This window comes from Salvia splendens, chromosome 5 (assembly GCF_004379255.2).
Source record: "Salvia splendens isolate huo1 chromosome 5, SspV2, whole genome shotgun sequence".
Lineage (NCBI taxonomy): Eukaryota > Viridiplantae > Streptophyta > Magnoliopsida > Lamiales > Lamiaceae > Salvia > Salvia splendens.
The window spans coordinates 37299820-37371908 of NC_056036.1; the positions used below are offsets into that span (position 1 = coordinate 37299820).

At 39.0% G+C, this 72089-nt stretch overlaps 5 protein-coding genes and 1 long non-coding RNA gene across 8 annotated transcripts; 1 reads left to right on the forward strand and 5 right to left on the reverse strand.

Annotated features, from left to right (window-relative positions):
* Positions 1–9729: 9729 nt before the first annotated feature.
* Positions 9730–14100, forward strand: LOC121803245 (inositol-tetrakisphosphate 1-kinase 3-like). Its single transcript, XM_042202929.1, has 10 exons — positions 9730–10113; positions 10611–10692; positions 10800–10832; positions 12234–12354; positions 12492–12584; positions 12711–12818; positions 12928–13104; positions 13289–13344; positions 13422–13506; positions 13621–14100. The coding sequence occupies exons 1-10, from the start codon at positions 9938–9940 to the stop codon at positions 13686–13688; spliced, it is 999 nt and encodes a 332-aa protein (XP_042058863.1). The 5' UTR covers positions 9730–9937; the 3' UTR covers positions 13689–14100.
* A 3577-nt stretch (positions 14101–17677) lies between these two features.
* LOC121803462 lies at positions 17678–18612 on the reverse strand. The gene is made up of 3 exons (XR_006051012.1): positions 18407–18612; positions 18104–18138; positions 17678–18005 (listed from the first exon to the last, which is right to left on the reverse strand). It is a non-coding gene; the product is annotated as an uncharacterized LOC121803462 (long non-coding RNA).
* Positions 18613–22266: 3654 nt separating this feature from the next.
* Positions 22267–25223, reverse strand: LOC121803149 (lipid droplet phospholipase 1-like). Of its 3 annotated transcripts, none has more exons than XM_042202847.1 (8): positions 24850–25223; positions 24254–24321; positions 23831–23901; positions 23493–23741; positions 23245–23317; positions 22854–23085; positions 22689–22791; positions 22267–22472 (listed from the first exon to the last, which is right to left on the reverse strand). In XM_042202847.1, exons 1-6 carry the CDS (start codon positions 25146–25148, stop codon positions 22988–22990), a joined length of 858 nt encoding a protein of 285 aa, XP_042058781.1. In that variant the 5' UTR covers positions 25149–25223; the 3' UTR covers positions 22267–22472; positions 22689–22791; positions 22854–22987. The 3 variants fall into 3 exon arrangements, with proteins under 3 accessions (XP_042058781.1, XP_042058780.1, XP_042058782.1); XM_042202846.1 differs by having other exon boundaries at positions 23157–23317; XM_042202848.1 differs by lacking the exons at positions 22267–22472; positions 22689–22791 and having other exon boundaries at positions 23017–23129.
* Positions 25224–30930: 5707 nt separating this feature from the next.
* On the reverse strand, positions 30931–34703 carry LOC121805746 (probable xyloglucan glycosyltransferase 12). The gene is made up of 5 exons (XM_042205728.1): positions 33591–34703; positions 33014–33322; positions 32598–32888; positions 32393–32506; positions 30931–31936 (listed from the first exon to the last, which is right to left on the reverse strand). Exons 1-5 carry the CDS (start codon positions 34314–34316, stop codon positions 31310–31312), a joined length of 2067 nt encoding a protein of 688 aa, XP_042061662.1. The 5' UTR covers positions 34317–34703; the 3' UTR covers positions 30931–31309.
* A 6492-nt stretch (positions 34704–41195) lies between these two features.
* Positions 41196–43598, reverse strand: LOC121804234. The gene has a single exon (XM_042203751.1). The coding sequence runs from the start codon at positions 43596–43598 to the stop codon at positions 41196–41198; it is 2403 nt and encodes an 800-aa protein (XP_042059685.1).
* A 22156-nt stretch (positions 43599–65754) lies between these two features.
* On the reverse strand, positions 65755–67975 carry LOC121802232. The gene is made up of 3 exons (XM_042201852.1): positions 67467–67975; positions 67183–67269; positions 65755–66122 (listed from the first exon to the last, which is right to left on the reverse strand). Exons 1-3 carry the CDS (start codon positions 67878–67880, stop codon positions 65976–65978), a joined length of 648 nt encoding a protein of 215 aa, XP_042057786.1. The 5' UTR covers positions 67881–67975; the 3' UTR covers positions 65755–65975.
* Between the last annotated feature and the right edge of the window lie 4114 nt (positions 67976–72089).

Here is a 72089-nt window from a genome sequence, read left to right on the forward strand (position 1 = left end):
GATGATCTAAAGGTTCATACTTCTACACATGTACCTATATTCTAACATATAATTTCATTTGGACCATTATATCCGAAATGGAGGATTCATTTTTTTTATCGTGACTTCATATTTTTTTGCACATCATTTGGACCATTATATTTTCTTCATATTATCCGGATGAAGAAAATATAGATTTAAGTATTTTTGTGGAATTTTTTTTTTTTGAAAGCATGTTAATTGAATTCCATTTTAATGAAGAGCTGTAGTTGTCTTCCGACTCAGGGAGTGACGTAGAAAGACGCATAAGAATTATGTGTCGTTATTTAGTGACACATAAGCATTGTGCGTCTTTATTTAGCGACGCATAACGGTTGTGCGTCTTTCGTTAGCGACGCATAATGCTTATGCGTCTTTCATTAGCGACGCATAACGCTTATGCGTCGTCCGTCGGGTTTTAAAACAGGCAGAAACATTCTTAGACGCAAACAGAGAAGAAGCACCGACGCGGAACCAGCGACGAATTACAGCAATTTCCGACGATTCCCAGCAATTTCCGGTGAATTTCCACCATTTTGCAACCATATTCCGGTAATTGTTCTTCAATTTGGCTAAATACATCCTTTATTGCTTAATTTGTGTAGATTATCCGTAATTTAGCCAAATTAGGGTTTATGATGAAATTGACGGATTTTTGATCGATTTTGGTTGTTTTGTTGCCTATAATTAGGGATTATGATGAAATTAGGGATTATGATGAAAATGATGGAATTTTTGGTCGATTTTCCGTAATTTGTGTATTTCATATGCATATAATTTAGCAAAATTAGGGTTTATGATGAAATTGATGGATTTGTTGGTCGATTTTGCGTAATTTGTGTATTTCATATGCATATAATTAAATGAGTAGAAGCAATTGATTAAGTTTTTGTAATTGCGCCCCTTATGTTGCCTAATTTGAATCTTGATGGAGTCTCCAAATTGGAATATAGCTTGTCGTTGTCAATTGAAGTTGCAATTTAGTTAGATTTGAGTGTTTATGAAAAAATTGAATATTGGGTGAATGTTTTGAAGTAGATGGCATCTGCAAGTTCCGAACAACAGTTATGTTATGGACCTGAGGATCCATCATTACTATTTCATCAAAACGACCACATTTCAGCCTCATTGTTGGCGAATGACACAACAAATGTGTTGAGAGTTCGTAGGACGGAGAGTAAGGTTTAGGCATTGCCAATACATGAAAATGTGATGTATTGGCTTGATGTATGGGGGTTCAGAGGCGTGGTTGAATGTGGAAGGCCGATGAGGATGGACAATGAGCTTATAACTGCCTTGATCGAGCCCTGGAGGCCTGAGACACACTGTTTCCACCTTCCAGTTGGTGAAGTTACTGTAACCTTACAGGATGTGCAAAGCCTGTGGGGTTTGAGAGAAGACGGTCGTGTTTTCACTGGCCGTGACTACCCTGTTGGATATGAAGATTGGCCCGGCAAGTGTAGAGATGTGTTGGGATGGATACCTGACGCAAAGACAGAAACGAAACACAGTGGTTTGTTGATGACATCTCTGATCCACCAAGCGGCGATGTCGTTGGGTGATGGGCTGCATGCTTATGCATACATCCAAAGAGCACATATACATGCTCTGATCTTGTTAGGGGGACTTATTTTACCGGACACCACAAGGTGCAAGGTCCCCTTTGTGTGGCTAAATGCCTTTGACGATCCGGAAGAAGTGGCTAATATCATTTGGGGTAGTGCTGCTTTAGCATATCTGTATCATTATTTGTGCGAGACTTCTGTAGGCAGGCAGAGAAGAGATGTGGGTGGACCTATGGTACTCTTGCAGCTGTGGGCGTGGGAAAGAATGCCTACATTGAGGCCAGCCTTCTTGATATCGCCTATGCACACGCCGTATACCCCGTGTGGAGCCAAGTAATATATTTTTTACATTAACTCACTTAATTATGTATTTTTTTGGTAACTTTTGACATTAAAATTATGTGTAGGTGGCACGGAATTACTGAAATTGGAAATGCTCCCCGACATTCAGTAGCTCAATATCGTGATCAATTATCACTGATTCGTCCGGGCCAGGTGAAATTTATTTTTGTTATCTTAGTTAATGAATTTACTATAGTATGAAATTAATTGTGTTTTTCATATTATTTTTTTGTAGTTTCTGTGGACACCTTATGCAGATTGTATCCTGCCCGATTACTGCATTGATGAGACTGAATCCTTCTTGTGCGACACGTATTTGGTCTGCTGGTCATTTGTCGAGGCACACGAGGCTGGACGCGTTTGCCGACAATTTAACCGCTACCAGCGCATTCCTCAGTATTGTGATAGGATGCTACAAAATGCCGGACATCTGTGTTAAAGTCACCGCCATGGGAGGAAGGGCGCCGATTGGGCTAAGGTACATAAATTCTTCATTGATGAATGGGACTTGAGACACGACAGGTTCCAAGCAACTTTTGACCATGCCACGGCGACCATGGATGGTCGCATTAATCCGGGCTATATGGCGTGGTACAATACGATCACAGTGTCGTACCTAGTTCAACCTGCGACACAGTCAACTGTTGGGATGAACGAGTCAGCCTCTTCTATGAAGAAATTGGTATGTTATGTTTTTGTATATAAAATGTATTTAGTTTGAAGTTTGTATAGATTGTCAAGATTTTGTATTTGTGTTATCTAGGTTGAGACCCTTCAGGGGATATGGCATTTGACCTCTGAGCATGACACAGACCCTCGGTTACGGCAGATTCGGGAAATGGCTGCTGAGGCCCTTCGTACGACGGACCATACTGATGTGACGGATTATCCAACTTTGCAACGGCAAAATGTTGTTATGCCGCCACGCCCACCAACTTCTCTTAGTTATGGACTGCCGGGTGTCCGGACGGGTGGGCAAAGGATTACACGACAGCATAGGTTGTCGCATCAGCAGCAGCCGCAACCTGAGTATGCGGTACCAGAGCCCTTGAGTCCGGAGTACGATCCCCCAGGATGGTCTCAGTTGAGTGGTGACAGCCACGAGCACTCCCAATGGGGAGCACGAGCATCATGTGATTCGTTCTTTGGCGGTGGGTCTGATTGGGATGCAGCTCAACCAGGACGTGATCCATACTTTCAGAATTATCAATTTGTGGATCCTGTGGGGGAAGAAGAGGGCCAGGAAGAAGAGGGCGGGGAAGAAGATGACGAAGTAATATTCTGACCACCAACCGAGGGATCCTCACGACCAACTTTGAAGAGTTCATCAAGTACGATTGGGAGGGCTATGCACAATGTATTCAGGGGATTTTCCACAAGGAAGAACAAGGGGAAAGCTCCATCCAAGTTTACGCCTTCATCTAAATAGGTGTTGGTCGTATGTTGATTTTTGAACATTTTTATGGGTTGAAACAGATTGTGGTCATATGTTGGTACTGTCGGGCGTATGTTGTTTATATTTGTTTATCAAAATCATAATAATTGTCATAATAACAATCATAAGAACTGTCATAATAAAAATCATAATAACATATCACAAAGGTTTATACATAAACATAGTAGCTGTCACATATGCCCCAAACACAAATATCAACAACATTCATCCTCGACGCCGTGCCCTCTATTGGTAGCAGTTCATGCAATTCAACAAAAAATGTCAATACAAAACATAACATATCTCCAATACACAAATGCAAAAATATACCACGACTTTACTGAACGGCACCGGCTGAGCAATTTCTGCGGTCATGCCCCTCTATCTCGCAATTTCTGCAACGGCGGGGAGCTCTCGGTTCATCTTCCTCACGGACATCCATTTGATTAAGTATCCTCCTTCTTCTAACTCGGCCACGCATTCTAGGAATCAACTGCTGAGGGGTGATGCACAATTTCCATGAAGGTTCAACCCAATACTCTTCATGTCTTGGTGCATCAAATGAAACTTGACCATAGTACTGTGATCTCCATGTACCTAGGTAGTACTTCTCATCTATGAGGTCAATCATAACACGACCTCTGTCTCTAGCAACCACACAAGCATGCGAACAGGGGATTCTCCACATCTGCCACTTACCACAACTGCAACTCGATTCCAAATACCTGACTATTTGAACATTGTTGCCCTTTGACACTCCTTTTTCTATTCTTCCTCGAGTTCGGACATGGTACTTCCCTGTATCTCGGTCAATGACAGTGATGTAATGTTTTCGCCCCTTTGAGTCATTCTTAGCAAGTCTGTCCCTCCCCCATGGGGTTAATTCACCTTCGGTGTGTTCTATTGTTGTCTTTTTCTCCACCCACCATTTTACCGTCCTCCAAAATGTCAAATCAACCAACGCTCTAATCGGCAACTCTCTCACACCCCTCAAGACGTTATTGTAGCACTCCGACATGTTTGTTGTGGCCACCCCCTACCTAAGTCCACCATCGTAGCACAGTGACCAACATTCTTTTGTAATCCTATTGAGCATTCGAACTGCACCACTGTTTACATCATGTAGTGCTCGACTTCTTCTGGCAAATTTACGTTCCTGAGAACTGACCCCCAACTTCCATATAATGGCCTTCACATTGGGGCCCTTGTGCTTCTTCAACATATCTGCCCTCACATGAAGCAAACAAAATTTGTGGTGTATCTGCGGGGCCCTTGTCATGATTTCAGACTCCATTGCATTCAAGATTTCTTTATGTCTATCTGATATAATGCACATCTCCCTCTCGTATTTCACCACATGAGTTCTGACATGATCCAAAAACCACGACCAACTGTCGTTGGTTTCTTCATCCACCACAGCATATGCAATAGGCAAGCATGTCTTGTTAGCATCAAAACCACAAGCAACAAGCAACTTACCTTTAAATCTTCCTCGGAGGTGAGTCCCGTCCACTGTTAACACCGGTGCGGCCTTCTGGAACGCATGTATTGCAGGCCCAAATGCCCAGAAAACATAGTTGAACACCATTGTACGCCTCTGACTCAACACCTCGTTATGCTTCCACTCAACAATTGTGCCCATATTCTGTGACTGGAGTTCAAACATGTAGCTTGGCAACTGCCTAAATGATTCCTCTCATCCACCGTATACAAACTCTATAGCCTTTCTCTTTGCATACCATGCCTTCTTATAACTGATTAACACACCAAATCTGTCTTGAACATCAGTTTAATTGAGAAGACCTTGAAATCGGCACATTGTCGCACATGATGTCTAATCAACAGAGCTATCATTAGAGATGAAAAGTTAGCATGATCTCTATTAGCACGATGGCCTACACAAGTATGTCGATCCTTCCACTTCCTAATTTCCCACATATCGTCATGCGACCTTTGTGTAACTGAAACTAAGGGTGAGCAAAAAAACCGGAAACCGAATATCCGAACCGAACCAAACCGAAATTTTGAAATTCAGTTCGGTTATTTCGGTTTTTTGGTTCGGTTCGGTTTTGAAAATACAAAAATTTCGGTTTTCCGGTTCGGTTCGGTTCGGGCGAAGAAAAAACCGAAAAACTGAATAACCGAATTATATATATATATATTCTATTAATTTAATATATTATATTATATATAATATATAGTATATTATTTTACTAAATTCTACTATATTATATTTATTATATGTATTATTAATTTTATATTATATATAAATATTCTATTAGTATATATAAAATAAAATAAATTACACACACATATATATATATATTAATATTATATTTATTTTTTCGGGTTTTTCAGGTTTTTCGGTTTTTTCTATTTTTTCGGTTTTGTTCGGGTTTTTCGGTTTTCTGTTTTTCGGTTTCGGTTTTTCAGTTTTTCGGGTTCGGTTCGGTTTGGATTTTGAACTAAATTCGGTTTTTCGGTTTTGGTTCGGTTTTGACAAAAAACCGAACCGAAACCCGAATGCACACCCCTAACTGAAACCTCCCACTTACATTCCCTCGCCTTTTCAGCGTCGGTGGTGCTGATGATGCCTGCCCCTGTTACTGTCGTTCCTGCTGGAAATTTGCATACAGCATGCCACCTTCTTAATTTGCTCTCAACAACCTTAAACTGTTTTTCATTCCACAAACTCCACATAGTTATAGCAGTCTTCACGTGTAGCTTGGAATCAAATTTTGTTCCCAACACAATCCGATACAAAAGGTTGTGTTCATTCTCATTCTAATACAAAAGGCTGTGTTCATTACCACCAACATCATCCGATACTCCAGACGGACGACTTGGTAATTCACGAAAGAATCAAACCCACTAGGATTGTATTCTGGAAGTGGTTGTTCACCTTGCATAACAGGTTTACATGGTACTATCTCATCATCAGAACTACCATCAACATCATCAGCACCATCACCATCACTGAGATCGGGGTCTGGCTCTGTCTCAGATAGTGGCATTGGCTCATCAAGATCATCTGCAACATCTACCTCATCATTCAATTCAACACCAACATCAACAACATCTACAACATCTACAACATCTCTCTGCTCATTCATACTACGATCAAAGCTCATTTGTTCCACCCTCGCAGATGATCCAATACCACAGTCAAAACTCATTTGTTCAAACCTCGCAGATGATCCAATATCGTAATCAACAACTGGTGGGATTTCTGCACTCCTCAGCGGTGAATACTCAACAAATAATTCAATACAACCACTTGAATTTTGAGCATTGTTCAACATAAACATTACACTTTCATCATTGCAAATCACAGAACATGTATAACTCATACCGGAAGCAAAGACTATACATTGTCTCCATAATAATTCCATTGTGTGTTGCTTCATATCTATTCTCATCGCATCACAGATCATTGCTACCAATTCAGAATAGGAAACACAAAAATTTAATATGATGGAGCTCCTCGCATGAGGTGGTTCGTAACCAATACTCATATGTGGTAGTTGAACTACTCTACCACCCCAATACAAACTCACAAATACTTGCATGATTTCTGAATAAAAACATTTAAAACAACGACAATTATGGACATTTTTCCTACAAGCCCTAATTTTATAAATTGGGTAAAACCAACAAATGAAAGCAAAATAAACATGAATAATGATGAATGTAGCTAAATTGATGAACAAATTACCGGATCTTATGGAGTAATCGCTGGAAATCGCCGAGGGAGGAATTGAAAGGGTGTTCTGTGCGCTGCGTCTGGCTTCTGAGGGTTAAAAGCCGACTGAACGACGCTTAAGGGTTATGCGTCATTATGGTACGACGCATAACCATTATGCGTCTTTGAACGACGCATAACCCTTGTGCGTCATTAAAGAAAGACGCATAAGGGTTGTGTGTTTCATTAATAACGACGCACAACCATTATGCGTCACTCCCTCATTTAGAATGATTCTATTCTCCTTCATTAAATTGGAATTCCATTACTCGCCTAGCACAGAAGAAGAGAGATCTCGTATTTTTGTCCAGATGAGAAAATCGTTAGTGGTTAATCATTTTTTTTCATGATAAGCACATGAAAAGGCAAAAGAACTGATATTGAATAACAAAACATTAGTTACAAAGGATTTAAGTATATTTTTATGCAGCAAAAATACATTTCTAACCTTTTAAAATATCATTTCACATTCAAAACAACAACCAAACACATCAGTAACACCATATTATTTTATAAACAAAAATATATCATTTTTATACTAAAAATATCATTTCTAATTCATTAAAATATCATTTTATATTCAAAACCTAAACCAAATAAATCTCGATAAAACGAGCACGATTTGGAAATCAATGCAGCCAATGAAAAATAGAGAACTGCAAATTGGAGAATCAACGCAGATCAATAAATTTGGAGAATCAACGCAGATCAATAAAATTGGAGAAAACAAAAGCGATAATTGGAGAGAATTGGAGGATTGGAGATAACTCAGATCAGTTAATTGATTGAATTGCGAAGAAGATCACAAATCGCAGAGATGATCACAAAAAAATTTGATTACATAGCTCAAGCAAATTATGATGAACGAATGCAATATATCGATAATATATGATGAATAAATACAATCTATGAATTGAGATGGAAAGATTAGATTAGCATGAATTTAAAAATAAGATTGATATGATATGAAGAATACAATAATTTGGGACGGAAAAAAGAGGATTTGCATGATCTTAACTGTTTTCCATAAACAGATAATTTGGGATGGAAAGAAGAGGATTTGCATGATCTTACCTGTTTTCCATAAACAAATAATTTGGGATGGAAAGAAGAGGATTTGCATGATCTTACCTGTTTTCCATAAACATAAAATTGATGTTGGTTTCTGGATTACAAAAGATAAACCGGACTTAATACAACCCAAAAGAAGGGATACAGAAGAATGAACTGAAACGAAATTACAATGAAAAATCGAAACAATAAATCGTAAACAGTAGTAAGCCGAGTCCAGGAGTCTCTTTCCGCAAGATGAGATACGTCCCGATAGTGTTCTTAGATTGGCATGTCGTTGATGAAGCAGTATCGCTATTAGCAGAGCTTCAGCGAACTTGATGGAGGCAAGGGCAGAGATTCGACAGACAATGCTTAGAGACAAAGAAAGAGTATGCCAGTGTAGAGATTTCAAATATATCTTGAAATATCTTGGTGTTGAGAATGCTAGAGTATGCATCACTGTGTATAGCCAATGCGGAGGATAATTTGTAACAGTCGGCGGTTACGAACGTTACAAACATCAATCATGGAGCATGAACCTAGACGGATGTATCTAGACACCTCTCACGTGGTTGTTCATTCTAGAAATGTATATGGACGACCAGATCAATGTGCACATATGGAATTATATGAAGCTTTCTCCGTATGCTCATTTGCCACATTGTTTTGTGCACGTGTCCAAAATGAGACTAATTAATTAATTACATATCTCTATCGTAACATACTTTAATATATTATTTCTCACTCACCGAGAATCGTAGATCGATTATAAATTATTTAATTTTTAAAATTAAATAATCCGTCACTTATACGACCCGGTCTAATTGTTTTGACCGGACTACGATCCCAACAATTGAGTATAACAAAAATATTCTCCGTATAATCTCAATCCACCACGCGTAGGCCTAGCTAGCATTGCATCTTCTCTATGGTAGGGCTGGCAAATCGTGCGGATTGGGTCGTTATCGGGTCAACCTGATAATGATCCAACCCAATAAGGCCTAACCTGAACCCGACCTGTTAAGGAAACTGTAAATCCGAACACGAACCCGACCTGCTACCTTCAAATCCGAACACGACCCGCACCCGACACGAACCCGTTATCGACATGATATAATATGGGTTGACACGACACGATAACAACCCGAACCTGATATTACACGATTAAAACCTAATATTACACGATTAAACCTTAATTTTTAACCTAATTTACACAATTAAAATTCGTTTTATACTATTTAAACCTAATTTATAAGAAATTAAAAATTAAAGTAATATGTATTTTTTTAAATAATAATAAAAATAATAATATTATTTCTTAATGGGTTACCCGTATCCGACCCGCATCCGACCCGAACCCAACCCGAAATTATCGGGTTCTTAATGGGTCAACCCGATAAGGACACGGATCCAATAAAACTTAACCCAACCCAATAATTTCGTGTGGATTCGTGTCAGATTATCGTGTCGTGTCGAAAATTGCCAGCCTTACTCTATGGTAACTAGACTCAAGTCTCTCTCTTATAATTATATATATATATACATGTAAAATAGATAATCGATTCTCTCTTCATTCCTAAATTCTTTTAGCTTCAAAAATCTACTCTGCATTTGGGGGGAGATTCTTCCAAATCCCCTCTTTTCTTAATTTTGAATTTGATACTATATTAAAGGGAACCCAGGGAGGGTAAACTTTTTGCTGGGAATTAATTCCTATTCTCCAGTGCTCGAAGAGGGCGTCGATATACCTATAGATAGTTATTTGAAAATTAGGGTACGGGAATGGGAGGGGAAATAAACTACCTCACTGTGGCGGAAAAGGAAGACGTTGATGAAGGGAAAATTTTGGCGGCGCAGAGGAATCCGTCGCCGCATAAGAAACTAGTGTTGGTGGGATATGCCCTTACATCTAAGAAAGTTAAGAGCTTTTTGCAGCCAAAGTTTGAACGCTTAGCCAGGTACCTAATTTCTTCTCTTTTTCGTGTGATTGATTTTTCTGAGTATGGAGAAGATCAAAATGATTGATTTTTTGGGTTTAACTGTTAATGTAGTTTTGAGTGATTTATGTTTTTTTTGTCTCTTTGAATTGAGTTGAGAGAGTTTGAGTTTATCATCGCCGTTGTGTTTGATTTGACTAATTGATATTTTTAAAGTTGGAATTGTCTGCTGTCATGATCTCCAGTTATTTTATTCACGGTTTCTTGGAATAGGCTTGGACCATATGGTTTCTTTTTAGGCTGGATAAGCTTGCTTTTTGGTCCCTCTCTCTCCCAGTGGTACAGCTGTTGGATGTTCTGTTGTTAAAGGTTTTTGAACTGTCAAAGATCACAATTTGGTAGTATCTTAATTTTTTATACAGTCATGTGGTATTTATCTTGTCAGACAATGGTTAACAATATGATACGGAGAGTATAATTTTTATCCTGACAGTTGTCTATTGCTAAATGCGATTTAGGAACAAGGGAATCCAATTTGTGGCTATTGATCAAAGTAAACCCCTTTCGGATCAAGGTCCTTTTGACATTGTGTTGCATAAGGTGACTTCCTAGTTCTTTCTCCACTTCTTACGAGTCACTTTTATTATATGAAGACATATATGAATATGATTATCTAATGCATTTTAATCTGTAAATATATCTTGCAGTTATCTGGAAAAGAATGGCGGCGAGTACTAGAGGTTGGTTTCATCTTTCAGGGTGAACTCCGATAACAACTGATGAAACTTTTATTATTGATAAGAAAACTTTGATTAATTAGGGATTGAATGATAGTACAACATTGATTGTATGGTGGCGTGTACATCCGTTGCAACTGACTACAGTCATTCTCTTGAAATTATTCCCAGTCTAACATGAGATGTTCTCTTCTCCTCAGAGAATTTTAATACGTATCTAGGTTGAATCCCTGTGATTCGTGAAAATATGGTTTTCTGAATTCTGAAAGAGGGCTATCGTTTCCATATCTTTAATCATGAATATTTGTTTATTGTGTGGTTGTGCCTTTGATTTCATGTACTGGCTTTTGAGAGGTAAAACAGCATTTGTTTTTTCGATATTTATAATTCTTTTATCTCCTTCTTAGACCTGTCATTTGTCATGTGCAGACGTGTTGTATATTGAAACGGCTGTTACCATATAAGAGACTAATATTGATGAATGAAAAGCAAAGCTTACAAACAATGAATATTAAAATCTGAAATTCACGTTCTTCGCGAATCTAGTCCACAAAGTACATCTGTGTATTGTTAGCAATTTCATTCTTCATTATGTTACCTTCTTACGGACCACAGGGAGACATACATTACTAAAGGGTTTCTTAATTTTCTAGATACATCTAGTTGAAAACTGCCTTATTCTTATCTTGCTGGAGGTTGTGGTGTTTGTTCTCACTACTTCAATTCTTCCTTTTCTTTTTTTTAGAATTCTCATTATATTAATTCTGATTTGGTGATCATCTTCTTGGACAATGCATATATGTTAGAAAATTTGATTCTTGATCACACCAGGCGTAATCCTGTGATTGACATAAAAATTGGTTTTTTAGTAGAAAGTTATGTTGTTGGATAACACGCTTCCAAAGCATTTAGGATATTGTGTATCTTAAAACTTCAGAGCTGGCCTGCTAGATGCTTCATGACAATGAGAGAACCCATCTATTGATGTTGCCTATTTGCCTTAGTGAAATAGTCTGTAGTGTGTGCATAGCACATATTCTCGAATTGGGTAATGCTGTTTCTTTTCTCTAGATTGACATAATGGTAAGCATTTCCTGTACACCATCTGCATTCATTCATAACTGCTGATGCTTTATTTTAAGAATCTCATTTGTATTATTGTGTGTGATCTCTTAGTGGGAACAACCAGATTGGGTATTAATACCCAATTTCCCACCCAAAATTTTCCCACATACGACGGAGATGCCAAAGCTCTTTTCTCTCCTCTTTATCTTCTCCTAATAAAGGCTTATATTTGTGAAATGAAATTGAAGTGTGAAATGCTTGCCAATTGTCCTTTGCATGGATATGTATGTTGGATTTTTAAGATTGTTTCTTATCATTGATTGTTTACCACTTCTGCAGGATTATTGGAATGAACATCCCGAGGTCACAATTCTTGACCCTCCTCGAGCCATACAGCAAGTACATAATCGCCAATCCATGCTTCAAGATGTTGCCGACCTAAATCTATCAGATCGTTATGGTAATTTTGATATCCTTGTTAAAAGCCTGCTGCTGCTATTTGTTTTTTGTTGATCATTGGTAGATTGTAATGATGCCATCAAATGTTAATTAAATATTGACTTAGAGTATTGATGATGTCACTTATGTGATGTACAGGAAAAGTCGGTGTTCCTAAACAGTTGGTTATCAAGAAAGATCCATCATCTATTCCTGGTGCAGTGAGCAAGGCTGGCCTGAGGCTACCCATTGGTATGTCTTGCTTTACACTTATTTTATTTTATCACTGTTTCTTTGTTTCTTTCTCTTATTTTCTTTTCTAATTAATGGAACTATCTCCACAATTCACTCCAATAATAAATCTTGTATGCATTTCAGTGGCAAAACCTTTGGTTGCAAAGTCACATGAACTCTCTCTCGCCTATGACGAGTTCTCCCTCCAGAAGTTGGAGCCACCACTTGTTTTACAGGAATTCATTAATCATGGTAAGAAGACATTGATTGTGTTCTTTATGATTTGGCTAGCGGTTTTCCTTAAGAGGGATAAATGATACAGATATTTTAATTAGATCTTATTTCTTTCTTGGTGTTGTAGGGGGTGTACTATTCAAAGTGTACATTGTTGGTGAAGCAATAAAAGTGGTCAGACGATATTCTTTACCCGATGTTAACAAATATGAGCTGTCAAAGAGTGCTGGTGTTTATCACTTTCCAAGAGTTTCTTGTGCTTCCGCATCCGCTGATGAAGCGGACTTGGATCCTCATGTTGCTGGTGAGCTTATTCTGTTTGAGCATATTGACTTTTCTTACATTTTCTTTAGAAGTTGTTCACCTATACAGTATTATTAGTCTCTTGCTGACTTCAAAGAACTACTATCATTTATCTTTTGGCTTTGTCGTGGTCAAGAATATTCTTTTAGGCTCTTGTCTTTATTATGTCCCTATTTTTCCTGTAGAGCTCCCTCCACGGCCATTACTCGAGAGATTGGCTAAAGAACTACGACGACGGCTGGTATGATACACATTTCATGTGCTGTAATTTTGGACCCTCATCATGGATTAACTATTGTTTCAATTCTCTTGCAATAGGATCTTCGGCTATTCAACTTGGATATAATTAGAGAGCATGGAACTCGAGACAACTACTATGTGATAGATATAAACTATTTTCCAGGTATGCAATAGCACATTCATCTACTGGGGATTACGATGTTCATCTTGGATGGTATGACTGTATTTGATGTAAAAGGTAGGCGAGTTGGTCCAACATTCTCGTTCTGATATTCAGGATATGGAAAAATGCCAGAATACGAGCACATATTTACAGATTTCCTTCTGAGCCTAGTCAAAAGCTAGTATCTTTAAAGAGCTATCACCTGCAGCAAGAGCCATATCCGAGCAGTGTGAGCCTCCAGGGCAGTTTATCGACGTGCATCATTATGCTTTGGAGGGCGAGGGAAAGTAAGACATGCTATGGTGATATTTGGCAGTGACTCTGTGCTGTTTTAAAGGCAGTGACTCTGCTCTTTTGAAGGTAATCAAGTGTCTCCGGCCTTTTGTAGTTCGTGTTTCGTTTTGTGGCTCGTGTCGATGATCAAGTGTTGGTATAGAGTATGAAAGGGCTAATTAGTTAGCATTAATTTCTGACCAATCTCTGTTTGGTCTTGTAATTCTTGTTAGTTAGACTCTCTGTTGGTATAATTTCGCTCTGAATTTGTTGCTTAATTCACATTATTTCATTTTTGGGAAGTTGATATGTTTTCTTTTATGATGATAATCTATTTGTTAGGCCTAAAAATAGGTTGCAGGAATGAGATTTAAGTAAAAGTGGTCAAAGTATTATTAGTGAAAAAAGGAATAATTTTTTGTGGATACCTAAATAACGAAAGAGTTTAGGGTTTAGGTACTAGTAGTATCTTCTAACATATTTTTTATTACCAAAAGCATATTTTTAAGAAGATTAATGTGGGTTTTCCTTTACCCTGTGATGATTTAAAATTTTGATTTATTGGATCATTTTTTTATTACCAAAAGCATATTTTTAAGAAGATTAATGTGGGTTTTCCTTTACCCTGTGATGATTCAAAATTTTGATTTATTGGATAAAAGAGAAGTGTCTTATCAATTAAGGAGTATTGTTTTATCATCTTCTTTTGGTTTATCTGTTGACCAATATCAATTTACAGATCTATCTATTTTGGATTGATGCAATTTAAATAATTTTTGTAATAAAATGTTATAATTTTAATATATGTAGTACTCTCTCCGTCTATGAAAATTTGTCACTTATTTTCATTTTCGTCCGTCCCTAAAAATTTGTCATCTTTCACTTTTACCATTTTTGGTAGTGGAACTCACATTCTACTAACTCATTTCTACTCATATTTTATTATAAAACTAATATATAGAAGTAGGACCAAAATTCATCAATTTTTTTAAATCACCTTTTATTATATTTCTTAAAACTCGTGTCGGGTCAAATTGTGACAAATTATAAGGGACGAGGGAGTACTACATTTGTATGCCAACATAGTTATATTATTTCATTTTGTTTTATTCTCTAAAATTAGTCTCTAGTTATGTTAAATTTCTCTCTTTGATGAGTTGAGACTAATTTTTATTAACAATATTTCAACTTTTTTTTATAGTTGAAATTTGAACCGAGATTCAAAATACTCATCAACGTTACTTATTTGAGGAAATTGTGTTTAATATATCGTGCGTTGTTTGATATGATGTGTGCCGCGAGCTCGATACTTTTATTAAAGGAGATAGACGAGTCTACGTTGCTATGTATTTTTATTACTTGTTAGTTAGTTTGTTGGCCTATGTGACCAAATTTTGCACAACCAAAAACTAGTTTATTTGAGAAAAAAAATAGGTTTATTTATGCATTTAATTAAAATATATGGGCGCATATATAGTACTTGGAAAGTGCATAAGGCCATCCACTACGTTGTCTCTATACCGTCCCTTAAACCGTCCCTTAAATACTATTTGACCACTATTTGAGGGCCCCACTGTCCTTTTTTCCTCCATCCCTTAACTAAGGGACGGAACCTGCAACGCTCCGTCCCTTAACCGTCCCTTATTCAATCCCTTAATTACTATTCATTCAATTTCATTTTTTATTTTTTTTCTCAACCCAATCCAATTAAAACAAACACACTTTATTAAAAACACACTTTATTAAAAAACACACAACATAAAAAAACACACAACATAAAAAACACACAACATAATTTAAAATACAAATTTAAAGAAAAATAAAAAAACTACTCCGCCGGCTAATCATCCTCCGGAGGCGGTCGAGGTTGAGGGGGAGTCGGAAGGCCAAGTTGTGCTGCCATATACACAATTCCGTTCCACCAGGCCGTGAATTGGGCGTACGAGAAGCGGGAAGTGTCCGCCATTATGGCGGTCATGTACGCCACCATAAGTGTGTCCGAGCCTCCCCGCGAGCCCGATCCCGAGGCCGGCTGGCTTGATTCGCCTCGGCCCTTCCTTGCTCTAGCCGCTTTCGCTGCCTTCGTCCCTTGCGGCCGACGGCGCCCACTCGCGGATCCTCCAGCATCGCCGACCGTACCCGCAAACTCCTGGGATTCAGCCTCAGGTTGGCTGATGCCCTCAGCGGTGTCACCACTAGACGAGTATTGGTCACTCGCCGTATGCTTCGTGCGCTTCGAGGTTGAGCCCGAGCTGGAGCGAAAACCGCCGGCCCACCGTTCCTCGTCCTTGACGGTCTGCCAAACATCAACAAATCTGAAATTATGACGTTCGTCGTGGTAGTAGGCGCGCAAAGCGGACGTCAAAATGTCGGTTGCCGTTGCGCCGCTTTGGTAGCGCGCCTCTTCGGCCGAGTAGATGCCGCAGAATTTTTTGACCTGTCGGTCGACTCGGTCAAAGTGAGAGCGGAGCATTTTAAATTTGCGCTTGCGGGAGCCTTTCGGCTTTTTCTGGTGGTAGACCTCGCAGACCTTTTCCCAGAAACACTTCCGAGATTGTTGATTCCCGACGATGGGATCGTACAAGACGGTGATCCAGGCTTTGTACACCGCCAGCGTTTCGAGGTTGTTGTACGGATGTCGGCCTAGATCCTCTTCCTCTTCTTCCTCTTCCTCCTCGTCCTCGCCCGCCTGGGGTTGTACACCGCCTCGGCCACCTCCACCGCCTCGGCCACCTCCACTGCCTCGGCCTACTCCCGGCGTGGGATCAACGGGAAAGTCCTCCCGGATCTGGGATAATCCCTGCGAATACCGCAGGGCGGAGGGACGGACATATGCATCAAGGTCAAAATTGGGTGGTTGGTACCCCCCCTGGCGTCGCCGAACCCTGGGTCCCTGGCGTTGACGAACCGGAACCGCCCAATGTGTTGATCATGGTCTCCCAATCGCCGAACGCGTTGAGATCCCACCCGCCGGAGCCGGAACCGTCGTAGTTGCCGTCTCCGTCGCCGGACATCTTGAGTTGTTATATGAAATTTGAGAGAAAATTTGAGAGAAAATTTGAGAGAAAATTTAGATGATAGGAAGAATAGATGTGTAGTTGTGTGTGAAATGAGGATGAGTTTAGGAGTATTTGTAGAGTAAAAAAATTAATTAAAAATAAAAAAATTAAAAAAAAAAACAAAAAAACGGTATTATTACCGTTACAAATTTTTTTTCTTTTATTTTTTCTTTTATTTTTTTTAAAATTCGAATTTAAAAAAAATATTTATTTGCTTTAGCACGTGACGACGCTCACTCGCGGGCCGGAGAGTGGGCGTCACGCACGACGCCGGGTCGCGCCACGTCGCTTAGGCGCGTGGCGAGACAGCCCGTCTCGTGGCTCGACGGGACGCGACGCGGGACGGCGCGGGACGGGATGGCGAGCTGCAACGCGTCGCGCCGGGGTCCCGTCTCTCCGGGACGGGACGCGAGACGCCGGCGAGACGCGTAGTGGATGGTCTAATATTGTGGTCATATATTTATGATTTGTGTATAATTTTTTTACTTTTTTGGAACCATAAATGTAATTAGTGCATACTTTAATTCAAATTTTAAAAATAATAGAAAGAAAATTTCAAATTTATTTTGTTCCTATTTTTATTTTAATTCAAATTTTAATTCAATATTGTAATGGTTGACTGATGTAAAAGGATCATACTTTATCTGCATTTTATTTTGTTCCTATTTTTATTTTCAAATTTCCACCTTTACTGCTCCCATACATCGAGGTAGAACAAGAACAAGAACTAGAAAACGATTAAGTTCCCATTAAAAAAATTGTCTAAAGATAAATCAACACATGCAAAACTTAAACCTATAAAACTAAGCAAAGATGAATCTCTTCATATAACACACACATATTACATATATGATGGTAGATAAATTACAGATATTAAATACTAGTACTATATTGAGATTCTTATACCCCACTTGGGTTGAAATATAAATCTCCACACTTACATTTCCAACACATTGGCTTATAATTTGAAATATAATCTCCCCTCGAATAGGCAATAATATTAATTCCTGGAAAATATAGTTTTTTATGGAAGATGATTTTGTTTGGGGTCACAATTGGAACCTGAACTGCCTCGCAATTTCCACAAGACTTGCATTTTTTATTATCACATCTTGGAGGCTTTGATCCTATCACTCCCATTTTCATCACCTTTTCTTCATTAATTCTCTGCACATACATGAATACATTACAAAAACTAAGTTATATAGTGCTATGTGAAGCATTATTTATGTACTGAATGAGAGTGATATTTCAAGAAACCTTACTATTGCGAAATCAGACTGTTTCGATATTTGTCTTCCTGAAAAAAAAATGAAATAATAAATACATAAAAAAATGTCACATGCTTGTACATATGCACGTTTGAATGTATCACTTTGGTAAAGAATACACACACACTATCTTAGTTTGAGTCTCATAGAGAGTAAACATTTGATCTTTTAAGTGAAGTTTTATTTATTCTTTATGCATTAACTGCATTAAAAAGGAATGAGATATTCGTATCATTAATCCGGATACGAAGAAATTACTGAAAATAGATCTTACTTGCGTTCGAATAATGTACTTACCTCGGGCCATGAAATGGAGTGGATTTAAAGTGAGTAACAGTAAAAATTCCAATGCTAGTAGATATTGAATCATATATTTGAATTTCATGATGCAAGCCAATGAACTTTTTGAGGGGGAGGGGGAAGAGGTTATCAAAGAAATTTAGAGTAGTGAATCAATCAACAAGTGAACTTCTTTTAAAGGGTGGATTTTGGAGAGAAGTATCAACAAGAATATTATGATTAAATTGATATAGTTCAATGATTGAAGTTGGAAGACAAAAAGGGTATTCTGCAAAAGATGGAGAGTGAAAACAACAAGTGAAAAACCCTCAAAGGGGAAACGACCTTTTCATTAATTTTGTCCTAGATTTATGAGCCCTACGTGGATAGAAATAGTTTAAGAAATAGAGCTCCAAGATAAGGGAAATGACAAGAGGAAAAGAATAAAAATTGGTTTTTGATTTTTCAAATTAGCTGGAAGGTAAGATAAAATGGTGACATTTCATGCATTAAGATAGATAGGGATTTGAGCTTATGGGATTTGATTTCAGTTGAGTCCCCACCATATATTTTTGAAAATGGATTTACAATCGTGCAACTGTCTATTCTGTTTTTGTACTACTTCTTTGATTTGTTGCTGGATATAATTTGCTCCTTTATTTTGTTTAATTGGAATAAAAATCTACTTGCTTTAACCAAAATTTGTCATATAGCAATAATGGAATATCCTGGCCATGGACTTGGTCACATCGAATTTTGGATCTCATAAACAACTTAACATTTACCAAATTGGATCGGTGATATGAGCATTTACAAACAAAAAAAATGATAACTTGACAATTTTGTAATATTATAATGCTGAATAATTCTCTACACATGAAATTATCAGAAATTTGACCTGAACCTTAGTTTCCACTTTCCAGTATGCTTGTTGAAGAAAATCATAAGCAGTTTAAATTCTGATCTTTAATGTGAGAATATGAGTTTTCAAATAGAATTGATTCAAGCAATCAAAGTTAAACAATAAAATTGATAAAAAAAACAATAAAAGAGCATTATAGTAACACACTTAAATCTTGGCATTCAGATAAAGTAGCACGGGTTAAAATAAAGAGTGAACTACAAAAATGGTCCATGGACTATAGGTTTATCTCGCCCATAATCCCCGGACTTTAAAAATATCGCCAGACAACCCTGGACTAAGGGTTTATCTCAAATTTGGTCCTTTTGCCATTTTTTGGTACGAAAATACCCTTTTGAGCATTTGGGCAATTTGGTCTTTTTACATTTTTAATATTTTAAATATGATATTATTTCAGTGATGTACTAAATCTGATATTATTTCAAAATTATTATTCTTCTTCCCTTTTGTCATCCTTCACTTTGTTTCTTTATTTCAATATTAGATTTAATTTTATAAAATTAAATTTTAAATTTAGATTTTTAAATATCAATAATTTTTTTTAATTAAAACTATTAATTCATGGACACTATAAATATTGATTAAAACTATTAATTTTTTTTATTTAATATAATATTCAACTGAATTGAAGAAATGTAGAAAAATAATATTAATCATGATGGAAAAATAAGAGCTATTCTATTTAGCCTTCGTTCCGTTGTTATAATTGCTTGTGATTAAATATTATGAAGTTAACTAAAAATTTGATACTACTAAAAATTTTATATAGGAGTATTTTTGTTGAAATTTTCTAGTTAATTTTGATTGTTTTCAAATAAATAAACGAAAATTATATTTTTCTTACATTAGATGCATATTTATTTCAGCATAAATCGTGTTATATGATCTATTTATGATTAAAACTATTAAATATTGATTAAAACTAAGTTGGCGTCGGCATAACTTATTGATTAAATATTAGACACTATCAAATATTGATTAAAACTATCAATTTGTGTTATTTAATAATTTTAATAATTATTAAAAATTTATTGATATTTAAAAATCTAAATTTAAAAATTAATTTTATAAAATTAAATCTAATATTAAAATAAAGAAACAAAGGGAAGGATAACAAAAGGAAAGAAGAATGATAATTTTGAAATACTATCAGATTTAGTACATCACTGAAATAATATCAGATTTAAAATATTAAAAGTGTAAAAAGACTAAATTGCCCAAATGCTCAAAAGGATATTTTATACTAAAAAATGGCAAAAGGACTAAATTTGAGATAAACCCTTAGTCCAGGGTTGTCTGACGATATTTTTAAAGTCTAGAGATTATAGGAGAGATAAACCCATAATCCAGGATTATTTTTGTAGTTCATTCTAAAATAAATAGTCATGTGTGGAGTGACTATTCTGTTTCACTGTCTGAGATATCAAAAGCATGTGAAGATATAAATTTTGTACGACTATGTTGTGGATTGCCTTTTTCTGGATTGGAATATCAGAGAAGCCCCAATTGTATAGGAATAGAATCAAATGAAATTTTCTCAAGTTCAGCCTTATGGGAGTGGAGTGGACCAGCCTAGTCCTCACATTGCTTCAGATAGTACAATTGGAAGATAGCAATTGATCAAAATAAATAATAATTCAATCACGTTTAAACTGCACTAACATAGACAACAAATTCAATATATTTCAAAACATGTATTGGTATGATTTTAAAAGTATAAAGTGGTGTTTGATTTGAATTCAAAATATGATTAATAAAATAATCCATACTTAATCAAATAAATTTTGCTTGAGTTATTACACCCATAATATACAACTCGTATGCATATACCAACGTGCTTAGTTGTTTTTTTTTTAATTTTTGTTTTTTAAATAATGTATTTTTATATATTTTTCATTGTTTTCATTTCTCATTTATAATTATATAATTATATAATTTTATAATCATATATCTTGTTGTTTTAATGAAATTAAGAATTTTAACTTTATATGTAAAATCTAATTGTAATACTTACTATAAAACTAAGGAAAAAGTGAAAGAATAATAAATCAGAATAATTTAAGTGACTAAGATTTTTTAAGTTTTTTTTAACGAAAATTTTGTACAGTACTCCTGGAGTACTATTTTAAACTGCATTTAAACATTAGAATTTCATTTATCTATCAGTGAAATACGTTTATTCTACATATTTCTAATAGAAAAATTAAAAACGCTCACAATATTTAATGATACTATTCACTTATATTTTGTCTATAAAATGAAATTTAACAGTTTGCAAGGGTACACCAAAATAAGGGGAGGTGGACCATCCTAGGCCTAGCCTATCAAAGATTAAAAAAACTGGTACATCTTGAATTATTAATCTTAAATTTAATCTAACATGTACAGTTTATGTATGATCAAATGATACTTTTGTAAGTGGTAAAAGTAACAATTGTGTAGCATTAATGGGAGGTGCACCAGTGGACCAGCCTAGTCTATCAAATGTATAAACATGGCTTCTCAGATCCATTTGTAATTGTATCGAGGATAAATTGTTACAACACAAAAACTAATTTTTAATCAATTCAGATTTCAAATAAGTAAACTTTTGCTATTGTCGCATAATGATCAAAATTGAACCGATGTGACGACAACAACAACATTTTTTTTATTTAAGTCGATGCTCCTCACTCAAGAACTAAATATAATGGTCGACGAGGTGGAGATCAAGTAGTTGAGAGAAAGAGAGGGTCTATCATGAATTTTTGTTTATTATATTTATTTATTTATTTATTTTAGGTTTACCCAAAATATTAGTACTCCACTTGTTTTATTTCATCGTCACTATTTGATTTTACAACATCGATTTCGATTTTGACTATATGAAAAATTGAGAAAAATTTTGTAATCTTTCATTTAATTTTTAAAAAGCTTGGGATATGATAGACCAGAATCTAACAAAATTTCGTGATGTTAATGGTATTTATCATACTAAATTAATAATTAGTATATGTAGAAAAATAACTCAATAGTTAAAAGAGTCACTAGTATTATGCATCTTAGAAGGCCTCAATAAGCTTGCCTGAATTGTGCAGTGTGCAAGAAGCCATTGCATACTTCCGGTGAAGCTGACATCGACTCGTTCCCAGTTCAGCCTAGTCAGCCCTCCGATCATCGTCTCTACAATGTAAACAGAAGAAGAATGTCAACAACTTTCAACGTAGTTACCATGATTCAGTAAGTTCATTGACATAGAAGACTGTCGTCCCATGCCATGTCGCATATATTGTGATGAGAGACGCGAAGAAACAAACAGTGTGTAGCAAACAAGGAACTTCAGTAGAGCCATTGAGTATGTAATGGCACAAATTCAATAATTTTCAAGAACACACACACCTTCCATATCCTTTGTCCTGCCTCTACCAGCTTTGATTTCCCATGGAACTTCTCCTTGAGGGCTGATGACAGACAGCGTTTGCTTTCTCTCAAGATTCCGGCGCTACAAAAAACACACAGTGACATTTCTGAAAAGCATGGATCAGTAGTAACGGTGATCTGTACCTTTGGGAGCTCACTCAGACGACGCAGTGATGATGAACTCCACCCAACAATATCTAGATTTGGTATCAAGGCCATTACACAAAGTAATACAGTACTATGTTTTTATATTTCTATAACTGGAGAAGACATCCAACTTAAAAAATACTACTACTAAATAAGTAACATCGGGAGGATGCTGTCAAAGCGTACATATGCATAGGCAGCACGCCTCTTAAATGACTGCAACGCGGATCTGCAGCAAGCATCAAATATTTTCAGTCATACAGTTTGAAGAACCTAAAAAAAAGACAGATAAAGACTCACATAAACTTTAGGTCTTCAGAATCACTGCACATTCTGAGCAGAATTGGAGCTTTTCCATTATCCGAATCACTCAAGAACAAATGCTTACCCGTTCTACCAAGTAGAAACAAAGCACGGGTTGCTAGTCTCTCCACGGTGTGGACACCACAGAAAACCGGAACCTGCACAAAGAATCAGCCTTACTAACAGAAAAGAATCACAAACAACAGACCCCATTCATCAATATTTAAAAAATCTAAGTAGCAAATAGCAATACGTTTTATAGAGATTTACCACATCAAAAAACAGAACTAACAGTTAAGATAAAGTGTATGCTACCAAAGCTAGCTAGATCACCTGTTTATGCCCCCTCGAACCAAGATGTGGCGTTGCAAAGGTAATGAAGTTCACAGGTTCGAGCCCTGCAACAACTCCCCTTTGTTTCTCCTCACCAACACATTCACCACCACTTTGCTCAACGTTCTTTTGCATCACATTTTGCTGGTAAAGCACAGCAATGGCGTATCTTGCTATCAAGCCACCGAGTGAGTGACCTAGAAACGAAATCTTCTGAAGATTTGGATGATGGCCAACAAAAGAAACCACCTGAGAAGCAATATGTGGCAAAGGCGCCTTTGATCAAGTTCAAGTTGTACAGTGTGATGACTTATAAAATCGAAAATTTTATCCCAAACCTCATCAGCTAATCTCTTCCCCATAGCATCAACACCATCAAACGTCAACATTGAAGTATTCGACTGACTGCCTGGATTGATCATGTTCATCGAGATTAGGTTAAGAATTACAGCTTCTGACTTCACCCTATGCAACTCATAAGTTTCATAAGATCAAGAAAATGTGGATTCTTGTTGTAAAATAGTAGTATCATCTTATGATAAGAGAAAAATGGTTGATTGTTAAGGAATAGAAGGGGTTTAGAATATATGCATAATCTGTTCAAAAATCAAGCAAATCACTTTCTGTAACTTCATAAGATTGGATTATACAAATAGTTTAATTAGGAGTCTAGATTAATTACCTAGTCTAACATAAATCTTGGCTTAAAGCAAAGCAAGCACTGAATAAAGAATCTAGCAAATACAAAAAAATGAGCTCACAATATACTAAAACATCATCTGGATAAGCCTTCACGAACTGCTTTGCTGCATACCTCCAATTTTGAGCACTGCAAACCACATCAACAAATACTATTGTCCATGATTTCAACAACTTTGATTTATGTCCCGTTTTACATAATTTGGTGACGGAAAAATGAATCAACTCATCAAATGCTTTGGTAAATTATAGTAGTAGTAGTTGTTTAACAAGGTAGCTACATTTATATTTTAATTTTGGCAAATCTACCTAAGAATTCGGCAAGCTACCCCATTGTTTCATCGATTGTTAATGTCACACAAGTAGGACCTAAATCAAAATTTACGTAAAATTGAGGTTTTTTTGAGATAATAAATGAAAAATGGAACATTTTTTCGAATAACATTTTGAAAACCGAGTACACAAAAATAAGGATGTACATATATGATGTATCATACACGAACTTACAGCATTTTTTGGTACTACGCAACAATTTTTTGAATCCAAATACTTAAATTTAGGGTGCTTCTAATATTTCCCCTGACTAGTACAATCAAATTAAAAATAAATTGGCTTCCAAATGAAAAAGAAGAAAAATGTGAAGCTACCACTATTTTACCTTCCAATAATCCCATTGACCGTAACGACGAGGTGCGTGGGTGAATGATCCCTCCTCCCGCTGCACCCAGCCTCCATGTCGAAACTGCCGCCGCCGGCCGGCGTCTCCGCCACCGTAACGCCGTCGTCTAATCTCATACACGGAAATCTCGGAATTAAATAATAGCTCAATTTCTTCTTCTTCTGCTTCTTCCCTTTCTTCTTCTTCTTCCCTTTCTTCTTCATGATTTTCGCGATTGCTCGGTTTGTTTTCCGTTTCTCTCTCTCTGGTTTCACACTATCTACTCTGTTATTGTCCATCTCCAATGAAATGTATGTGAAATAGCGGATGGATTTCTGTTGAGAAGTTAGTTAGAGCGTCCACTATGGAGTGGACGCGGCGGACGCCGCGAAGGGGGGCGGTGGGGGGCGATAGGCGCGGCTATTATAGTGGGGGTGTCCGCCGCGAGGGTGGACGCGGCTGGTGGGGGGAGGGCGGCGGACGAGGCTTCGCCGCGAGTGGGGCGAGGACGTGGCGGTGGGTGTATAGGCGCGGCTATTATAGTGGCGGATATCCGCCGCGGCTATAGCCGGATTTTTTGAATTTTTTTTTTTTTTTCCTCTATATAAATACCACTCTCCCTCTTCCCCTACTCCCATTTTCACAAAATCCATACACCCACTTTCTACAAAAACACTCTCTACAAAATGCAGCGAGAGAGGAGGAGGAGGAGGAGGAGGAGGAGGAGGAGAAGAAGAAGAAGAAGAAGAAGAAGAAGAAGAAGAAGAAGAAGAAGAAGAAGAAGAGGAAGACGAGGAAGCCGACTCCGACACCGAGTAGACGGTGCCGGAGTTTTGTAGTTGTATTTTATTTTAATTATTCGTTGTATAATTTTACCGGTTTGCAATACAACGAATATTCGGCCCTAATTACCTCGTATTCTAGTTATTTACACTGCGATTATTTAAATTACACTTGATTGAAACTAAAAAATATTTAAAAATGAAAATTGATTATAAAATTTGGGGGCTATTGGAGTTGTCCACTATAGTGGCGGAAATAGAATTTTAGAGCTATGGACAATAAAATTAGGGCTATGGACAAAAACTGGGGCGGGGCTATTGGGCGTGTCCGCCTTATAGTGGACACCCTTATAGAAATGGAAGCGCCATGGCTGAATTCAATTCAACGCATTTGTTTCTAGAAATTGCACACATTAATTGAATTTTTTATAATTTTTTTTGTTTGTTTGTTTTAGGTGTTTGGTTTCAGTAGGGTTAAGATTGTCATTTACATGTATGAATTTTTTTTTCTTTTTTTAAAAGGAGGATCGACGGTGGTTCCCCACTTACCCCGAAGTGACTCGGACTCCCGGCCTAACGGTCGGAGGTGAAGCGTCTTACCACCGAGCTGCGCTTCGTTGTCCCCGTGGGAGCAAACGTGTCAACTTTCCGACCCCAGAACTGGTACACGGCATAGTCAACTGTCACCCTCAAGGTTGGGTACCAACGAGTCAACCTGCCGACCCCAGAATTGGTACACGGCTTATCGACTGTCACCCCACGGGAAATTAATCCCATCTAGCCGACCCCAGAACTGGTACACGGCTTATCGACTGTCACCCCACGGGAAATTAATCCCAAGATGGGGCTCCCAGGGGTCGAACACGTGGACCTCTAGGATGGCGCGGTATCTTTGCCTCCCTCCTCAACCACTTGAGCTAGGGGATCAAGATTTACATGTATGAAGTTGGAGTGGTGAAGATTCTGGAAATAATATACTGTAATAAACTAATTGGTAGGCCATGGTAGATAAAATAGTGTTAGGGCATCCACAATGGGGGCCTTGCGATCGGCCCCCTATCGCCTCTCACAAGTCACCATTGTGGGGAGGGAGGCCATCTCCACCCCCACCGCCTCCGCCCCAGCGCCGATCGCAAGCCTCAGCCGATGCCAATATCGGTTCCGCATCGGCCTGCGATGGGCCTCCATTACGAGGGCTCAGGCCGATGATGGAGCCGATATCCCCTTTTTTATTTTATTTTTTTAATTTAATTTAATTTTTAATCCATTATATATATCCCATTCTCCATCAATTCACATTCATCCCTTTCCAATCCCAATTTCAATTTTATTACTCTCTCCACAGTGATATGAACTTCAGCAACAAGGTGCCCGACATGAAGGGGAAGAAGAAGGAGACAGTCGGGGAGGCGTATGAAGCTGGGCGGACGATGAGTACCTACTCCATAAAGGAGTCGATTGCTCTTGCTCATTGTTGGACACAGATATCTGAGGACTCAATTTTAGCCAACAAGTGCGAGGGTGGTTTTTGGGGCGTATCGTGAAAAGATATGAACAAGTAAAGCCCGCAGAGGCCCTGACACACCAGCCCGACGATCTACGCAAGCATTGGAAACTCCTGGTGTATGAGTGTGCTAAATTTCACGAGTTCTACGATGGCAATGAGAGAGGGTTCAAGTATTGGAAAATATATCTGCAACTGAAGGATTGATCAAAATTCATAGGGTTAATAGGTCGTGTCGGGGAGGACGAGCCGGAACCCGAGTGCTTTTGAGGGTGTGCTTCCATTGTTTTTTTATTATATTTTCTATCTTTATCTCCTTTTTTTTATTTCTTTAATGTAGGATGTTTTATTGTGTTTTTAAATGAAATTTTTTCTTTCCGTATATATATACGTTGTCTTTTAATTAAACAAATAATTAAAAGTGAAATATTAAAAATAATGATGATGTGGAATTGAGATGGGCTCTGAGATAGGCTCTGGGATGGGCTCTCATTGCAGAGAGATAGGCTCTGGAATGGGCATGCTGACGTGGTAGGAAAAATTGGAGATAGGCTCTGAGATGGACTCTGGAGATAAGCCACCACTGTGAGTGCTCTTAGAGCATCCACAGTGGATGCCCGATCTCACGCCCGATCGCCCGAGATCGGGCTCGGGCGTCCTCGGGCATCCACTGCAGGCGCCCGAGCCCGAGCCGGAGCCGAGCGACCGAAAGATCGGTCGTCCCGATCTCGCGCCCGATCCATCGGGCATCCATTGCAGCCCCGAGCCCGATCTCTTCGGTTTTTACGATTTTTTTAATTCTTTAAACCCTAATTCAACCACTATAAATACCTAACCCTCATTCACTTTTCACACACCAATACTCTCTACTCTACTCACTTTCTCTTCTCTTTTCTCATTTTCACACTTCCATGAATGGATCCGAGTCAATTCCCAAACCCACATGGTGTCGACGACGTATGCTGATGTTTAGTGGTGGAGGTGGCGGCGGCACCCGGTGGCCCTGCCACGAAGACTACCGGGTCGAGACGCCTGGATCTGTAGGGTCCACTTTCATTTCGGACTGTGAGTTCGATCCGTTCTTCAACACCGATGCGTATCGGGTTAAGGATATAGAGCCTAGTTGTGGGCAACTTCCTGCCCCTGAGCCGCCGAAGAGGAAAAAGAAGATGGCGAGGAAGGAAAAGGCACCATCCGTCCCAATCCCACTCCCACTCCCACTCCCACCCAACGAGCCCAATGAAGAGTACGCAACAGGGCGCACAGGGCGTACTGACTACGAGTTGGAGGAGTACGTGAAGGTGGCTCAGTGTTGGGTCAATATATCGGAGGATTCGATATGCTCCTACAACCAAACTTCGGCCAAGATGTGGGATCGCATTGAGGTCAGATACAACAAGGTGAAACCGAGTTGGGTGTACAAGCGGACCAAGGTTCAGCTGAGCAAGTGTTGGGATCAGATCAAGCTCCACGTCAACAACTTATGCTATATCTACAACAGGAACAAGGACGGAAGGGGCAGTGGTGAGAGCATGGAGGATGTCCTCAAGAAGTCGATGTCCGAGTACCATTTGCAGTTCAGGCAGTTCAAGATGTACAACGTTTGGCTGATCTTGAAGGACAAGGCAAAGTTCAACGGAGGGATACCGGTTGGATCCTCAACTGCGAAGCGGACGAAGTTCGTACACCGCCACTGGCTGTTACACGAGCAGCGGCCCATCTCCTGTGGATCTAAACGCTGAGCCGGAAGGGAGTTCTGGCACGCCTACGTCTACTTTTAGATGTCCCATTGGCACCAAGGCTGCCAAAGCCCAGGCCAAAGGGAAGGCAAAGGCAGTCGTGTCTAGATCGGCTCCCCCACAGGCTGCGCCTCTTCCGTCTACTCAGCTCGTGGCCTCAGCGATTGAGGAGTTCGGTGGTTTTCGTGAGGTGTGCGAGTATAGGTTTATACTTAACGCACAAAACGGCCTTCATACCGAATCCGATCCGGATGTTCGACGGAGGACTGAGAGGATGATCAAGAACCTGAGCCAGAGGTTGAACTTAGATGACTAGTTAGGTTTTTATTAATTTAGCAATGTAGTTTTTTTTAAGTTTTTTTAAAAGTAATTTAGTTTAGTAATGTTTTTTTTGCTAAGTATGATGTTGTTTTTTTATTTAATTAAGTAATGTAGTTATTTTTTCAAATTTGCAGTGTTTAATATAATATATTTTGGTATTTTAATAACTAAAAATAAAAATAAAAAATAATAATATTAAAAATTAAAAGTAAATTGAGTTTAATTGATAGGGCACCCATTAGGGCCAAACCATTGCAGAAAGAAGGGGAATGCTGATGTGGCAAGGGCTCCCACTATGGCATACATTGTGGATGCTCTTAGTGGATAGTTAGACTCACATTATTATTAGTGTTTTAATGGTGGTATAAGCTGTAAATAATTTGATGTATAAAGAGAATAAATTGGGATAACTTTACATAAATGGAAATGCCATATTTTTATGGACGGACGAAAATAAAAAGTCCATATATTATGCGACGGATAGAGTATACAATAAACTCATCATCAGATCAAATAATAAAAAAAATGGTATATTTTTTTAAAATCTCAAACTTATAATCAGAAAATTAGCCTCCACCTCATCCTTGTAAAGGCTCAACCATTAAATTGAAGAGATATTTTGATCCCAAACACCAAAAAAGTTTTTCTAACCAAAATTATACTAAACTAATTTTAGACTTTATAGTCTTAAAAAAACATAAAATGCTCATATAATTTGTACCAAAATGAACTTTACTCTAATGCTTCGTTAAAAGTGTTTAGATTACTAATTAGATGAAAATCAATTTGACATTAAATTTAATGGCATTGTTACTTTTACTACCAAAATTATACTACCAACTTACTATATAAAGGATATATAGTTATCAAAACATAATCTTATTAATCAAAATCATAAATAATATATACTACTCCATTAAAAATGAACTTTAGTCATAATTTAGTCTTTCTCGAATAAATCAATTGGGTCCCAGTCAAAATTTGTTTCAAATGATCAAGCTTAAATATACTAATAATAGATGGAGTCTAAAAAAACTATTTAAATTTTTTTATAACCCTCTTAATCATTGATCTAGTGATCACTCACTAAAGTCATCTAACAATCAAGTGGATCATCTCCAGTGCTGCCATTTTTTTATCTCTTTTTCTTATGCTTTAATTTTTTCCTTTGTGACCCAATATTTCCTTTGATCAATGAAACACCACTAACCTAAAAGTACAAACTCTCCCCACATGCATGCTCAAAGTGTGCACACCACACTCATGTTTAATTGATTATAGTCAACATGGTGTTCAAACAATACGTGTTTAGTAGTATGTTAGAAGCTCTTACCAACACTATAAAAAAAAAAGTAGTACTCCACAATAATCCTGGTTGAGAATGAGAAAATAAAGATGAACAAACGAAATTCCAATTAGAAAGGAAGGACAGAAAGAAAGAAAAAATATTTCGAGCAAATCGATAAGCACAAAATTGGTACTGTAATGAAAATTTTAGAAATAAAAAAATTAAGACAACAAAATAAAATAAAAAATTACTCCTTCTAAGTAAATAAATTTTGATTTTGGCAACCTTCTGGTAAATTGAGGCATGGATTTTCACTCAATCATCAAAATTGCTAACCAAATTAGTACTGTAATTCATTTCAACTAGAAGGTTTTTTCCCCCACTGAATGTGGATTTCAGTTCCTCTCATTTTACCAAAAATGACCAAACATTATTCACACAAAATAATGATATAGCTTCCATCATCACTACTATACTACTTCCCCTCGTATCATAGATCAATAAATTCCTTCTTACAGAATGAAGATTCCAAAAAAAAACAAAAGAATAGAAACCAATAAATTTAACAACTTACAAAACGAGAACAAAATAGGGGTATCGCCATTTCTTTACAGGCTCCCCTTCTCATCCCATGAGACACAACACCGATGTGCCGGCGTCTCTCGTCTCTTTTTACAACTGCCGTGCTGCCAAACGAGAAATCAGCTGGAGCCTTCTCCACGAGCAAGGCCGTGTCATGCCATTCTAAACCCAGCTTGTTACATCTCTACACCAGATTTCTTGCATATGTTCACAGTCTACAACATTCTAGCTCGAGCAACGGCCATTACTGCACCTGCTCACCAATCAAGTCGAGGCCCACGAGCAAGAACGAGATCCCCTGAAAGAGCAGGAAGTAGAAATGGACTCCCTGTGCAGACAAGAGGCTTCTTGCCGCAGCTGTCAACAGAAGGAAAGCGAGGGCAAGCTCTTTCGTGTAAATCCGATTGTGTTTCTTTTTCTGAGAATCCTTCTTCATCTGTCGGTTGATCTCCTCCTTGAGTTCCTCCAAGTTAGGCTCTGAGCTGCCTCTTTGGTGTGTCGGGGGTTTCTCAACCAACGACTGTAGATCACCCTCGGAGGAGCGCCCAGATTTTTTGGTGACTACCCACTCGTAAGCACTTCCGAGCTGGAAGAGACCAGATATCATGGCGTTGAACTTAGTGACCGACATGGTGTTCTCGAACAGCAGGTAAGGAACGATGAATGGGAATGACTTTGGGGCAGGCATTATGTTGAGGAACGACATTGTGGCCGGGATGTAACAGACGACCCACGCAGGGAGCGTGGCCTCGGGAACAAACATTGTTAATGGTAGAATGATGCAGAAAAGGGTGAATGAGTAAAACGGAAGAATAAGTTTTCTCAGCAAGAAGAAGAGGAAAATCATGTTGAATTTCTTCCACGCACTTATCTGCAATCGAAAAAAAAGGAAAACAATCAGCATTTCAGTTTTCGAATTTAGTCATGGAGCAGTTACTTTTGAGTGATCGTATTTGAGAATACACAATCAAATAAGCTCAAATTATCGGATTCGGATCAGCCCTACTACTTTTCATTATCAAAACTATCACCTAGAATAAACACGACAGATATTTTCTGTTACTTTGAGTGATACACTAAACTGTCAATACATAAGATCGAGTATTTGAAGGATTACACTACCAAACATGATCAAAATTAACGGATTAGCCCTAAAGAATTACTTGGATCTATCTGAACTATCACCTAAAGTAAACACTACAAATATTTTTGGTTACTTTGAGAGATTGACTAAACTTGACTAAACACAATTATACAAACTCAAGTATTCAATCCATCAATCCCAACACGAATTAGAGTAAAGACTAAACATCATCAAACACCATACCTTAGATTTTATAATAGCAGGCAAACAGAGACGGAAAAGCTGCATTGGGCCAGAATGCCATCTATGTTGCTGTTTCCGATAAGCTTCATATGACTCCGGCAATTCACATTGGCACTGAAACGTCAAACAAAACACAATCTAGTAAATCAGCAACTAAAATCAACATTTGATCACCTTTAATCAGCAACTGACTGTGAAATAGTACCTCGACATCATTCAAAAATACAAACTTCCATCCATGAAGATGAGCACGGACTGCAATGTCCATGTCCTCCACAGTGGTCCTCTCCATCCACCCACCGGATTCCTCCAATGCCTTGATCCTCCACACTCCGGCAGTCCCATTAAAGCCAAAGAAGTTAAGGAAATGCCCATTAACCTGCTGCTCAACTTCAAAATGAAATGCCAAATTGATGAGCTGCAGCCTTGTTAGCAGGTTCTCTTCCTTGTTCACAAATGACCACCTTGCTTGAACCAACCCTACTTCATCATTATCCTACAATCCAAATCCAAAACAAGATCCTCATTAGATATGGCCCACAAACCCCAATCAAGCCAGCCCTAATTATGACTACTAAACCCAGAATTGGGCATTGGTGAACCCTAATTTGGAATATATACCTGAAAGTGTGGAACAGTCCGCTTTAGGAAATCCGCATTAGGCTGGAAATCAGCGTCGAAAATAGCAACAAATTCATAATCTTTAACATAGCTGCAACTCATGGCAGATTTGAGATTGCCAGCTTTGTATCCCTCTCTAATCACTCTATGTCTGTAAACAATGTTGGCACCATTATCCCGCCATTTCTGGACCTCTTCCTTGATCAGCATCTGCGCCGTCGGGTCATCTGAATCATCCAGAACTTGAATCAGCATTCTCCCCTTAGGCCAATCCATTTCACACACGGCCCCAATTGACTGCTGATAAACCTATCACAACAGCAAAATCTATAAATTCCCAATCTAAAAGATGAAGTAAATCACATGGATGTACAGAATTTGAGGGTTTGGATCCCCTGCTGTGCTCAAAGCCACAGCAGGGGTGCTGTTACAAACAAGCTATTATTTTATATAAAATAAACTTAATATTTTAACATTTTTTTATGAATAAAATATGTGTGTATTAGAGCACATGCTTTTAGCACAGCAGGGATCCAGATCCACAGAGGGTAATTTGGAGTAAGAGAGAGGGAAATACCTCCTTCTCGTTGCACATAGGGATCTGAACCAAAACCATGGGAAAATAGCCTTGTCCATCTCCAGATTCAACATCGATTAGGTCTTGTTTAGCAATGGGTTTAATTTTTTTCAATTTAATCCAAAAGCAGCCCAAGCAGAGAATCAGTCTATCAACGCTCTGCACTATAAACAGCACGATGCAAGCGCTGGTCAAGAACTGGAGCGGCGGAGCTATATACCCGACCCGGATCCGGACCCAATTGGAATACACCGTCCCAAACAAATCCCTCACCGCAAACCCGGAGTAAATCCGGCCCAGATGAAGATCCGGAGCCTCGAAATGCCAACCCCTAATATAAGCCGCGAGCTCGAATCCCAGCAGGAGAAGCGAAAGCCCTAGCGCGATTTTGATGGCGGTGTAAAATCTCGACTTGATCTTGGGGTTCTCGACTGGGTCGGCGGCGTCGGTGCGCCCAGCGGCGATGCGGCGGCGGACGACGGCGCCGAGGGACACGAAAGCGGCGGCGATGGAGGCGAGGCAGCCGGCGGCCTTGTGGGCCCGGAGGAGGATCACCCACGTCAGCTGCTTGGCGTTTTTGTTGCGGCCGCGCTTCGAGACGGCGTCGTTCAGGAATTCCTCGTCGGAGGGGGACTCAATCTCCACCATTGACCAGTTGTTGGGGTTCTCCATCTTCACCACCACCGGTGTGCCTCTGTGGGATTCCTTCCCCCACCACGGCGCCATTGCTGCCGAATTGGATTTCTGCTGTGGAGCAATGTGGGACAAAATTGAATCTTGGGAGTGGGTTTTGAGCTACGATGCGACTCAGTTAGAGAGAGAGAGAGAGAGAGAGAGAGGGAGATTGAGATGTAGAAATTAGTGTTAATCCATGGGGGAATTTGAATGGAGGTTATAAGGAAACAGAAATGCTGCTGCTCAACATGAATAATTAATTGTTAAAAAAATTGAATTTTGAGATTGAAGAAGTAGGAGGAGAAGGTTGTTGCAGTGAGGAACAGTACAAAATAAAAGGGCTCTACATTCATACACTACATTCATTTACAGCTTGCACATATTCAAATTTAGAGAGAGAGAGAGAGGCTAACAGCTCAACACGTTTTTGATTATCAGATTCCACAGTATAAAATCAGAAACTGGAAATAAAAACACAAAAGGGGTGACAATCAGTTGTGGGCAATTTTGTTTTCTATTTTATTTTTGGGATAATATTTTAAATTTCCAGCTGTTTGTGTTTTCCGGATGATTCTTTCTTGAATCTATTTCTGTTAAATATATTCAAATCCCTAATCCCGAAATTAAGGGGGGTATAATATAAATGGTAGTATAAGAAAGAATTTAGAGAGTAGTTTGTAATTGACTAAAATGGTAACAAAGGAGTGTTAATAAGAAACTTCGATTCTCCTTCATGGAGTTTAATTTATTTTCATAATTAGCGTGTTGATTTAGTCTTTGGGAAGATTAATTATACTATGTGAAAAGGCATGCACAAAATCCAAGGCTCTTTTTTGCATGGAATGGAAAATAAATGATTTTATTCAGATTTGAATTAATTTGTAATCTCGATGCATTTTTAAAGGTTCTGATTTTCTTTTGTTAAGCAATTCCATTTAATTTTGATCCAAATTTGCAAACTTTTATTATGGCCAAATGCCCCTCCTCATATATAAAATCTAGTATATTTATTTTGATATAGAAATTGTTTCATCTAATTTGTAGTATGAAAAAGCCAATATCCCTGTATAAAAATTAATGGTTCCATGTATTTTTTAATGAAAAGAATGTGACCGTAAGGAAAAAGGTATTAGCTGTTGCTACCAAATAAATTAGAAAAAGGAAATAATTTCACATTGGGTTAATTGGCTGAAATTAATTTATTTCATATATATCTCAATAGGCCAAACACAACATGCGAACCAACAACACTCACCGATTCGAATAAAAAATTTATCTTTGTCGGTTTGTTTACTTTTGCTCACGTATTTGGGAATTATGTACTGTAAAGCATAAGAATAAAACAATGGAACATGCTAAATACATATTAGTAGTAGTATATATTAAGATATTTTAGTCAGTTGACTAATTTACGATTTTCTTTCATCTAATTAATACTAATTCAGAAAATTAGGAACCTCCTATTATACCTTTAGCAAAAATAGAAAGAAATTATAATTCAACATTAATTAAGGTGATTTAATGTCGTAATTAAGCTAGTTTTGAATCTTTTGATAGCTTTTTCGCCTCTACTTTTAATCCCTACACATGTCTACTTATCTTCTTTGTTTTTTTCTTGATTCATATGTATATCTATAGTCTATACTATACTACAATTCATGTTAGAAAATAGAATATTATAGGAATCAATCACATTTGATTAGAGATTTGATACTAGAGATTGATATCATGTCTTTTTGAGGTAAATTAAACACCTATATAAAGAACTCTAGACCTCACAAATTCTAGACCTCAAAACACCACTGGAAGTCCTCTCCACTCTAGCAAAAATTCTCTTACCTTTAACCCTTTAGCCTCGAGTGTTCGGAAGCTCGGTCTTTGTTCACATTCCGAAGCATGAAAGAACCAAGCTCTCCCCATGATCCATAAAATGTTTCTTCGTGGGCTATGGAGTCAACCAGAAGGGGGTATAGATGTTTTGAACCCACATCTGTCACGACCGCATTTAGCTAAGGATAGCATAATCCGGGGAATTCGCGACTAAGGAGGGATTATAAGAAGCGGGGATAGAATTTAGGGGAAATTAAAGCCAAAGCAAAACGAGACGCACATAATAACTTAAATACGGAAATACTTATAACCAAAATACACTCGATCATGTAGAATCGAGTGACCGTTCATACAAGTTCTGATTATCAGAGTAAAGAGTAAGATAGACACTGCCTCTTAACCGGCACAGCGGAAACGAAAGAACGCGGTCCATGTATGGAGACATGAACCTCCGAGAGTTTTGTTCATAGTTATCTACTAGATTGCTCTCCACAGCACTTATCCCTTCCCCTTTCCACGACTCAACCTGCACGTTTAGAAATATGCAGGGCTGAGTACAAAAAGTACTCAGTGAACATAATGCCGAAAATTACAAATATACATTTGAAAATATTGTCAAGCCATCATCGCAGTAATACTCGGGGTTTTATTCAAAAGACCCGAGCTTACTAAAAATATTCACTTTGGGCCCTTTTTCCTGTACTTAGCCATATCTGATCACCTTGTGCCGTCGAGATGGTGTTCTCGCACGGTCACCTTACATGCATGTGCCGGGAAGGTGGCCACCTTCCTCGGTCACCTGCTCTGTCCAACATGACAGAGGGAGCTTGTGTACACTAGTCCGAGCGGGGACACCACCCTCACTGGGACCCGAATTCGACTTATATCATCATTCATAATTCATTTGGCCTTAGCCAAACAGATAGGCATCATACACAAAACATTTATGGCAAGACAACATCTTTAAAAATCACGAACATGTGTTCCAGTTTTCATAAAATACAATTTGTATTTTTAGTATAAGAAAGCTCACCTTGATCGCTTAGTTTTCTTATCTTGAATTCTTACTCCGACCTTACTTGCGGAGATAACCTTTTTGAAAACAAACAACGTACCAATAAGACTCGAGAAAAGCACATACTTATAGGAATGCATGCCCCTACTTTATTTCTTTTATCATTTGCTCACCGTTAGAAAATTTTAGAAACTTGCATATTAATTAAATTGGGAAATTTAATATTAATAGCACTTCATTATTAATATTATTATTACTACTACTACTACGAAATTTCTAAACTTACATTATTTGAACTTACATTATTTATTACTAGTTCGTTTGCTAGTTAGATTCCAACCAAAATTTGATATTCTATACTTTACTAATTACTCCTAAAAAAAACAATTTGGGTCACAACTATTTATTTTAGCTTACTTAACCATTTCATTCTTAGGCCCGGAATACTTAAATTTCGGAATGGACCTCAAATCAATATGCATTACAGCCCCAAGGTCGCCGAATCGGCTCGGAGGCTTCACGTTCCTCGCCGGCCCTGTCTTCGCAATGGATACTTCCTCCCTTGCTACACTCTGCTCCTTGACCGGCTCTTTCCGAGGCTGTAGGTCTGCCGGAATCGTTTCCTACTCCCTGCTCGGCTCATGCCGAAGTTGTAGCTCGGCTGGGACCATGCTCGGCTCTGGCCGAGGTTTCAGCTTGGCGGGGACCATGCTCGGCTCTTGCCGAGGTTTCAGCTCGGCGGGGACCATGCTCGGCTCTTGCCGAGGTTTCAACTCGGCGGGGATTGTATCCATCAGCCCTCCCCTCCCTTTTTTTTATTTAGGTTTTAAATACCTTTGTGATAATAGACTTTGTTAATTTCATTCCAAGATTTCCCAGATTCATGGAACGAAAAGAAAGGATGGGTTTTTGGAGCGTGGGCTGTCATTGTTGACGACGGGGCGCCGAGCTCGCTGCCGGAAGTTCCTCGCGGCAGATTTACAGATTGGTTCAAGATGAGTTTCTATATTTATTTCAGAGGTCTACATAGAATTGTTATAAGAGTCACAGGCTTTTTGGTGTTGTCTAAAGCATCATTAAAAGTCCTATGTTATGTCTATCATTCAATAGCTTGGGGAAAATTCTGGTTTTGGCATGCTACTTGTATGTGTTGGGTGAATTTTGGAGTCCCGGATGTAATATGTGGAAAATAAAGGTTACCTAGCATGTTTCCATTTTCATTCTTACTATAATCTGATGTATATGCAAAAAAAGAAACTTGGAATTACCTTTTATGTGGGGGAAAAAGAGGTGGTGTTTGATTGGTGACTTGATTCTACAAGTGTGTGTAAATCTTCCTCCTTAGGCTCTGTCCGATGTGGAATTGAAGTAGGAAGAGGAAATAGTATGTGGGGTTTGTGAAGGAATTATGTGGGGTTGTGAAGGGGTGATTAGGATGTATGATGGTAATGTTTTTATGGTGAAAGAAAGTGAGTAAATATACTCATCTATGGCAAACTTAACCTGCAATTAATCTAGGCGAGAATGTTCATCAAATGTGTCAGAGGAAGGATTTTTTTCCATACCTCATTAATGCCTTCATAAATGCAGCATTTATTATCTCTACAACTCAACCAGTAGCATTAAATGCATCGCATGTCAGAGGTCTTCTCGGATAAGCTAACTAATAAAGAAAAAACTATGTATTAATTTATTATTGTTATTAATATTTATTCATTTATTTAAATTTAATATTCATATAGGTGTAATATATATATTTACGTTTTCTATTCACTTGCCTAACGTTAAAACAACAACTCCTATAATTTATCGTAGCTTGAATTTAATCGCATTCAAGTTACTTATATAAGTAATCAAGATAATAATATTGTTTCTAACAATATCGGCTTAGCGGGTCGTTACATACTACCCCTCTTAAAAGAAATTTCGTCCCGAAATTTAGAAAATATTTAGACAAAAAGCTCGGGATATTTCTCCTTCATTTTCTCTTCTAGCTCCCATGTTGCTTCTTCCTGTCCGTGGTTTTTCCACAAAACCTTCACTGTAGTAATCGACTTGTTCCGAAGCTGTTGCACCTTTCGGTCTAGTATTTCTATCGGCTTTTCTTCGTAGCTCAGGTCAGGTTCTAAAGCGATTTCCTCGTGACGAATGACATGCTTCGGGTCGAACACGTACCTCCGAAGTTGGGAGACGTGGAAAACGTGGTGCACATTACAAAAATTGGGTGGTAATGCCAAACGATATGCTACCGGGCCCACTTCTTCCAGAATTTCATAGGGTCCAATAAACCGTGGTTTCAGCTTTCCTCTGAGTCCAAATCTGGTTATCCCTTTGGAAGGAGATACTTTCAAAAAGACTTTCTCTCCGATGTTAAATTTCAAATCCGTTCGACGCTCATCGGCGTAGGATTTTTGTCGGTCTTGCGCTTCCTTGATTCGACCCCGGATTCGTCTCACGATTTCAATCATCTCCGCCACGGATTCTGGGCCTAATACCTTTCTCTCCCCTACTTCGTCCCAATAGAGTGGAGACCGACATTTTCTTCCATATAGTGCCTCATAAGGTGCCATGTCGATGGTGGCTTGATAACTATTATTATAGGCAAACTCTATCAGATGCAAGATGGATTCCCAGTTTTCTCCTCTATCGAGTACGACGGCCCTCAACATATCTTCTAGAGTTTGGATTGTCCTCTCGGATTGTCCGTCGGTCTGGGGGTGGAATGCGGTGCTGAAATTTAATCTCGTACCCATTTCCCTTTGCATGCTTTGCCAGAATCTGGATGTAAACTTCGAGTCTCGGTCTGACGTGATTGTCACAGGTACTCCATGCAGACGCACGATTTCCCGTACATATAACTGTGCTAGTTTCTCAGATCCATACGTGATTGGAATAGGGATAAAATGAGCACTTTTCGTGAGTCGATCAACAATTACCCAAATGGCAGTATTTCCACGCTTGGATCTGGGCAGGCCTGTCACGAAATCCATGGCGATATGTTCCCATTTCCACTGGGGAATTTCCAAGGGTTGTAATTTTCCGTAAGGTCGTTGGTGCAATGCCTTGACTCGCTGGCAAGTTAAACATCTCTCGACAAACATTGCGATGCTTCTTTTCATGCCGTCCCACCAAAATTTTCTTTTTAGATCCTGGTACATTTTTGTGCTTCCCGGATGGGCGGTATACGGAGTGTCATGTGCCTCGATTAAAATTTCATTCCTAAGGTCCGGGTTGGCTGGTACACACAGTCTTCCTTCAAAAGTGAGGGCATTGTCCGCCTCTTCCCTATAATTGCTTTGCTCACCGGTTCGCACTTTCATTCGTATTTTCTCCAGAGCTTCGTCGTGTCTTTGGGCGTCAACTATTCGTTTTCTCAGGTCGGGCTGCAGCACCAAAGTTGCGATTTTAGCTTCCACTGTTTCCGGTGCTTGTATTATTTCTATCCTCATCTTGGCAAATTCTTGTATCAGTATTCCCTCCCGGGTGGCCAGACAAGCTAGTTGTTGAGACTTTCGACTCAGTGCGTCAGCTACCACATTTGCTTTGCCCGGATGGTAGTTTATGCTGCAATCGTAATCCTTCACCAGCTCGAGCCATCTCCTCTGCCGCATGTTTAGATCCTTTTGTTCGAAGAAGTATTTTAGACTCTTGTGGTCAGTGAAAATCTCACATCTAACCCCATATAGGTGGTGTCTCCAAATTTTCAGTGCATGTACTACGGCTGCTAATTCCAGATCGTGAGTGGGGTAGTTCAGTTCGTGGGGTCGGAGTTGTCTCGACGCATAAGCTATCACCTTCCTGTTCTGCATTAGAACGCACCCGAGTCCATTTTTCGAAGCATCTGTGTAGACCACGTAATTTGTTCCTGGTTCTGGCACGGCTAACACGGGGGCGGTGGTTAATTTCTCTTTTAGCAGTTGGAAGCTAGCTTCGCATTCAGGGGTCCACACAAACTTGATGCCCTTTTTGAGTTGTTGCGTCATTGGCCTGGCAATCTTTGAGAACCCTTCGATGAATCTTCTGTAGTAGCCAGCCAGTCCTAGAAAACTCCGAATTTCGTTCGGGTTGGTTGGTGATTTCCAGTTTTATACGGCCTCTACCTTTGCTGGATCTACCCGAATTCCTTCTGCCGTTACTATGTGTCCAAGAAAATTAACCTCATTGAGCCAAAACTCGCACTTGCTGAATTTAGCATAAAGTCTCTCGGTCCTCAACGTTTCGAGGATAGTTCTTAGATGCTCAGCGTGTTCCGATCTATTCCTCGAGTAGATGAGGACGTCGTCTATGAAGACCAGGACGAATTTGTCGAGATATGGGTGAAATATGCGATTCATCAAATCCATGAACACCGCAGGGGCATTGGTCAATCCAAAAGGCATTACTACGAACTCATAGTGACCGTACCTGGTGCGAAAAGCTGTCTTGGGTACATCTTCGGACCGGATCTTCAATTGGTGGTACCCGGACCTTAAGTCAATCTTAGAAAATATACTGGCCCCCTTAAGCTGGTCAAATAAATCATCTATCCTTGGCAATGGGTATTTATTCTTGAGTGTCACCTTGTTCAATTCTCGGTAGTCTATGCACATCCTCAACGTTCCATCCTTCTTCTTGACAAAAAGTACAGGAGCTCCCCATGGTGACACGCTGGGTCTGATAAAACCCAGGTCTAAAAGTTCTTGCAGTTGTAGTTTCAGTTCTCCCAGTTCCTTTGGGGCCATTCGGTATGGCGCCTTTGAAATTGGCGCGGCTCCTGGTTCCAAATCGATGGTGAATTCCAGTCGTCTGTCTGGGGGTAACCCGGGCAGCGTGTCAGGAAATACGTCCGGAAATTCACGTACAATATCCACATCCTCAATCTTCTTTTCTTCATTATGTTCTTCGCTTAAGTAGACGAGGTAGGCGGGACACCCTTTTTTCACCAGCGCGGCTGCTTGTAGGACCGAAATTATGGATTTGCGCTTGTTCATAGTGATTCCATGGAGCTCAACTTGCTCTTCTCCCGGAGTTTGAAAGGAAATATGTCTTTCACTGCACTTGATGGTGGCGTGGTTCTTGGCCAACCATTCCATCCCTAGTATAATATCGACATCTTCCATTTTCATGACCCCCAAGTTATTAGCAATAACCTTACGTTCTCCGAGCGTGATTTCTAGGTTCGAGCACTTTTGTGTGATTTCTATAACTCCTCCTACTGGTGAGGACACCGTTACTCTAGGTTCGGCTGGTTCTGGTGTGAGTTCTAAAGTGCTTACACACGAGGTTGATATGAAGGAGTGCGAGGCACCAGTATCAAACAAAAGGACAATAGGTACGTTCAATAGAGTGCCCATACCTGCCAAATTCCCATGGTTGTTGTTCTGTTGGTTTCGTCCCAATGCATATGCCCTAGCTTGAGTTGAGAGGCTCGGTCGTTGTGGATGCGGGGTCTGGTGGTTCTGGGTGTCTGCATGTAGAGCTCGCAAGTGTTGACGTTGTGCTGGCTGGTTAGTTGGTGCACTCCTTCTCTGGAGTCCATTTTGACAGTTCCTGGCGATATGGCCATTCCTTCCACAAGTAAAACAAATCATTTCTCCGGCCCTGCAGATTCCGCTGTGGGGCTTGTTACATTTGGGACAAAGATTTGGCCTTGGTTGAGTGATTCCTGTCGGTTTAAAGATAGGCTGCCTTGCAAAGTTTTGTGGGCGGGGTGGTCCATGCCATGGCTTCTTTTGTCCCCACTGGTTCTGGTTTCCTTCCCACTTCCTTTTGTCCCTTGGGGCTTGGGACGAGGTCTGCAGTGACATATTTGTAGGGTTGGGTGCAGGTCTTTCTTTAGGCAATGCAGCTTCAATGTCTAAGGCCAGTTTTAGAGCTTCGGAATATGGTAGTCCGCCACGGCTAGCCAATGCTACTCTTATTTCGTGCCTCAAGCCAGCACAAAATTTCTCGGACATCTTTTCATCCGTATCCACTTGATCAACTCCGTACCTGGACAGGTCAAAGAAAGTGCGATCATATTCTGTCACTGACATTCGTCCCTGTTTCAAGTTATAGAACTCTGTTTCCTTCTGCTTTTTATAGCTCTTGGGGATGTATTTTTCGTAGATTCCTGTCTTGAATTGACCCCAAGTTAGGTCCTCTAGCTGCTGCGGGGTCATTATCTTTTTGCGGGCTTCCCACCAATAATCTGCTGACCCAGTCAGTTGGAGTGAGGCACAAACCAAACGCTCATCGTCTGTGCATTGCAGTAAGTCAAACAGGCGCTCTAGTGCACGTATCCACGATTCCGCTTCAGCGGGGTCGCCTTTTCCGTCAAATGTTGGCGGCTTCTTTTTCAGAAAGGTGTTAATGACAGTCCTATCCACTGTCGGGGCAAGTGGAGGCGAAAGTGATCGAGGTGGAGATGGTGGCGGAGGGTTTACGTATTGTCTTTCGGGCTCAGGGTGTGGCCTTCTACCACGTCCTCTTCCTCTTCCTCGGGGTCGCCCAGCTATCCTTGGCGGCATTTTCTATTGATAAAACACTTCCTTATAAGTTACTATTGTTGGAAAGATTTTAAAGATTAGGAGAGTAGAGAACTTCAATTTATTCAAACAATCATTATCAAATTCTGCTAGAGACAGAAAGTAAAACATGTATATATATACATATAAAGTTTATGTACAGGGAAAAAATTGCCTCCACGGAGGACTTTCGTACAACCATTCTTGGTGTCGCAAAATATCACATCTGTTACTAAACAGATGTTAGTCAAAATAGGTCAAGCCACAGAACACTCACATGAATGTTTCTGTGATGTCAAAATACTATGTCTAGTCAAAACATAAACCAGAACGGTCTCATAACGGATCCGTTTCTGGAGTACACACACATATACAAAGGTGACATCCCTATCTAGTCAACGATCAGGCTGATGTCTCAGTGGCACTCGCACCGGTCCCCGGGTCCTCCTCACCTTCCTCTGGCTCCTCCTCGTCCGAACTCTCATCAAGGCGAATAGCTGACTCAATAGTGCTACCCGGAGGATGTGGTCCACTGGTCACAGTTCCCCAATGGCGTATAGCCCATGCGACGGGTCCACGCTCTAGTGATATAGGCTCGTGGCGACTCGGAATAGTACGACTCGTCGCTCCTGGCAATGCGTCGGGAGATGCCTCAGAGGGAATGGGCAATGGCTGTAGGCGACTGGTACCTACTGTGATCTTCTGCTCAACTGACTCATCCCCGTCTGAAAGAGTGGCGGGGGCCTTGCCCCTCCTACACCTCTCGGCTGCTGCAGCTCGTAACTCTCTCGCCTCGGTGCCTTCCGACCCTACTCCCTCTAGGCTCGGTGCGGGGTCAGGGCTGACTAGGTAGAGATCCTCCTCATCTCCCAAAGGGAAACGAGATGGTCCAGCCTCAAACTCTCCGCGAGTCCGACGCCTCGGTGGAGAGGGCAGAGGTGGGAGAATCAGGTCGGGCTGCTGAATGACCGGCTCGGGCTGAAGGTCTGCTGGCTGCGGGACCCCTGGGTCTCCTACCGGGGCTAGATCGCCCGGCCGCATATATGGCCCCCTCGGTGCCTGACCATGTAGGATAAAACACGAGTGGATCTCCCCGATGAACTCGGGAAAATCACCAAAAGAGTCGAAGAAAGGGGCTACAGAAAATATATAATCACGGGATCGATCGATGGCAAAGCCTACCCAATCCGAGGGTAGAAGTCTGATAAGTCGCTGTATCCCGTCATAGTGAGTCACTCCAAAGGGGTGCGCTCTCTCCCATAGCCACCTAAACTGTGCTAGAGATATCCCAAGATCCTCTCCTACGAGTATCACAAATGTGACGTACTCAAGGAGAATATCCTCGACTGTAGGATAGACCATCTGCAAAAGAACCTATATCGATCAGCCTCCCCCCCCTCGTATCGCGGTACGTAAATATGCATATAAAACATAAAGAAGTAAACGTGATGTGATGCGGATGCTTGGTCATTCCTACGAGTCGTATCCAACTATGTTATAATTGGGTACTAGAAGCAGTCCTAAAAGTCACTTCTACGTCCCATCATGCATGTTCACTATAGTTCGAATTACTTGTTATAATGTTTCTGGTATTGTTGCCCAGCTCAGGAAAGAGTTGGCAAATTAACAATTGCTGTTCTGTCAGGGCTATGTATACAAAAAGGAAAAAAAAAAAAAATTTCTATACATAAGTCAGTAAAAATTATACACACTTGCTTTTAAAACAAAATATACTCACTTACCGTTGCTTTGGTTGAGCGTGTTGGGGGTAGGTGCAGGGAGTCTCTTTTGTTAATCGAAAAGCCCAGCGAATCAATGCTAGACCAAGGATTATATGAAAAAGACTCTCGGGTTCAAAGCGAGAAAGAACGCTCTGATACCACTCTGTCACGACCGCATTTAGCTAAGGATAGCATAATCCGGGGAATTCGCGACTAAGGAGGGATTATAAGAAGCGGGGATAGAATTTAGGGGAAATTAAAGCCAAAGCAAAACGAGACGCACATAATAACTTAAATACGGAAATACTTATAACCAAAATACACTCGATCATGTAGAATCGAGTGACCGTTCATACAAGTTCTGATTATCAGAGTAAAGAGTAAGATAGACACTGCCTCTTAACCGGCACAGCGGAAACGAAAGAACGCGGTCCATGTATGGAGACATGAACCTCCGAGAGTTTTGTTCATAGTTATCTACTAGATTGCTCTCCACAGCACTTATCCCTTCCCCTTTCCACGACTCAACCTGCACGTTTAGAAATATGCAGGGCTGAGTACAAAAAGTACTCAGTGAACATAATGCCGAAAATTACAAATATACATTTGAAAATATTGTCAAGCCATCATCGCAGTAATACTCGGGGTTTTATTCAAAAGACCCGAGCTTACTAAAAATATTCACTTTGGGCCCTTTTTCCTGTACTTAGCCATATCTGATCACCTTGTGCCGTCGAGATGGTGTTCTCGCACGGTCACCTTACATGCATGTGCCGGGAAGGTGGCCACCTTCCTCGGTCACCTGCTCTGTCCAACATGACAGAGGGAGCTTGTGTACACTAGTCCGAGCGGGGACACCACCCTCACTGGGACCCGAATTCGACTTATATCATCATTCATAATTCATTTGGCCTTAGCCAAACAGATAGGCATCATACACAAAACATTTATGGCAAGACAACATCTTTAAAAATCACGAACATGTGTTCCAGTTTTCATAAAATACAATTTGTATTTTTAGTATAAGAAAGCTCACCTTGATCGCTTAGTTTTCTTATCTTGAATTCTTACTCCGACCTTACTTGCGGAGATAACCTTTTTGAAAACAAACAACGTACCAATAAGACTCGAGAAAAGCACATACTTATAGAAATGCATGCCCCTACTTTATTTCTTTTATCATTTGCTCACCGTTAGAAAATTTTAGAAACTTGCATATTAATTAAATTGGGAAATTTAATATTAATAGCACTTCATTATTAATATTATTATTACTACTACTACTACGAAATTTCTAAACTTACATTATTTGAACTTACATTATTTATTACTAGTTCGTTTGCTAGTTAGATTCCAACCAAAATTTGATATTCTATACTTTACTAATTACTCCTAAAAAAAACAATTTGGGTCACAACTATTTATTTTAGCTTACTTAACCATTTCATTCTTAGGCCCGGAATACTTAAATTTCGGAATGGACCTCAAATCAATATGCATTACAGCCCCAAGGTCGCCGAATCGGCTCGGAGGCTTCACGTTCCTCGCCGGCCCTGTCTTCGCAATGGATACTTCCTCCCTTGCTACACTCTGCTCCTTGACCGGCTCTTTCCGAGGCTGTAGGTCTGCCGGAATCGTTTCCTACTCCCTGCTCGGCTCATGCCGAAGTTGTAGCTCGGCTGGGACCATGCTCGGCTCTGGCCGAGGTTTCAGCTTGGCGGGGACCATGCTCGGCTCTTGCCGAGGTTTCAGCTCGGCGGGGACCATGCTCGGCTCTTGCCGAGGTTTCAACTCGGCGGGGATTGTATCCATCAGCCCTCCCCTCCCTTTTTTTTATTTAGGTTTTAAATACCTTTGTGATAATAGACTTTGTTAATTTCATTCCAAGATTTCCCAGATTCATGGAACGAAAAGAAAGGATGGGTTTTTGGAGCGTGGGCTGTCATTGTTGACGACGGGGCGCCGAGCTCGCTGCCGGAAGTTCCTCGCGGCAGATTTACAGATTGGTTCAAGATGAGTTTCTATATTTATTTCAGAGGTCTACATAGAATTGTTATAAGAGTCACAGGCTTTTTGGTGTTGTCTAAAGCATCATTAAAAGTCCTATGTTATGTCTATCATTCAATAGCTTGGGGAAAATTCTGGTTTTGGCATGCTACTTGTATGTGTTGGGTGAATTTTGGAGTCCCGGATGTAATATGTGGAAAATAAAGGTTACCTAGCATGTTTCCATTTTCATTCTTACTATAATCTGATGTATATGCAAAAAAAGAAACTTGGAATTACCTTTTATGTGGGGGAAAAAGAGGTGGTGTTTGATTGGTGACTTGATTCTACAAGTGTGTGTAAATCTTCCTCCTTAGGCTCTGTCCGATGTGGAATTGAAGTAGGAAGAGGAAATAGTATGTGGGGTTTGTGAAGGAATTATGTGGGGTTGTGAAGGGGTGATTAGGATGTATGATGGTAATGTTTTTATGGTGAAAGAAAGTGAGTAAATATACTCATCTATGGCAAACTTAACCTGCAATTAATCTAGGCGAGAATGTTCATCAAATGTGTCAGAGGAAGGATTTTTTTCCATACCTCATTAATGCCTTCATAAATGCAGCATTTATTATCTCTACAACTCAACCAGTAGCATTAAATGCATCGCATGTCAGAGGTCTTCTCGGATAAGCTAACTAATAAAGAAAAAACTATGTATTAATTTATTATTGTTATTAATATTTATTCATTTATTTAAATTTAATATTCATATAGGTGTAATATATATATTTACGTTTTCTATTCACTTGCCTAACGTTAAAACAACAACTCCTATAATTTATCGTAGCTTGAATTTAATCGCATTCAAGTTACTTATATAAGTAATCAAGATAATAATATTGTTTCTAACAATATCGGCTTAGCGGGTCGTTACAACATCAAATCGCATGTACACCACCATGAATTGCGATTTCTTAGAAACTGAATACTTCTTTCACCGCCTTAGCGGTCAGGGGGAGCATAGCAATGATGATCCGCTAAGACGGCTGCCAATACCAATAAGTATGGACCAAACAGAGGAAACCAAGGAGACAGAAGATAGGAGACAGAAGACACTGATCTAGTAATACAGTCTCCACCACCCAAGTGACACTGTTCCAGAATATTCCCTACTGATATCCACTGTAAGTCCCTCTGAGCCTGAGAATACTGATATTTCCGTTGTGACTAACCATGAGACAGATATTGAGCCTGAGTTTGAGAACCAAGATGAACCTGAAATCTGCGACCTACTAGAGGAACAGATAAGCGAAGGGGTTGGGGGATACAAACTTCCTCCGAGACCTAACAGATGAGTACCACCAAAGAAATACAGTCCCGATATCATAAAGAGAAAGGCGAAATACTCTATTGCCAATATTGCCAAGAGCCAACTCTCAGAAATGGCTCATGCATTTGAAGCCGCAATATAAAGAAGAGGAGATTCAGTGTACTGTGGAAGAAGCTTGGAGACATAAACATTGGCGGGAAGCAATTTTGAAGGAAATGGGAGCATTAGAGAGGAATGGAACTTGGGAGGAGTGCATGATACCATAAGGAAATAAAGCAGTCGGATGCAAGTGGGTGTTCACTATCAAACGATGACCAGATGGTTCCATTGAAAGATACAAGGCACGACTGGTGGCTAAAGGATATACGCAGACCTATGGGGTGGATTATGATGAAACGTTATCGCAGTAGCAAAAATGAACACTATTTGGGTCCTACTCTCTATTGCGGCAAATAGAGACTGGCCACTACATCAGTTCGATGTCACAAATGTCTTCCTGCATGGAGAACTGAGAAGAGAAGTATATATGGAAGCCCTTCCAGGTTTCTCAGATGGATTCAAAAAGGGAGAAGGATGCCGATTGAAGAAAACCTTATATGTACTCAAACAATCTCCTGAGTATGGTTCGGAAGGTTTTCAGAAGCCATGGGAAAGTATGGATTCGAACAAAGCCAGTCAGACCACACACTTTTTCTGAAGAAGAGAGTTGGTCGGATAACGTGCTTGATCATCTATGTAGATGATATGATCATCATGGGAGATGATATTGAAGAGATAGAGAAACTTAAGGGAAGCATATCCCAAGAGTTTGAGAGGAAAAATTTAGGAGATCTGAAATACTTTCTGGGAATCGAAGTACTTAGGTAAGAAGGGGGGGTCTCCTGAGACAAAAGAAGTACATCCTGGATATTCCGTTGCTAGACTACAAACCTGCCGATACACCAATCCTAGTGAATCATGAGCTGCGAATCACCGAAGGAGCTGAGTTAGCAAATCAAGGTAAATATCAACGCCTAGTTGGGAAACTCATATACCTTTCCCATACTCGGCCTTATATTATTGCCTACACAGTTGGGAATGTGAGTCAGTTTATGCATCGACCACAAACGGATCATTACGAGGCCGCCTTGAAGATCGTAAGATACCTAAAAGGGACAATCGGACATGGTGTACTGTTCAAAAAGAACGATCTTCGAGGAATCTATGAGTATACTGATGCAGATTGGGCAAGCAATCCAATTGACCGAAATCAACGGCAGGTTATTTCACCTTTGTTGAAGGGAACTTAGTCACTTGGAGAAGCAAGAAACAAAAAGTAGTCGCACTATCAAGTGCTGAAGCAGAGGACTCATGGAGGTACTATGGCTAAGAAGATTGATGAATGAAATTGGGACCGCTCAAGAGAAGAGCCAGCTCTTCTGCGACAATAAAACAGCTATCAGCATATCAGAAAATTCAGTACAACATGATAGGACCAAGCATGTTGAAGTTGACAGACACTTCATCAAAGAGAACATTGAAAAGAGGGTTATAGAATTGCCTTTCGTCCGATCTGAAGATCAATTGGCAGATATTCTCACCAAAGCAGTGAATGCAAGAAGCTTTACAAATGCACTTTGCAAGTTGAATTTTGGAGACCCCACCACCACTCAACTTGAGGGGGAGTGTTAGAAAATAGAATATTATAGGGATCAATTACATTGATTAGGATCAATCACATTGATTACAGATTTGATACTAATTAGAGGAGATTGATATCATACCTTATAGAGGTATTTGTAATGCCTATATAAAGGGTGATTGGAAGAACAATTATCATCAAGCAATAAACAGTGAATTAATCCCCTCAAACATTCTCTCATTTCTCTCTAAATTCTAGCTATGTGTGATACACCATTCAAGAATTCATTTGTTCCTTTTTTGTCTTATTAATAATGATCACATAAAATTAATAGTACTACTATATAAGAATAACTGACGATACTTTTGAAAAAGAATATAAATTAAATTGCTCAATTTCGAGAAAAAAAATGCAATCAAATAAAATCTTTAATTATGTTAAGCATAATGTCCAAATGGAAATGTCCAAATGGATTTTAACATGAAGCTACCATTTGTAAATCTAATCCTTTGCCACCTTAACCAACAGTTGCAAGCACAATATGTAAAAAAAAATATAGTATATCATATATGTTCATACTCTCTGATCTATTTCTGTCGACTTCAATTATGATCAAAATTATGCAAATAGTGTAGCCTTTGTATATGTCTACAAATTTATTGCATTACTATCGAAAAGATTCGAAACTGAAAACCAAATTAGCATATTTTACTCAAATTTAAAATTAAATTAATTCAAATTAATTTTTAATAAAAATATAATGAACTAATGTAAATCTGGATAGTCAAAGATCTGAGCAAATTACAAATGATGTCAAGTGGGCTCGAACTCACGCCCCATACAATAATGTCTAAACTCCTTACCGCTATGACAAAGGCTCTGGACTCGGAATAATAGAAAGTTTAGTCATAGTCTTATGCAAGGAATTCAACATGTAAATTTAACTCAGGATAAATAATTAAGAGAATTACGGTGTACTACTTAGTACTACCTCCGCCCCGCATTAACTGTCACATTTACTTTCTGCACTGGTTTTGTAAAAATAATAATAAATAGTTAAAGTAGAGAAATAGCAAAGTAAGAGAGAATAATGTAAAGAAGACTCTTCTATATCTTATTATCTCTCTTATTTTACTATTTCTCGAATTTAACTACTTCATTTATTATAATTTTTACAAAACGAGCGCAGAAAAGAAAATGTGACAGTTAATGCAGGACGGAGGTAGTATTTACTTTGTAAGGCACTCAACCAAATACTACTACTACTTTCTATATTTCTATAATTTATGATTAAATTGTGAAATTATTTAGTAGGAGAGAGTTGGCTATATGACTAAATCACATAACTATCCATCTAAGATTAAATCGTGAGATTCAATCTCATTAACTAAACATAATACAAATTTAATTATGAGATATAATTTTACAAACTCAACACTAATAATTACAATTAATGCGGATCCATATAATTTTGGCATCAAAAGATTAAAAATTAAATCTAATATACACCTATATGATTTTTATAGAGTAGAACCCTGTTTTGTGTCTTGCCCCAAAATGTAAGTTACGAAAAGAAAAAAATAAAACGATATATATCGATTAACGTCTTCTTATTAAAAGAATTGTAGATTAAAAGGACATCCATGATATATTTAGATCGATTATATATATATAAAAAAATTAGATCGCCTCACCATCTAACTAAGGGATAATTAAGACGTCCTTTAGCACCCTTAAATCCGCCTCCGATGGGAATTGTTCTCTCTTTTAAAAACTTCTTTAATGTGTCATTGCATCACTAACTACTTATTAAAGTATTTAAAATTCAAAACTGACGAAGTTTAAATAAAAAAGGTGACATGAATGGAAAAGTGTAATTTAAAAAAATTATTGTTGTGTGGAAAGGTATGTATTGCCGGAGACTTATTAAAAAGTGGATGACAGCTTACCTTATGATTACTTGTTAATTTTTAAGTAATTGCATAATTAAGCTTCTCAATTACTAATATACACGAACACAATGAAAAGGAAATGTTGAAAAATATTTCACCAACTACATATGTGGTCCTATTTAAAATTCCATATGCTAATGCTAATGATGTATTAGGTATTATGCCCCTAATTGATAGTTAAATTTTAAAAGTTCCATAATGACTTCACAAATGTAGGGTCAAATACGGCTGAATCACTTTGAGCTATATATCATGTAAACACGTTCGTATTTTAATATAAATATATATTATTGATTATAGTGTTCTCAAATTACTCAAATTGGATCATTTGTGCTGAATTTGATATTCACTATTTTGGGGTTCTGGTGTAAATCATCTTTAATTTATTAATCATATGATCACTTAATAATGATTGAAATTAAATTTATTCATAATTACTACTATATTTTTTTATCTATAAACAATATTTTCATAAGATTTACTTTCTGATGGTCGTAGACTCGTAGATAATAAAATCGACACACATGCAAGGGTACTCCAAATTGTTTTTCTATTGAAGGCCAAATTGTTAAAAAAGACTAAGATGGATTTAAATTGCACAAAAATATACAGTAGAGGAGTATATAAAAAAAAGGATCTCTGTAAAATGTAGATTTGAGAGAATAAGAAGAAAACGTTAAAAATAAATATTGACTTTAATATGACATACATGCACACATAATGTATATAGTATATACATATAGTGTGTATTTAAAATGTAACACATTATTGGCATTGAATAAATAATTACTACTACTATTAAACAGTTGGATTTGAAAATCTAATTGATACAAATAAGATATCAGTACTATGTAACTATTTATAATTATTAAAGATATAGAACAAATAATAATTAGTACTCCAACTTTTGGATTTGAAGATCTAGCTAATTGATACAAATAAGATATGTGACAATATATAAGTATTAATCTAATAAATGTAATTATTAGCTAATCAAATACCCAACCTTACTTGATTGGAAGATGAAAGCGCTCATTAAATGGTGATTTGTATTAGGAGAGAACATAAAAAAATCTATGTTCTTGTTATCATATCTTTATTTTGTAGTATCAAATTAGTCAATGGTTCGATTTTTTTACTATGGATTATAGATAACATCTAATGCGTGACTATTGATGTTTAATTGAAATCGGTGAAATAAATAGTATAGCTAAATTTGGTGGTAGTTTATGAATAGTGGGTATGAGTAGTGATAAAATGCAAACTTTATATATTGTATAAATTCTAAATTTTTTAATACAATGTCAACACCAACGTCAATATAATGTGAACAAAGCGCAAAATTTCAAGATTTTGATGTCAACACAATGTCAACAGTATAATTAGTTGACATTGTGTTGACATTTTCTGTTACTATTATTCTGTCATCAGTTGACATTTCTAATGGTGCAAATCATAGTTTGACGTTTGTACAACATTTAGAGTTTTCGTTTGATTACGTCCATGTCCATATCCCTATCCCTATCCCTATCCCTATCCCTACTGGGTACTATTGTACTAACTTAAATTAAAATGAAGTTTCCTATATAATGTGGTCGTCATTGTGACCATGTTACAAGCTTAACAGTAATGTTGGTTGGTGGACCCATGCAATTATAAAGAGTCAATTCTCATTTGAAAATTTTATGTTATATTGTGAATAGTTTTATTACATACTAATTAATAAATAAATCAAAAACATACTATTGTATAAATAAAGATTATTGTAGTTGCATAACGAGAAACAGCAGTGTTGAAGTTTGAAAAGACTAATCCAACTCGAAAACTCATTATCAAACTCAAAATAAATTATGATGGTTGGGCGAATTTTTGATGGTAGTAAATGCAGGTAATGAAAATATAGATCACGACACAAGGAATTACGTGGTTCGATTTACTGAGGTAAATCTACGTCCACGGGAAGAAAGGAGGGCAAGATTGTATTGCTTGATCTGGTTTACAGCTTACAAATACAGACTTGCTATATGATCTTTGATGTCTAGAGAGCTCCCTCTCTATCTGATCTAAGTTCTATTTATACATTGAACTAAGATCGTGGCTTGCATCACCACTAACTAGGTCGTGGCTTACATCATCACTAATTAGGTCGTGGCTTACATCATCACTAATTAGATCGTGGATGTCGTGGAGGTCATGAGATCCTGCATGGGTCCACCACTAAATAGATCGTGTAGTGGAGGTCGTGGAGGTTCTGCATGAGTCCACTATCTCCCAGTTCGGTCGAATACTGAGACCGAACTGCTGAACTATTGCCGAGCAGCTTTTGCCGATCTGAGAGTAGAGCTTGATTGGTCGGCTTTTACCGAGCTGTAGGCTGGGGCCGAACTCTTTGGTAATGCCGAACTGATACTCTTCCTTGGGCTTTGGGCTGATGGGCCGTCACTGCTATTGGGCTTGTTTAGTACGTACCCCATCACTACCCCCCCCCGAAAAGCGAAGTGAATCACTTCGGCGAAGCGAGTCACTTCGGCATTCTGGATAAAGGTACGGGGGAGGCTGACGTTAGGGGACGTGCCTTGCGCGTGACTGCATTAAATGCGACAGTAAAATCCGGCCGTTGAATCCTGAAAAGGTGGGATTCGAAACGGTGCGATGATTTTGAAATCTTCTCCGAATCTGATAAATACGTCCTTTCTTCATCAGTTGAACACTTTTGCTATTGCTTCTTCTGCATTCTCTCTTTTGCGTAAAAATTTCCTTCCGCTTTCAAGAATTTCTTCAGAATTTCTTCAGACTTTCAAAGAGTAAGAACTATGTCTTCTTCTTCTTCTTCTGAGTCAGGTAGCGGTAGGAAAGGGGATAAGGGGTCTTCTAGCCGGAAAGAATCCGGGGAGAAGACCGTAGAGTATTTTCACAGCATCTTGAGTAAGGATACTGTGATATCCTTACACGAAAAATATTTTTTTCCTGGGGGGAAGGTTGCGATTCCCGACGACCTTCATAGGGCTGACTCGCCGCCGGAGGGTTACGCCACCGTTTATGAAGCCGGCTTGGAATGCGGGCTTCGTTTCCCTCTTCCCCCTGCCTTTGTAGAGCTGCTTGATTTTTTTCAACTCCCTTTAGGTCAGGTGACTCCGAACTCTTGGAGGCACTTATCGGCCTTTGCTGCCGAACTGCGTAGGTTAGATAAGGATTTGTCTCTGAGGGCAATCCTTAATTTCTTCCAGTTTAAGAGAAAAGGATCTTGGTTTTACTTGATCCCTTTACAGCCTTTTAGGGCCTTCTGCAAAACCAAGTGGCCAAAGTGGCAACATCGCTTCTTTTTTTATAATAGGACAGCGGCTCCGGGCTTTCCCTGGAGAGGGCCGAAGTCCGTGATTCCTCATCCTCGGTTAGAACCGTTGGACGAGCTCGAGGGCGAGCTCAATAAGATTCCTATGATTAGGAAGCAGTACCTGGAGTCTGAGCTCGTCAAGGGCGACTTCGTGTTCGACTCCTCGTCTTCGGACGAAGAGACCGAGGGTGAGGAATTCTTTTTTGTGCCTTACTGCTTTTGTGGCGAAAACTAACCTTGGTTTCTTGCTTTTTGGCAGTGAACTTGCTAAATAAGATTAGCCGCAAATCCTCCGAGCTTAAGGAGCCGGAGAAACAGAAGGCTACCAGCTCGGCGCCTGATGCCGAGAAGAATCCGAAGAGGCAAAAGACCTCTTCTTCGGATCCAAAAAAGCCGGAGTCCACTTCGGCAAAGGGGAAGGGGAAGACCCAGAAGCCCCCAAGAGCGCCAGAGAAAGACGTGGTCTTGGCGCCTCCTTCGGAACATATCTGTGAGCCATTTTTATGGCCCACGGACTTCGCCGAGGTGAATTCTCTTCTTGATTTTCTGGCCTTGCTTTTTTCCTGTATTTTTTTGGTGGCCCCTGTTGACTCTTTCCTTTTTCCATTTTCAGAGGAATAGCATGCTCAGCAAGCTCGTCGCAGTCGAACTCTCTAAAACGTCCAGCGACTATGCTGAGATGCAGAGGAAGTTGGCGGCTGCTCGTCACCAGGCCGAACAGGCTAAGGCAGACTTTGAGAAGGCCAGAGCTGCTAGGATCTCGGCCCAGGATGAAGCCCAGTTTGCCAAAAACCAGCTCGTCATCCAGCGAGAGCAGACGAAACGGAGGGATGCTGCCGCCGTGGTTGCCCAAGGGGAGGTTCTCCGTGCTTTCGCGGAGAAACTCTTTCTGAGCAATCAATTTTCGGCCTTTGTCGGTGATCTGTTGAAACTGATGACCGATAATGCCGAGCAGGGGCCCGAAGTCGTCCTGCCGCTGTACGGCCGAGAGATAGCAGCTCGTCTCCAGAGTCTGCCGCTCCTTGAGGAGCTTGCTTCGTCCTCGGTCTTGCTTTCTGCTGACCGAGTTCGTAGTTGCCGAGCTGACCGGGACGAGAATATGGAGGCTATCTTTGCCTCCTTAGGGCCAGTTTCACCCGCTCCAATTTTCCACGGAGAGGGTGAGACCGAGCAGCTTGATCAGCAGACCGGAGACAGGCAGGCCGAGCAAGAGGTGCTGCTGATCGGTGATGGGGGCACCGAGCAGGCTGGGGGGAGCAGGGAGGCCGAGGCTGAAGCTGAGGCAGACAAGGAGAAGGAAGCTGAACCTCACCGAGGAGCCGGAGACGAAGCTGGCGGAGTATGATTTCGTCTCCCTTCTCTTAGTTTAGTTTCTTCCTTGTTGTAAAATGGCCTTGAAGCCCTCCTTGTGTAAAAAATTTTTTTCTTATGAATGAAAAAATTCTTCTTTCTGCACTTGTGTCTTCGTATAGCTTTTCGTACTCTCTTTTACTCCTGTTGTGGTTTACTACCTGCTCAGTAAACTGAAATGCCGAACTGACATAGGCTGCTTTGTATTCTTAACTCTTAAGGAGCTGGAGGTACTTCACTGGAAGCGGCTGTACTCTTCCGCTTTAGACGAAGCTGAGAAAAAAGCCATAGCTGACCAGATGAAGAATGACGAACTCTTGGCTTGTTTAGTGAAGCTGGAGGCCGACAATAAGGACTTAGAGTCCGAAAAGAAAGATCTGGAGGCCGAGCTGAATACTGCCGTCGCTGAGAGGACTGCGTATGAGGATTTCATCTGCAGGCGCGGGGGAATGACCATCTCTGAAGTTCAGGAACGAGTTGACGAACTGTGGGAGGAATATCATGTACTCCGGAGGAACAATGCGCTGGAGAGCTCGGCTTGCCAACAAGTCGTGAAATCATTGCGGCGCTGGGCTTCTCGGTACGACATCATTCTTTCCCGGCGTCCCTCAATCGAGAGATTCCTTAGGCATTTCCCGCCAACAGATGATCGCACTCCAACTCAAACCTCTGATTCACTTGCTCAAAACCCTACTCCAAGTCAGCAACGAACTCAGGAACAACCGGAGACGTCAAGACGAGGACGGACTGAAGTTCGCAGAGGAGCGGTGACTATGAGTGAGCAAGATCGGCAAATGATTCGTGAAGAGACTCTTCGCCGCCGAGGTGCTAGAGCTTCCCGGGCTCAGGGAAGAGGCGGTAGGTCGATTAGAGCATCTCGTCGACCTGCTTATTCTTCAGCTGCCCGGAATGACCGAACTCGGCTTCACGAGGATTTTGTGAATAGATGGCTCAACTTTAGCAACCAGGGACAGTAGAATAGTCCTTTGTAATGGCGTAACGCCTTCTCGTAGGGCAGTGGAGTTGTATGCCGAACAAGTTTTAATAAATGAAATCTTTATTTCGCTTCTATCACTGCGTATTTACAGCTCAGCGAAAAAATTTCATCGTGCTCGTCCTCGGTCTTATGAAGTAAACTTCTTTGACCGGACTCGTCCTCGGTCTTATGAAGTAAGCTTCTTTGACCGGACTCGTCTTTGGTCTTATGAAGTAAACTTCTTTGACCGGACTTGGTCCTCGGTCTTATGAAATAAACTTCTTTGACCGGACTCGTCTTTGGTCTTATGAAGTAAACTTCTTTGACCGGACTCGTCTTTGGTCTTATGAAGTAAATTTCTTTGACCGGACTAAGCTTGTGTCCTAATTTGGCGAGTTTTATCGCTCGGATCGGACTTTCCCTTGTCCTAATTTGGGGATCGGACTTTCCCTTGTCCTAATTCGGCGAGTTTTATCGCGTGGATCGGACTTTCCCTTGTCCTAATTCGGCGAGTTTTATCGCGTGGATCGGACTTTCCCTTTGTTGCAGTTCGTTTCAGACGGACTGCTTGTTTCTTAAGCTGAATTGTGGTCTTGTATCCTCCTTAGAAGCTTGGACTCACAATCGTTGGCTTATATATGTTCTAAAAAGGGGATCAGCCTTCGAAGAACAAGATACCTCAGTAACATTTGTAAGAGACGACACGCACATAGACAGACAAAACGCACATAGACAAACAAAACGCACATAGACAAACAAAACGCACATAGACAAACAAAACGCACATAGACAAACAAAACGCACATAGACAAACATGAAAAACAAGTAAAAAACAAAGAAAGCACATACCCCTAGGACCGAACTAGACACAAGACTGACTGACCGGACTGTCTCTTACAAATGGAACTTCTTGAGGTTGGAAATGTACCATGTTCGGGGTACTTGTTCTCCTGACATGTGGGTCAATTTGTAAGACCCTTTGTCGAGGACTTCTGACACCCGATATGGACCTTCCCATGTGGGTTCGAGTTTGCCCAGCTTTTCTGCTCGGCTTACTTCGTTGTTTCTCAAGACGAGATCTCCGACTTGAAATTGCAGCTTTTTCACCCTTTGGTTATAATACCGGGCTACTTGCTCCTTGTACTTGGCTGCTTTTATGCAGGCCAATTCTCTTCTTTCTTCGGCAAGATCTAGTTCGGCTCTCAGTCCGTCATCATTCATTTCTGAGGAGAAATTTAGAGTTCGGGGACTGGGTACGCCGATCTCAACCGGAATCACGGCTTCAGTGCCGTACACCATCGAGTTCGGCTCCGGTGTGACTTCGGTCATTTCGCCTGCCTCTGACTCCGGCTGCTGTGATTGCTATGCTTGATGGTGCCGATCTGATTGTTCGGCACTTTTAAGCGCAATCTGCAAACACTCTTGCTCTTTTTCGATCACCTCGGATGACCGCTATCCCTCCTTTAGTGGGGAAGGTGTTCGGCGAGGATGCCTCTGATCGCTATGATCGGGCTTCTTTTTGTCTTCTCTAGATGAGCTGTCTAAAGACCGTTTTCGACGGTCTGCCTCATCGGCACGAGAAAACTGGTCCGCAATGTCCCACATCTCTTGAGCTGTTTGCGGACTGCATTCCACGAGCTTTCTGTAGAGAGCTCCGGGCAGGATTCCATTTTGGAATGCCGAAATGACAAGTAGATCATTGAGATCGTCTACTTGTAGGCATTCCTTGTGGAATCTTGTCATAAAGTCGCTGATCTTTTCGTCGCGACCTTGACGTATAGAAAGCAGCTGAGCCGAAGTGATTCGGGCTTCCGCTTTCTGAAAGAACCTCCTGTGGAAAGCATCCATTAGATCTCGGTAAGATCTAATGCTGCCTTGGGGGAGGCTATCGAACCACCTTCTTGCGTTCCCGATAAGCAGCTCGGGAAACAGCTTGCACATATGGACCTCATTGAGACCCTGGTTCACCATATTATACTGATAGCGTCCCAGGAAGTCATGAGGATTCACTAACCCGTCATAAGTCATCGACGGAGTTCGGTAGTTCTGTGGCAAGGAAGTTCGGGTGATATCGTCCGAGAACGGAGTCTTCAATGCTCCGTACATGGCGAACCCGACATCTCTTCGGTATGGAGGAGATGGAGTTCTCCTGTGATTCCGGTACCGAGGAGGAACAGGAACATGTCGGGGTTGAGGATTCTTCTTCCTGGAAGACACGGCACTACTGCGGTAGTGACTTTCATGTCTGGATGAGGAGGGAGAATCCACCGTTTTCGTCTCCGGCTTTTGGCCCTTTTGCAGGAAAATTAAGAACTCTTCCTGCTTCTCGGCCAAAAACAACTTGACAGCCTCGTTCAAATTGGGCTGCTGGGAAGACTCGGTGCGATGAGTCTTTAAGCGGCTTGTTCCTTCTCCGTGAGAACTGGAAGTAGATTTCTCCCGAGGCTGTTTTCCAGACCTGCAGGCTGGACTAGCTTCCTCATGGTTATCACGAACGGTATTATGGGTGTTACGTGATCTGGTATGCATTTTTTTGGTGGAATAGGATCAAAAACTCGCTTTATCACAAATTTGGTTCTCTGTTTCCTACAGACGGCGCCAGTGATGGTTGGGCGAATTTTTGATGGTAGTAAATGCAGGTAATGAAAATATAGATCACGACACAAGGAATTACGTGGTTCGATTTACTGAGGTAAATCTACGTCCACGGGAAGAAAGGAGGGCAAGATTGTATTGCTTGATCTGGTTTACAGCTTACAAATACAGACTTGCTATATGATCTTTGATGTCTAGAGAGCTCCCTCTCTATCTGATCTAAGTTCTATTTATACATTGAACTAAGATCGTGGCTTGCATCACCACTAACTAGGTCGTGGCTTACATCATCACTAATTAGGTCGTGGCTTACATCATCACTAATTAGATCGTGGATGTCGTGGAGGTCATGAGATCCTGCATGGGTCCACCACTAAATAGATCGTGTAGTGGAGGTCGTGGAGGTTCTGCATGAGTCCACTATCTCCCAGTTCGGTCGAATACTGAGACCGAACTGCTGAACTATTGCCGAGCAGCTTTTGCCGATCTGAGAGTAGAGCTTGATTGGTCGGCTTTTACCGAGCTGTAGGCTGGGGCCGAACTCTTTGGTAATGCCGAACTGATACTCTTCCTTGGGCTTTGGGCTGATGGGCCGTCACTGCTATTGGGCTTGTTTAGTACGTACCCCATCAAATTACTAACTTAGATTAAATAGCCATGTTTTACTGTTAATTGTTATTTTATGCTTTGTCATAGATTAAATTAGTCTAAATGTGTTTTTTTTGGCCTGGTTTTGTGATTTTAATGCCCTTTCGAGATCGCGGTATGTTTTGTACTTTTATTTGCATTATTCACTTTATATTTACTAGTTTCCACAGGAGTGATCAATTGCTAATTTAACTTTTAATTACTCACTACAACTAATTTAGAACCATAAGATATGTAGAGATCTAGCGGTCTATAAATCATCATGTGTAATTTTGTTTTATTATTATTTAAACTTAAAAAGATAAGAAAACTATCAAAACTAGGGTTTTAGATCAAAATATCAATATAGTGCATTAAACATATCAATACGATTCATTGAATATGTCAACACATTTTATCATTGACATTGTATATGTATTATATTGACATATTACGATAGTTATATTGACATTAAGCTGCTTTTGAAAAATACGAAAATTAAAGAATTTTTTTTCAAATTTTGAAATCGAAACATATGCAAGTGAGATCTCGTTAGAATCCTTATAAAATTATCTTTAATTTGATATAAGTTGTGTAAAAAAATAATTTAAATTGAGATAGTTATAATCATTTAAAGTTTTTGGATATTTTTTGAAAGTTAGTTATAACTAACTTTTGGTCCTCTCACACTCGGCTAGAGAAGAAATTAGAAAAATGAGAAACCCTATAGGTTGACGCCACAAATTCCATCCCCAAAAACCGTATTTAGATTGTGTTTCCCCTAATTAATATTTTTTCTGTGCATTGTATTGATATTTAGGGGTGCGTTAGCAATATAACACACCCCTTCCGCCTAGAATACAAATTTATATCCAAACAAATCAAATGTACTATAGATTTAAGATTTTATTTTTTAATAAAATTTAAAATATCCACTTCATATTTTTAAGTTTCCACCTATAATACAAACTCAAATTACAAGCCAAATGTACAATCAAATCGAAATATCACCCTTTATTTGTCATTCAAAATATAGAATAACTCATTATTCAAGTATAATTAATTATTAAAATAAGTGTATAGTTTTATTTTATTTTGCCTTCTACTTTCACACATAAATACTAGGCGATACATAAGTGAGATAGTTTAATTGACCAAAACCCATATAGTGGTCACCCATTAAATAAAACAACCCATCACATGACATGCATGATGATGCACCTTCCAAAATTCATTGTTTCCTGCCCCATTTTATCTACTCTGAAATTGCAGATAACCTGTATTTAATACGATACCAATTTCTTCTTATTATTATTGTCGTATTTCTTATATTTTTCATATTTTAAAATGCCAATTTCATATATATAGTATTAAATAAATAAATAAACTAACGCGTGTATCGTAGTCTCATCAAAATATGGTCGTTGCGGTCTAAATACGAAGAACGACAGTGACAATGACAATTATTTTTCGTCTCATACTTTCTATTTTCACTTATTGAAAAAATAATATTGCGTGTTGTTAAAGCTTAATCATTTGACTATATCAACAATGAAATAATGGTAAAATGTTTTCCCTCTAATTATTAATTGAAGAGTCCGAATTACCTAAATGTTTTACCTAAAATGTTTCAAAGAAAAAACAACAATAAAAAAACATTTACGGAAATGTCAGATGCACTTTTTTCATTATTGAACGAACATAAATTTTAAAGGATATATTATGATATTTAAACTCGATATTATTTACTTCGAACATTAATTATTGTATTACTAAACCTATACGCAAACATACAAATTGTAAGATGCAGTTTTGTATTGATCAATCAAGCTAATACGCAGCTTTTATTGCGGAGTCACATTTGCCAATATTTTTGCACTCTTGCAAAAAATATTTATTATTTTATTCCTATTTTGACGAGTATAAGGCCATCCACAACGCTGTCTCTATACCGTCTCTTAAACCGTCTCTTAACTACTATTTGAGCACTATTTGAGGGCCCCACTGTCCTTTTTTCCTCCATCTCTTAACTAAGAGACGGAGGCTGCAACGCTCCGTCTCTTAACCGTCTCTATACCGTCTCTTAATTACTATTCATTCAATTTAATTTATAATTTTTTTTAAAACCCAATTCAATTTAAACAAACACACTTTATTAAAATTAAAACAATATTACAACTTAACATTAAAAAAGCGAAGACATAATTAAAATTCTAAAAAAATAAAAATGACATAATTTAATATTCTCCGCCAAAGTTTTCCCAAATGTGCTCAATTAGATCCTCTTGGAGTTGGGTGTGGGCGCTAGAGTCGCGTGTCCTTGCCCGAATAGCCAACCGTTCTTGTATAGATGGATGCGCTCCACTTCGCGGCGGACTACTTGCAGTTGAGCTTCCGGGGGATTCGGGGTCGAACCAATTTCCGGCATCGGGTCCTTCGTCTCGGACAATCATGTTGTGCAAGATTATGCACGTATACATGATGTCGACCATGCTCTCCATGAACCACGAACGAGCCGGGGCTTTGATGATGTTGAAGCGCGCTTGGAGAACCCCGAACGCCCTCTCCACATCCTTGCGCGCAGCCTCCTGCTTCTGCGCAAAAAGAGCCTGCTTTGGGTTCGCTGGCCTGCCGCACGTCTTCACGAAGGTCGGCCACTTCGGGTAGATGCCGTCGGCGAGATAGTACCCCATTTTATACCGTCGGTTGTTGGCGACGAAGTTGATGGCCGGCGCTTTACCATCCAAAACTTCGGTAAAGAGGTCGGACTGTTGGAGCACGTTTACGTCGTTGTTCGAGCCAGGGACCCCGAAGTACGCGTGCCAGATCCAAAGTCGGTAGTCGGCAACGGCCTCGAGTACAACGGTTGGGTGGGTGCCTTTGTGGCCGCTCGTGTAGGAACCCCTGGCCGCCAAAGTATTCGCTATGTGGAGAAATAGCGGTTTCCGCATGCGGAAACGGCGACGGAAATAGGTATCTCCCCAAATCGGGTTATCGCAGAAGTAGTCGCGTACTAACCGTGCGGCGGCTTCCTCCCGGTTCCGATTGATGTACTTCCGGGAGCGTCGTGGGGGTGGTGCGGCTTCCTCCGCCTCTCGTCGTCGATCTTCTTCGAGTGATTGTTCCATTAATTGACGCATTTGCTCAAAAGGATCCATTTGTTTGAGTTGATTGAAGATGGAAATTGGAGTGATAGAGAGGATTTGAGAGGAATAGATGTGTGTTTGTGTTTGAAATGAGTATGGAATAGAATTATTTATAGAGTAAAAAAATTAAAAATTTAAAAAATGAAAATAAATATTTAACGGTAATATTACCGTTTGAAAAAAAAAAAATTTTTTTTTTTATTAAAAATCGATTTTTTTAAAAAAAAAAATGAATTATTGCGTCATCAGTGACGACGCCCACTCGCGGGCCAGCGAGTGGGCGTCACGCACGCATGGGGACGTGCCACGTGTCTCGGGCGCGTGGCGAGACAGCTCGTCTCGTGTCTCTCCGAGACGAGCTACGCGACGAGCCGGTCGCGAGCTGGAGACGAGACGGCCGCTGCAATGCGTCTCGCGGGGGTCTCGTCTCTCCGAGACGAGACGCGAGCCCGGCGCGAGACGCGTTGTGGATGGTCTAAAAAAAGTTGAGTATTAAAAGAAATCGTCAAACACCAATCATGCCGGCTCAACTGTTAATTATCAATCTATATCGAGTGAAGTCATCGTGCCCAAAAACCACGCCGCGTTTTTCTTTTCTTTCCTGTTTCTTTTTTTTTATAATTTAGATTAGATATTTAGAATATATTTCTGTAACAGAGAATTAAAGCAAGTTTAATCATGTCTGAAAACTAGTTTTTTTTCACAATGAACTACATTGATCATTTAATTATTTAATTAATTACTCAAATTAAATTTGGATAAAATTAAATCTGTCAAATAATGGAAGTTCATGTGTTGAAATAGTAGTAGCAAATTTTAAATATAAATGCCGTTCATTAATTTTAGAATTCAACATTCACTTTTCATGATATTTTTACAAATGAAATATCTATATTTATATAGTTTCAAATTTCATTTTCATATTTTGGTGTATTTAAAAAAAACATTTTGCATGATATATTTCTCTGTCAAAAAATGTTGTTAAATGGGGGATTAAAATTTAAATATTGTGAATGTAATAATGAGATATAATTTATTCTAACTATGAAGAAATAATACGTTTATAAGGACTAATTTTGATAAGAAATTAAATGCATGATGAAAACGGCCGCCTTCTGATTATTTCCCAATTTCTTAAATAAATGATAGAGAAAATGAATAGTAATACTATAACTTTAGAAAACAGAGATATTCCGTATCCAGCCATCAAACTCTACTATACTCTCGTCATTTTTTGGATAAAAATGAATTATTTTGAATTTTTGTGTGTGAAAATTAGATACCAATTCATGGAGCTAGAAATTTTAAATAAAAATCGTTGGAAAATAATTTTTTTGTCGAATCTAGAAAATTAGATTCCAATTTATTTTATTGATCACCCAGGACCAGCTCTGAATAACTTCATCTCAATGGATTTAAGCCCAAAGCCATTTAAACTATTGAAGTATCATCATCATTTTACAAAATCTTACTACTCGCATGAAATTGCCTAGAAAATTTGGTTTGCCTAAGAAGTGAAGCTGAAACATATAGAAGATGTTAAATAGAAAGGATAATGTATATTGCACATACAGCACCAATATATTAAGTCTCACTAGCTAGCCACCGGCTGTTACTGTTTCCTCTTTCTTTTCGATTTATGCTCTGGCTCGACTTCGTCTGCCTTTTCGAGATTCTCACTTCGGCTCCACAGCAGCAACAACATTATGTCTAACTTACCTAGCCATGGCCCATGGCAGTTACTATTTCCTCTTCCTTTTGGACTTGCGCTCCGGCTCAACTTCGTCTGCCTTTTTTGATGAGCTTCTCACTTTGGCGCCTGCACTACAGCTCCACAATGCCCTCTCAACATCTGACGGTGTGAATACATCATCCGAACAAGACAGCTCCTGAAAATAATGTAGGACAGAGGTGATTACTCAGTGAGAATTTGAAGGTACAGACCATTTTAAGACAGAGAGTAACAACAATCAAAAGGAGACAATAAGTTGTCGTATGTCTTGAGAAGTCCTACTTGCTCAAGACAAATCACAAAATACCAATCGATACTGCCATTCGTAGTTCATCCAGATAGACTGTAAAATGGATCCACCTAGGTAGAAAGCCCACAACAGCAGAGCATTTGAAGTCATTGCATAGAAAACAAGCAACTCACCTTGCAACTATACACTATAAATAGCTTAGAAAAGCTTCCAAGGCTATCCATGAATTTACAAATCAATCACCTTGCAACGAGATACAAGAAGGAAAAAGGAAAAGTAAATTGGAAAGCATCAAGATTGCTGACATTACATTACTAGTTTAGCTCCAAATGGTCATGGAAGAATCAGTCTCGGACTAGGTAACGAGATTCGTCTCACATACTACTGCATATTAGTTACATCAGCAGAAAGTATTGGTATGACAAAATTAGATATTTGTATCCAAAGATTACATGTCTATATCTCAATATTAAGTCTACTAATTGATGGATATGAATGCTTCCATCACCAAAAGCAAATCCAGAAAGAGAAGTTAAACAATCTGAAATGAAATCAATCTGCTTCAACTACTAGGAACTCAATAGAATGTAAAGGTTGTTACATTAGGATCAGTTTTGTTAAGGCAAATAATAAAATTTACAAACAGCTTTTATTGAAGTATCCACTTTAGAACACATCATCTAAGAATCCTATTCTTAAATCAAACAAGATTTAAACAAACTATTGCAGAACCCTAACACAGCAGCATACAGTTAAAAGACACCATCAGCTCTAAACAGAGCATAAGATCCTTAATTTCAAAATTATGGCTCATATCCTATTCAAATCGTTGGATTACTGGAACTCGACAATCCAATTGCTGAGTAGGAGATGAAATATTATGCAACCATTTTGAATCAGAAAATCTTTGAATCAGAATATCTATGAATCACCAGTTAAAAACACAGAAACAAAAAAAGCAGCCAACCTTTGCCTTAGCTTGCACTTTTTCCACAAATGAGACATATGTCTTCAACGAATAATCCTTTGAGTTCCCAAGGACAGCCACCATTGCCTAATATTTCAGCATAATAAGAAACATTTGAATCAACAAACTATAATTCAATTGCATTTTCTCCATAATCTCAAACCCCACAAAAAGAATTTGATGAAACCATTCATACTTTCCATTTCCCCCAAATTAATTTAAAACCCCCAATTTTAATCCCTAAACCCTAGAAATGAAAAATAAAAATAAAACCACCAGAATACCTCATCGGACATGAAGGGGGCGACATCAGGCGCGTAGGCGGCCAGGACTGCGGAGGCGGTGGCGGGCCCCACGCCCTTGAGGACCGTCAAGGCCGAGATGGCCTTGGAAGCGTCAGGCAGGGCAGCAAAGGCCTTAGTGGAGGCATCGGTGACGACGGCGTCGGCGAGTGAGGAAACGAAGGAGAGCAAGCGCGGGCGCCACTTGCCGCGAGCCAGCTTCCACTCCATAAGGCTGGAGAGTTCGGCGGTGGTGATGTAGGGATTGGGGTCGCGCTGGTGGAGCAGAGCTGGAAGGTCCTTGCGGTAGAAATCGTCATGGGAAATGAGGTGGGGTTTCCCGAGGCTTTTGATTACGGAATCGTAGGAGAGGAGGGTTTCTCTCCAGAGAGCGGCGTCGGCGGATTTGAAGTCCATTGGCAGAGGCGGTGGAGCGTGGCCGAGATAGTTGGGTTGGGGAAGTTGGCGGGCAACACGAGATAATTATTTTTTAATTTCCTTAAACTTTTAAATTTTATCGGCAGAGTTGATTTTGTTTTAAAGTCCAAGAATATTTTTGGTTCACATTTGGTAGGTCAAATTATATCCCCAATGGACAAGTAGATTTTTTAAAAAAAACTAAAATTGGTCCTGAACATATAAATATTTTACGATTTTAACATTATCTTTTGAATCTCAAACAATTCAACTCGGATCACAATCGGTCCAAAGTTAACTATTCCATCAAATTTTAACGGTCAAGTTTTAAATCCCGATTTTGACCAAATATGCATGCAAGTAGTCGTTTTTATAGTTTATAATTTTAAGAATTACTACTTAATAATAAAATATTGGATACAAAATACTAGTACTAGTACTATTATCTCTTTGGATGATAACATTAAGAAATTAATCTAGTCATTTTTATCATTTGGTAATTCAAAAATTATAATAATCATAATAATAATAAAATAATAGTAATAGTAATAGTAATAGTAATAATAATAATAATAATAATAATAATTGAATGGGAATGACTATGATTATTTCATTTGATGATAATATTAAGAAATTATGTATATATAAATATATGTAGTCGTTTATATAATTTGAAATTTTAAAAATGATTTAATAATAAAATAATTGAATTGTTAGTGACTATGATTAAATTGTTGGATGATAACACTATGAAATTAAGTATAAATGCAAATAGTCTTTTTTATAACTTAGAATTATTTAATACTAATAAAATAATTGGTTGTGAAATACTATTACTAAATTGTTGGATGATAACACCAAGAAATTAAATATATATGCATGTAGTCGCTTTTATAACTTAGAATTTTAAGAATATTAATAATAAAATAATTAGATGCAAAATACTGATATTATTTTTTTTATAATAACACTAAGAAATTAGTATATATGACGCAGTCATTTTTATATTTAGAAATTTAAAAACTATTTAATAATAAAATAATTGGATGCGAATCAGTTTGATTATTTCGTTTGATAATAGCACTAGTTAAGAAATAAGTATAGATACATTAGTCGTTTTTATAACTTAGAATTTCAAAAATTATTTAATAATAAAATAATTGGATGCAAAATACTATAAATATTTATTTGGATGGTAACATTAAGAAATTGTGTATATATGCACAGTCATTTTCTATAATTTATAAATCTAAATATTATTTAATGCTAATAAATTAATTTGATGTGAATGACTATGATGATTTCGTTTAATGATAAAATTCAAAAATTAAATATATATGGATATAGTCGTTTTTATATTGAAATATAAAAATTACTATTTAACAATAAAATAATTTGACGTGAATACTATGATTATTTCATTTGATGGCAACAATAAGAAATTAAGTGAAATGAAAAAAATATCCACATTCTTGTTAATGGAAGAAGATATTATGCAACTAATGTATGGTATCTACATAATTGATTACTAAGATGGTAATTATCTCCTAAATCGGCTGAATGTGGTAATGATGATTATGGACATTTTAGTGTTTCCTAAATGATCATAGATGGTTAAATATGTAAAACATCAGATTAAATAATCATCATAAATTTATTGTAAATGTAAAATACCCAAAATATCCAATATTGTATACACAATTTTTGTTAATTTATCACTACCCTTACATTTTTCGTAGATAAATACTAATATTAAATTTAAAGGTTGCATCATGGTAAACTCAAACCGAGACATTTGACATCAAACATCAACCACTATTAACTTCTCTTCTTAAATATTGGCCGTGGGCTAGTTGGTGTTTAAAAGGCTAACTGAAGGCCCCCTTCGAAAATAAATTTCAAGAATTATACGAGCCCATCATAAATTCACGTAGTCGCATAATTCCATTTAATTTAATATACAAAGTGTAAAACTTAAAAAAAAAATACTAATATTCTTTTAAAACCTTTGTAAAATTATGGATTAATGTTAACCATACTTTTTGGGTGGCAGTCAACTTGAATTAGTATTATAAGTTCAGAATTTCTAGTAAAGAATATATTATATCAAGAAAATAGAGGGGATTGCAAAATTAGCACTTAGTATAACCATATTTTTTGGGGGTCGACGTTAACTAATTGTATTTTAATAATGTAATTTCTTGGGTTTTGGTAAGATAAGATTAATCTTCGAGCTCGTGGAGAGAGACTCAATCCCAAGATCTTGTCACATGACACTAACCAATTCATTATTACAATAATGATTTTAGTGTAATGCGTGGGCCGGGAATATTCGATAACTGTGTCCAAATTATAATATAGAAATAATGTGTCAAAAATATTGAATCTCTCCCCATTTGCTCATTTAAATATCTAATCAATCTTTATTTGAATTTTTAATCCAAAAGCATGTGGTGTGACAATTGAGTGACTCGGGTTTTGGGGTGTTGGGCTTTGAACATTAACAATATGCATGTTTATGAATTGAAAACTGTGTGTCCTACTAATCAAATACCAATAGAGATCTTTGCCTCATTATGCATTAAATTAGAGAACAATTTTGATATAAGCAACAACACATTGAGTCAAATGTTCATTATTTCTATGTGTATCCTTCAATGGAAGGGTCTATAAAATTTGTCACAAGTTTTATTTCTTCGTGTATGTTGAGCTCTATTTTATGAATGAAGCTTGCATTAATTAATAGTAATTCTTTTAATTAAATAAAATTAAAGAGCTACACGAACATAAAGGCATCTCGTCAGTTCAATTAGATCAAATATATTATTAGTTAGGGAAGCATCTAACGTTGATACATTGATTAATTAATTAACTATTCCAATAATTGGGTTTGAAGCCTATACAAATGCTGTTCACAATCTCACTCTGCATTACCAAGCTTTTGTCATCTTTAGGTCGCCAACCCAACAATAGTAAATAATCCCACTTCCTGAGGAATTTCCACTAATTTATGGACTAGTATTTGCTACTCAAAATAATATTATTAGTAATAATAATAACTAGTCCATTTTTTATATTACTAACAGTGTTATTTTAGTTGTTTAACGATATAGGGTTTTGGGCAATGTAAAACAACTAGTTGGAGTCTTGGAGTATAGAAAATGAAGATAAAATCTTTGGAATTTGATCAAAATGGTCAAGCATGGAAGTGGGCCCAGACTCACTTTTAGGGTGTCCACTATAGGGGGCGGACAACCCCCTCCCACCGCCGCCCCCCTTCTCGAACCGCCGCGCCGCCGCGTCAGCCGCGGCTACTGCAATAGACAGCCGCGGCTATAGCCCCACACCTTCTCTCTCTGCCACCCTCAGCCGCGTCCTCGCCCCGCACGCGGTGATTCCGCGTCCGCCGTCCCTCCCCTCACCCGCCGCGTCCACCCCCGCGGCGGACACCCTTCCCACTATAAGCCGCCCCGCTTCCGCCCCGCCATCGCCCCGCTCGCGGCTATAGCCGCGTCCACGTTATAGTGGACGCTCTTATTCATTTTTTACTCCCTGCTCTTTTCCAAGAACACAACACCCACATCCATACTCTTCCGCAAGGACATGTTCAAGGGTCCCACCATTCTATTATTCAATTTAAATAAAAACATTTCCACAATTTTAAAATGCATTAAAAATACCCGGAATACTATTACAAATTACTAAAAAATTAAAAATTAAATAATTAAAATCCTAAAAATTAAAAATTACATAATTAAAGTCCTAAAAATTAAAAATTACATAATTAAAATCCTAAAAATTAAAAATTACATAATTTAAATCCTAAAAATTAAAAATTAAATAATTAAATTCATAAAATTTAAAAACCCACTACTCGTGGCCGAATTTCGCCCAAATGTGTTTGATTAGGTCTTCTTGTAGCTCAATGTGGGTTCTGGTATCGCGCATTGTGTGTCTTGTTTCGATCCTCTCGTGCACCGTCGTATGCACACCTCGGCGTGGGGGAGACCTCGCGGTTGAGCTTCCGGCTTCATCCTCGTCGTAAAAGTTAGTCGCCCTCGGTCCTTCGTCAGCTATAATCATGTTGTGCAAGATAATACACGTGTACATGATATCGGCGATATTCTTAATGTACCACAACCGAGACGGGGTCTTCACAATGTTGAATCGGCCTTGAAGGACCCCAAAAGCTCTTTCGACGACTTTCCG

Coding starts and splice junctions, on each gene's coding strand:
- LOC121803245 (XM_042202929.1), top strand. CDS start 9,938: ATGGGAGGGGAAATAAACTACCTCACTGTGGCGGAAAAGGAAGACGTT. Junction 12,355..12,491: donor AAATCTATCAGATCGTTATG/GTAATTTTGATA, acceptor TGTGATGTACAG/GAAAAGTCGGTGTTCCTAAA. Junction 12,585..12,710: donor TGGCCTGAGGCTACCCATTG/GTATGTCTTGCT, acceptor TATGCATTTCAG/TGGCAAAACCTTTGGTTGCA.
- LOC121803149 (XM_042202846.1), bottom strand. CDS start 25,148: ATGGACAATAACAGAGTAGATAGTGTGAAACCAGAGAGAGAGAAACGG. Junction 23,902..24,253: donor AGATGATGTTTTAGTATATT/GTGAGCTCATTT, acceptor TGATCAATCCAG/GCAGTCAGTCGAATACTTCA. Junction 23,318..23,492: donor GTTCGAGGGGGCATAAACAG/GTGATCTAGCTA, acceptor TTCTTTGTGCAG/GTTCCGGTTTTCTGTGGTGT.
- LOC121805746 (XM_042205728.1), bottom strand. CDS start 34,316: ATGGCGCCGTGGTGGGGGAAGGAATCCCACAGAGGCACACCGGTGGTG. Junction 32,889..33,013: donor GGACTGTTCCACACTTTCAG/GTATATATTCCA, acceptor TTTGGATTGTAG/GATAATGATGAAGTAGGGTT. Junction 32,507..32,597: donor TATTTTTGAATGATGTCGAG/GTACTATTTCAC, acceptor TTGACGTTTCAG/TGCCAATGTGAATTGCCGGA.
- LOC121804234 (XM_042203751.1), bottom strand. CDS start 43,598: ATGCCGCCAAGGATAGCTGGGCGACCCCGAGGAAGAGGAAGAGGACGT.
- LOC121802232 (XM_042201852.1), bottom strand. CDS start 67,880: ATGGACTTCAAATCCGCCGACGCCGCTCTCTGGAGAGAAACCCTCCTC. Junction 67,270..67,466: donor CCCCCTTCATGTCCGATGAG/GTATTCTGGTGG, acceptor CTGAAATATTAG/GCAATGGTGGCTGTCCTTGG. Junction 66,123..67,182: donor AAGTGCAAGCTAAGGCAAAG/GTTGGCTGCTTT, acceptor CATTATTTTCAG/GAGCTGTCTTGTTCGGATGA.